At 32.1% G+C, this 72,089-nt stretch overlaps 4 protein-coding genes and 2 pseudogenes across 5 annotated transcripts; 3 read left to right on the top strand and 3 right to left on the bottom strand.

Moving 5' to 3' along the window:
• Positions 1-11,664: 11,664 nt before the first annotated feature.
• LOC130948772 (aldehyde dehydrogenase family 2 member C4-like) lies at positions 11,665-23,622 on the top strand. Its single transcript, XM_057877636.1, has 9 exons — positions 11,665-11,983; positions 13,216-13,358; positions 21,044-21,427; positions 21,517-21,606; positions 21,988-22,161; positions 22,255-22,392; positions 22,657-22,794; positions 22,916-22,977; positions 23,215-23,622. The coding sequence occupies exons 1-9, from the start codon at positions 11,869-11,871 to the stop codon at positions 23,486-23,488; spliced, it is 1,518 nt and encodes a 505-aa protein (XP_057733619.1). The 5' UTR covers positions 11,665-11,868; the 3' UTR covers positions 23,489-23,622.
• Positions 23,623-31,271: 7,649 nt separating this feature from the next.
• Positions 31,272-45,192, top strand: LOC130950478 (aldehyde dehydrogenase family 2 member C4-like). Of its 2 annotated transcripts, none has more exons than XM_057878984.1 (9): positions 31,272-31,480; positions 39,416-39,558; positions 42,934-43,317; positions 43,413-43,502; positions 43,823-43,996; positions 44,091-44,228; positions 44,414-44,551; positions 44,672-44,733; positions 44,812-45,192. In XM_057878984.1, the coding sequence occupies exons 1-9, from the start codon at positions 31,384-31,386 to the stop codon at positions 45,083-45,085; spliced, it is 1,500 nt and encodes a 499-aa protein (XP_057734967.1). In that variant the 5' UTR covers positions 31,272-31,383; the 3' UTR covers positions 45,086-45,192. The 2 variants fall into 2 exon arrangements, with proteins under 2 accessions (XP_057734967.1, XP_057734968.1); XM_057878985.1 differs by having other exon boundaries at positions 31,303-31,480; positions 39,403-39,558.
• Positions 45,193-47,932: 2,740 nt separating this feature from the next.
• Positions 47,933-48,394, bottom strand: LOC130950479 (multiprotein-bridging factor 1c-like; annotated as a pseudogene).
• Positions 48,395-56,769: 8,375 nt separating this feature from the next.
• On the bottom strand, positions 56,770-57,491 carry LOC130949080 (neoxanthin synthase, chloroplastic-like). Its single transcript, XM_057877907.1, has 2 exons — positions 57,022-57,491; positions 56,770-56,947 (listed from the first exon to the last, which is right to left on the bottom strand). Exons 1-2 carry the CDS (start codon positions 57,489-57,491, stop codon positions 56,770-56,772), a joined length of 648 nt encoding a protein of 215 aa, XP_057733890.1.
• Positions 57,492-64,563: 7,072 nt separating this feature from the next.
• On the top strand, positions 64,564-68,131 carry LOC130949079 (aldehyde dehydrogenase family 2 member C4-like; annotated as a pseudogene).
• Positions 68,132-68,319: 188 nt separating this feature from the next.
• On the bottom strand, positions 68,320-69,240 carry LOC130950937 (multiprotein-bridging factor 1c-like). Its single transcript, XM_057879540.1, has one exon. The coding sequence runs from the start codon at positions 69,198-69,200 to the stop codon at positions 68,535-68,537; it is 666 nt and encodes a 221-aa protein (XP_057735523.1). The 5' UTR covers positions 69,201-69,240; the 3' UTR covers positions 68,320-68,534.
• Positions 69,241-72,089: the final 2,849 nt, after the last annotated feature.

Raw genomic sequence — 72,089 nt, 5'->3', positions numbered from 1 at the left:
CAAGTTACTTTCACCTCATCCCCATTACAACCACTACTGTTCCTCAAAACACGGAACGAAGACACGGCCATCACTGGAGGACTGATCACCCTCCAGGCCGAACACACGGATATCCAAAAACCGACCAAACGAACGGTTACGATAAAACAAAAAAATTGCAGAAAGGCCCGAACGGCCAAATAAACACCACAAACGGATCATACAAAAGGCCCAGACGGCCGAAAATACTATTGAACGATCCCCAAAAGTCACGGCCTTGGCCATACCAAAATATTCAGTAACTAACAAGTTCAAAAATAAAATACAAAGAGGAAACTACTCAAATATCTACAATCCGCCCATCCCGGACGGTCTTGAAGGCTCCCGTCACAGACACATCCACACCAGGGGCCAACACCAGAAACTGCGCCTTCATCGTCTCCTCGGTAGCAGCAATGGCATCCCCAGCATCAGCCAACAAAGCCGCTTTCTCCTTCTTCAGGGCTTCGACCTGAGCCTTCAGAGTTTCCGACTCAGCGAGGAGCAAGGCAGCTTGAGAACTTGCATCTGAGGAACGCTTCCGCTCTTCGGCCAGTTGAGAAAGAAGCGAAGTCTCAACACCGGCAAGTCGGAGGATCTCCGCCCCGGCATCCTCTGAAGACTTTGCCGCTTTCTCCTTCGCAGTAATAGCAACCTTGAGCTCCTCCTTCAACTTGGTCACATCAGCCTGAGCTTGCCGAAGCTTCTTCTCCAACAAACCCGCTTGGGCCATCACGGGCTCAGCTTTTCGAACAACCACAGCTGAGCGAAGAAGGGCACGGTAAACCGACTCAGCCTGGAACGAGACATCACAGCCATCAAAAAACGACTCCGTTCCAGGCATCAAATGCTGGTCAATGAAACCCGTGGCGTCGAAACGTCGGTCCATCACACTAGGGATCAAGCCCTCCCCTTCAAAAGTCTCGCTTCCCGGCTCCTCGGCCCTACCCCTCTTCCGAGAAGCCTCAGTACCCGTCAGCACGACCACCTCAGGCGAACCGGGAGGAACCTGTGCTTCAGTAGGCACCTCCGAGGAAACCACCCCCTGAGGAGCAGCCTGAGAATCCACAGCCGGATTCGAAACAGGAGTGGTAGGGGACGACGATCCCTCCTCCCGAACTAACGCGGCCTTCAACCTCGCCAAGGTCGTCAACCCGCTAGCCATCTCAACTGAAAGAAAACCAACAGAAGAATTTAGAAGAGTTACCAAAAAAAAAAAAAAAAGGGGAGAAAGGAACACACCAATATAAGTCCGACAAGCCTCGGGATCCCCCATGACGTCCCGAGGATTCAACGGACGCTCGCCAAACAAATGCCACAAAACACTGGCAATATCCTTATCCTCCCGGGACAAATCGTCGTAGGAAATCTTAGTCAAAACCGACGGCCCGGCGCCAAAATTCCAGTACGTCGGAAACCGGCGCTCGCCTTCCAGAGTAAGCCAAAATGGGCGGTGACCCTCAACGGGACGCACCTTAAAATACTCCCACTTAAACCCGTGAAAGGAATCCTCGAACAACCCAAAAATCCGACGATGAGGCTGAGCTCGGAAAGACATATACCCCTTCTGTGCTTCCCCTCCTTAGTCGGAAGAGTGCACAAGAAGAGGAAAAGGAAAACGGGCACCGAAGTCGGGAGATCGAGATACTGGCACACCAACTCAAAACACCGAACGGCTGCCCAACTGTTCGGTGAAGCTGAGACGGTGCCACGGAACACCGACTAAGTAAACCCTGAACAAACGGGGAGAAAGGGAACCGCACTCCGAGCCGAGTAAACATGGATTCGTAGACCCACATCCAATCCGGCACGGTGGGAGAATGGAGGTTTAGATAGCAGACGCGCTCATCCGCGTCAGGGAGCACGAGCTCGTATCGTCCCTCCTCTTCACCGCCACCACAAATTGCCCCTTGATCGCGGAGCCGTTGGAGATCACCCTCCGTCATCCGCGACGGAACGCCCCACACATCGCTGGTCACCCAACCATAGCGATTGGGAACGCCCCTGGAAGGGGCAACGGGGGCACCCACACCCTCATTTCTCCGACGCTGCATACCTAAAACAGGGAGGAGCGCCACCATCAGCCTACCAACTCGACACAATTACGAAAAATAAAACCTAAACACCACTACAAAGCAAAGCAGAAAATGGCGGTGCTCAGCCCCTTCCCCAAACTCAAAACGCCAAACACAGCAAAACAAAAACAGGAACAGGCACACAAACAAAATGGAAGAAATAGCATAAAGAAAAACCAAACCTGGTAAAAGCAGAAGAAAACTCGAAGAAACACAGGGAAATGAGGAGAAGCAGAAACAGCACCAGTAAGCAAAATCCACTAAGCAGTTTTTTCTCAGGAAAGGGAGAGGTTCTCTTTCAAAAGAAAAACGGACGAGGGAAATAGAAGCCAAAACGAAACGGTTTCAAAAAGATGAAAGGACACAACTGACCCTGGACATAATAAAATAGTAGGGGCAAAAAGGAGAAAACACCTCCTCAATAAATGCCCCCCTCGGAAAAGCAAACTAATCAATTACGCCTCAAAAAACGCAACAGGCGCAGCAGGCACGGAAAGGTCACGTCAAAGACCAAAATACGGTCAGGACAAATCCTTTACCAAACGAAATCAAGAAACCGACCTCGCCACCAAACGAACACTCGAACGGCTCCGAAGATACGATGAGAGAACATCTCCAACTCTCAGCGAGAAACCGACCTCACTCGCTCTCCCGCTGCGGGGGCAACTGTTACGGATCCGGCCCACGGACCCCGGACCCATGACCAAAATCCGAACCCGGCTTATCGGGTCAACACCATCTCGTCTTTCTAGAAGGCCCCGAATCGGCCCTCTAGATCTTCTAACTAACTTTCGAATTCAAACATCTCCCTTATCTTAAACAAATAAGATAAGATAAGATTATCACCATCACCTATAAATAAGAGGACCCAGGTCCCTCCAGGTATTCATTCATCCCACACACCTTATACCTCTTAGATCTATTCTGACTTGAGCGTCGGAGTGTCTTTGCAGGTACCTCCCCTCCGCTCCATCAGGGCCGTCCGACATCCGATCCGACCCACAGGTTCCCGATCCTCCTCTCAACCCGTATCAGAAGCATTCTGTACAATTATCATGCATTATGCTTGTAGTTTCTTCTTTTTAAAAGTGATTTTTACTGTTTTGTTAAATAACGTATCATCATAAATTAAGAAAATTCATTTTATTAGTAGAAAGTCAATCAAGAGCTCAATTGCTTCTAATTAAAATATTACGATAATATCACCTTCTAATTCTTTTTATTATATTTTTTTACTGAATTTGTTATTTTCTTATTGGCTCCGCTATATTAAAATTAAGGACATAGCACCTCTCCTAATTATAGTTATTAGAATCAAACCAACAATAATAATTAATTTAACCATAATACTTGATGATTAACAGATCATTGATTTAATTATCGGATGACTGATCAAACTGATTTATTGGTAATTAAATATTTATATGAATTTTATTTTTTCCTATAATAAGTAACTTTTTATTTTATTTTTTATTAAAATAAATATTATTTTCATATTTTAATAATTTATTAATTAATTTATATATATTATAATTTTTTAAGTATTTATTAAAAAATAATATTAATAGATACAAATAATTATGAATAAACGAAGTACGTCATGATTAATAAAAATATATTTTTTTAATTTTTTAATTTATAAAAATATAAAAAAATATTAAATGAGAGGTTTTGAAGGTTGTAGTAGGCTTAGAGAAGGGGGTTGAATCTATGTCTTTCTTTTAAGTTACTGTAATAACTCTTTAAATTAAACTTTTAATTCTGATTCTATTTGAATTCAACAGCAAAAAATTTATAAGATAATTTATTTTTGTCTCGTGAATATCAGAAAATAGAACAGAGCAGAGAAGAGAACAGCTAACACCATCATGTATCCTGATTCGGTTGCCTTGTGCTATGCAACCTACGTCCAGTCTCCACCACAACAGTGGTAGAATTTTCATTATAATTAAAGTATTACATACACCAATTCCATAGGATTGACACAATCCTCTCACACTCAAGTTCTAACCTAACTTGACATTGGCTATGCTAATACCTAACTCTTCACTCTTAGTGCTCACCCAACTAAGAAAGGGGTATCTCACTGGTACTAGATACAAGACACAGACTTACCTAAAGAATTCTGAAATAACTCTAGACTTTTCTTTCAAGTGTATCACTCAGCCTCTTACCACTCATTGACTTTTACTTGAGCTCTCTTAATATGCCTTTTCACTCAAGAAATTATAGAAAGATAAACATTGAAAAGTAAAATACAATCTGTAAAAACATGAAGAAAATTGACTCTTCAACAGCCTCTTTGCTATGTGATAAACCAGATTTGCATGTCTCTGATTCAGTTCTTCATTTTTGGCGGAATGCTTCTTTAAAAGAAAACACTGTACAAGTAAATGAACTTCTTCAGAGAGCTTTTCTCATAACAAAACCTCAATACACTGGGTTATCTTTCCTTGATTCTAAATGAAGAAAAATCTTCTTTTATCTCCTTGTATGTTGTTGGGTTCTTCTTCTTAGGTCAACTTCTTGAATTTGTGCTTCACCAACTCAGCCGTTCACTTTCTTCCATTTTTACTCAAATTAGGGATTTTGGTTCTGACCTCCTTTGTTGACCGAAAGCCATAAGGAAGCAAACAGAAAAGGTCTTTCAATGGTAAACCCAGATCTTATCCATTGAGAAGTTACTTGTTCTCCAAAACTCACTTGTGACCGTAGATACACAGCAGATTAGAGTAGAAACTAACTTTTCATTGTATCTCATTTTCGGACTTGCAGAAAGTTGGGAAGAAGAGAAGAAGGCAGTATTCACGAAATAAGAAATGGGTTACCTTTAACCTTTGCCCTAGTTTGATTTGATTTGATTTTGCTGATTTGACCTCAGCCTTTCTTTCCTACCCTTCTCTTTCTTTCTTCTTCTTTGAATAGCTTAGGAACTAAGCACTTTCTCTTACTTCTGTGATTTCTGACTGAGACAGAAAAAAGTGAACGTTGCCTTGGAAGAAAGATGGAGAGATTTACTCGCTGAAATCAAATCGGGCTTGGTTTGGTTATCACTCAAGTTCAGCCCGTTAGATATCTTGCTTTGTTTTCTTTTGGGCTTCATTTGTGTTATCAACCCACCAGCCTTGTATCATTTTTCATTCAACTTGGGCTGAAGCTAAATATTGAATTTTTGGCCTGCATCACTTCAACCATAATAACCAAAATTAATTAGTTAATTTGTCCAATAAATTAATATTTGTCATCATTAATTAATTTAATTAATTTCTTAACTCAACATGTTTCAATTTAAAATAATATATATAAAGCAAACTAAGTCTGGTTATATAATATATTTAAGGGTTAATTAAGTACAAGCTCAAAAATTTTATTCTTCCCCAATTTTTTTTTTTTTACATTCGAATTCGTCCTTAAGATTTAAATTAGTTTTAAATCGTTCTTTTTTTAATTTTTGGATAAAAATACCCTTGCATAGAATCACACTTTCTCTCACTTTTTTCACAAATCCACCGTATTTATACCCTCAAATTTCAGAAATTTCAAATCAAAATAATTTCAGACAAAAACTAGACATATATGCAATTAACAAGAAGAAGAACAAGAAGAACTGGTGGCAACAAAAATACCAACTAACTGAAGAAGAAGAATTAGCAACAAGTAACAACAAGAAGAGGACGACTCAGACCATGGCTACGAGTACTGTTGGAGGCGACGCGCGACGAGAAGAGGACGACTCAGACCACCGCCGTGCGCCAATGTATCTTCTTACCCATGTCACCACCGCCAGCATATCTTTCCGCTTGCATTGCTGCCACCAGTTTCTCTACTCGTTGCGTTGCTACCACCCGCTTGTCTATTTGCCTCTCTGTTTTTCTTTCTAGCCACATCTCTGCTTATTTTTTTATCCTGTCTTTGTCCACTTTTTTTCTCATGGTTGGTACCATCTTTCATTCCTGGTTAAGACTTACTGTTAGAAAATTTACTGTGAATAGAAAAGATTATGGATTGGGATGATAGAAAAAATTTAGGAAAGAAGAGTATTTTTGATCAAAAAAATAATTTTAAAATTAAGTTAGATTTACGGATGAATTCGAATACAAAAAATAGTTAAAAATGAATAAAATTCTTTGCTTAAACTTTAAGGATCAAAGTCGTACTTAATTTTATATTTAATGAAAATCATATTATATACTAAAAAACAAACTAACTTAATGAATCTCTAGCTATGTGAAGTTCCTCTTCGAATCCAAAATGATAAATCTTTTATAATTTTTCAAAATCACATGCTAATGTCATACTTATATCATTAACCCGCGAGTTGATTAGTCGATTTGACTAGTGATTGACAATAAATTTTACCAATTCAAATATTTAAAAGGTCAGAATATTAAATTAGACAAATTCAAAGTTTGATTTATTGATTTTTTGGTTAAATCGACTAATCTAATATGAATTTAACAATCATGTTTCTAACTGTTATTTATAATTATTAAACACATATAAAAGCTTTTTTATTTAAATTAAAAAAATTATTATTAATTTATGTAATAATAAAAAAATATATCTTTGTATTAAAATTTTACAAGTTTAAATGGTGAAATTAGGGCAAAATGTTATTTCGCAACCATTGCTTATAATTTGGATGTCGTCTACGTATTTGGATCTTCTCAAGTTTGAATTTCACTTTAAAGAGTAAAGTGTGATCTCTCACCATTTATTTCATAGGTGGGACCAAAAATAAATATGAAAGAGAAACTATTCAAGGATAGAAGATCACACTTTACTCTTTAAAGTAAAATTCAAATTTTAGAGGATTCAAATCCGTCGTCCACTAGCAACAATAATACACACGAGACCACATTTTACATTAAAAAAAGGTTATGTTTAATGATTTTCTTAAACAACATGAACAATTACCAATAAAATAAAAACACACTATACCTCTAAATTATTCATCTAAATTTTAATATTAGAATAACCATCCACGTACCTAATAAAATAAACATCTGATATATTCATTGTTCACATTGTTTAGTATTTTTATTATCTACCTATACTTTTTCTAAAAAAATTTTTGATAGTTTGTTTAAAGAAAGTAGAAAAAACATATAACCCTAAAAGATGCCTTAGGAATTCAAAGTTAGATTTAGATAGTTTGTTTATGTTATTTTATTACGACTAACTCTGAAAAATTGAAGGTTTAGCTAAAATAAATAGATATTATCATTCATAGAAGTGCTAAAATACTAAATATGTCTTTCATGGACCTACACCATCTAAGAGAACAATAAGAGTAAAGTCAAAATTTGTTTGCGGTGTGTGTGACAAAACCTTGTCTCTGCTTTCCTTTCTTCGTTATGTCTTTAGTTCTTTACAAAAGGGAGAAAAAAAAAAGTCAAAAACCCTAAACGATGCTGATAGGAGATCGATGCTGCCATTGGCGCTGAGTTTTCAAAGCTATGTGGTAGCCTTCCCCTCTCTTCTTACACTACACTTTCTTTTCCTACTTCTTGCCTTTAGCTTAGTTTTCTGCTTTGTTGGTTTCTATTTTTCCAATTTTAAATATTTATTTTTATCATATTAATAACTAATCTCCTTTTGTGGTGTTTTTAGTCTTTTTTTTTTTGTGTGGTAGTTTGATTATTTTGTAGATATTTCAGATCTTGAAAATTTCGGAGAATGCATCAAGAGAAAGTGATCATCTTTTGAAGAATTTCTATTCCGCCGATGTGTTAAGAAAAAAAAATAGTTTACTATATTGTAGTTATTTTCCAATTTTTTTTCAACATAGAAAATGTCTAACTTTCATCTTAAGATCTAGATTCAATACATCTCTGCTATTTGTAAATATTGTTTAGTATCTTTTATGAATAAACCCTTAGTTTTTTTGTTAAAAAAATATTCAAAATCAGTTCTTAAAAATATTTACCGGACATTAAATCACTAAATCATTTTTTAAATTTGTATTCTATTGCATTTTGATTTGACAAAATAGTATCCAAATTTTTTGTCAACATGCTTCCATTGCTGTTGGTTATACATAGCCTACGAATTTCTGTAGTTCTCATCACATAAGTTTTTTTTTTTTTTTTGGGTAACTGCTCATCACATAAGTTATTCACCATATACATGTTTTCTCTTTCTTTTTTTATTTTTATTTTGCAATAAAATTTTAAATTCAGAATTTGAGATACATATTTTTTTTTCTATATTTTGATATTTTAAAACACAATTCGTTATTAAACTTGAAATTTATAGGACGTATAAATTCACTTTAATTACTTGATGAAATTTAACCTTTATTTTAAAAAAATTAATAGGTGAATACTGTGCGTGGTATATTTTAGCAAATAAGAAAATAAATATAAACGTTATATATTCATCCTTTGAAAAAAAAAAAGCTTTTTAAGATATGAAAATGAATAATTTGGCTCGTCGTAGAAACTATAATAATTTGAGCAAAATCTTTTAACTTAGTCATACTACATCTACGTTAATTATCAATTACATATTATTTATTGTATGGAAATACATATTTTGTATTCATAAAAAAGGTTTAATTATATCGCTGTAAAAATATTAATTATTCTATTATGACATGTTTGATTATTATACTATCAAACACTATTGAAACATTTGATTATTTTGGTGATCGATTATTTTATAAAAATATATAATTATGAAACACACACAACACACACACACACACACACACACACACATATATATATATATATATATATATATATATATATAAGGCATTTGAAGTAAAAATAATTATTTATACATAAAATATATGTAAGATAATTAATGAGTGGTTCAACCGAGGTTAAGGGTTTGTTGGGATTAACTTTAGAAGAAAAAAAAAACCATTTACCAGATTTTTTTAAATGCATACATAATTTATTAGTTAGATATTTTATGTAAAAGAATTTTTTATTTTATCAACTATAGTTGAATATAATAATATAAAAATAATTTATTGTATATTTATTATTTAAAATATTTTCAAGAGAAGTATTTTTTATAAAAATAAAAATTATAACATTTTAAAACAGTTATTAATTAATTTTTATAATACCCGATTCCAAATTTTAAACAAGAAAAAATAAAGAGAATTAATATTTAGTTAATTAATATTAATTAATTTTAAAATTTAATATTCATAACTTAGAGTGTATAATCGAATATTTATAATTTAAAGTAAATAAAATAATTTTAAAAAATAATTAATATTGACAAAAAAATAAATTACTTAATATTACCTTTTATTTTTTGGTCAGATAGATTAGACGCTCACACACATCATATACACACATATATTTAGAAATTTTATCTATTATATACTTTTATATCATATTTTTATGTTTGGTTCAAAATTTAAAAAGTTATTCTCAAACAAGTTTGATTTTAGAAAATCAAAATATCATCATTTCAATTTTTACATTCTCTCTAGATATATTTGATTTTCATGAGAATAGAATTTAAGTAACAAAGTAATACTTGAAAGGAGTAGATCCTCTCTAATAGAAAAAAAAATCGGATGGTATTCAGTGTTAAATCTAACCTTTTATTATTTTCTCTCATATTTATTTTTGGTTCCACGTAAAAAATCACACTTTATTCTCTCAAATATTAAAAAAAATACCATCCAATGTTAAATCTAACCCTTTATTATTTTCTCTCATATTTATTTTTAGTTCTATTTATAAATTTAAAAATAAAAAATCACACTTTATTCTTTCAAATATTAAAAAAAGAGAAAGGATCCATTTCTATACTTAAACCACACATATTCTTTAAGCAATGACTGATCTCCAGTTTATATTTTTGGTCAGATAAATTTAGATGACTCTCAATCTTTAAATATTACACCACACCCACACATTTACCCACATGTTCCAGCAACAGCTAGGAGTTTCATTTTGTTTCTCCATGTTCATCGCAGCCTTATAAATGTCAAAGGCCCCTCCACATGACCTCAAAAAAAAAAAAAAAAAAAAGTCTAAGGCCTTAGCTAAGTTGTGGAGCCCAAATATTTTGTCAACTTCAGTCAATGATACATCCACTTGATCAATCATCCTATCGGTAAAATTATTAAATTAATTATTTATATAAAATATCTATTAAAAATAAATTAAATAATATATATTTATATATAAATATTTAATAATTAATTTTGTTATTAATTTTTAACGTGCATATAATATTTTTGCCATTTGATTTGTTACCTTTATATTGGTCTCCTTCAAAATTCAAATGTTACATTTATTTATCTTTTAAAAATATCACATTTTATAACATACAAAGATACATACGTCATAGCGCCTGGGTTTGAAAAACTTTAGTGTTTAATAAAATATAAAAGTTTCCTTGATCAAGTAAAACGTGGAACAACTTTATAATTTAATGCTATGAATATTTATTATGCTTTAAGCTTTTTCTTTCTTTCCACTATTAAAGGAGAGAGAATAAAATTTAATTTGAAATATTATTAATATTGGAAATTAAAAAAGTCAAAAATACAATAATATTCATAGAATAGAATTAGGGAGATAGATTTTGATATTTGATCCCTAGTTGATAATGTTACTCTCCCTTATTGTTTATTACAATCAAATTACCAACAATTTTTATGAATTTTTTTCTCATCGTCAAGAAAAATAAAATGACGAAAATGAAGAATAATTTTTTAAAAAAATTACATAATTAAAAGGAATAGTTTCTGACACAAAACAAAATGTATTGCATGCTAGCTAGTCAAGAAAAAATATGTATTGCATGCTAACTAACCTCCACATGAAGATATTGAATATTGGTTAACAATTAGAGAAAAAGTGATTTCTTCTACAGCTTCTGAAAAAGAATATTATTTATAATAAGGGTAAAAAAATTATTTTTTATTTTTAACATTTTTTAAAATATATTTAAAATTTAATTTGTTTCAATTTATGTTTAATGTTTTAAATATAGTTCAACTCTATCTTGAGTATTAATACCGTTAACAAATATACTAACGCACAAGTATCATATCATTGTAAGATGAGAAATTTTTGGAGACAAATAATTTTTAATATTTTTGTAATTATTTAAATAATACAAATATTAAATTATTTTTAATAAATAAATTTTACTAATTTATGTGTGCAAAATTTGAAAAATGTGGATATAAAATATATTGATTTATGTCGACAAAATTTTAGTAAATATAAGTGTAAATTATATATTTTTTGTATACAAAATGTCTATAAATATGAGTATAAATTATTATTGGTCAAGTGCTGACAAAAAATAATAATATTTACTGATTATATAATATTATTATTGTAAAATTATCATATTATATATTATCTCACTTAGAATTAAACTGAAATGTATTAAGATAAAATTAAAATAAAATACAAATAGCAAGAAAAAATAGTATTTACTATTGAGTAATGTTTTTATAATATAATCAAGTAATTAATTTACAAGTAGAATCGTTAATGAATTTGTAGACTTAAAATAAGGTAATTAAGTAGAAAGTAGCATGTGAATGGAGTGATAAATAAATGAGAAGAAGTGACACTTGTGTACGGCAAGAGAGAGTGAGACGGTCCACTACCTCCTCTTTCTGATTTCGTGAAGTTCGTTGTTCTTACATACAAGTCTTCCTTTTCTTCATTATTTAAAGAGAGAGAACTGAGAAGAGTGGTTCCCCCAACATACATAGCAATTAGCAACCTCAAATATTGTTTGTAATTAGTAACAAAAATACTAAACTAATCACACAAAGATGACAGCTCTTTCCAACGGCCATGCCGCTAATAACTCTTCTCCTCTTTTCAAGATCCCACCCATCAAATTCACCAATCTCTTCATCAATGGCCACTTTGTTCATTCTCTCTCAGGTAATACTAACAATACTCATCACTTCTTCTTTCTTTCTTCATCCTTGTTTAATTAGTAATATCCCTTATTATAAGGATTCCTTCTAAGTTCTAAGCTTTCTCTTCTATATATATGTATATATATTTCCTCCTTTTATCACTTTGCTCTTTTTCTTTCCTTTCTTTTCTTTTTTAGGAACTCTCAATTGGTATTAAATTAAATAATTGTTTATTTAAGTCAAATATGGTAAATGATAATGTCCAATTTCTTACGAATGAATGTCGTACTTTGCGTCTTTACCGTAAAAATTAAAATAAAGAATTCCTTGTTTTTCACTTTCATCACGTGAAAGATTTGTCATATTCCCACGGGTACACGGAGATGGAAACTTTGCTATTGGAAATTTGGATATATATGTTTTTGGACTAGTTGAACCTGGGGAAGTTGAATATTAATATTGGTTGTATAATTGTATCAGTGATATCAAAAATAAATTGAGTTTTTTTTCCTCCTTTTGGGTGTTAGTATGTTTGAAGGATTCACAGGCAAAACATATTTTAATCTTTTTTTTTTTCTAAAAGAATGCTAATCTATAATGCCTATGAATATATTATTAAAGCTTGACTTTGAACCACATATTGCCAAATTTATAAATGTAGAGCAGAATATAATGATTTATGCGTATATATTTTATCTTTATACAAATTCCGTTGTAAAGTTGTAATAGACATAGTTGTTCATGCGGCTTATCTTATTATTTTAAGCTGTAGTTTTATTATATGATATTAAAATTGTATGTTTGAAAGATTTAGACTTTAATTTTTATTAAATTCTAAAAGAAAATTATCATAAGATAGATAAAAAAAATTTATACAAAATTCACATAAATGTAAAATAAATTTTTATATAAAAGATATATTAAAAATATAATTATTTATATGTCTTTTTTTATTAATTTAATTTTTTTTAAAATAGTTATAAAAAAAATTAATGATTAAAAATTATTAAAAGTTTCCGTATTTTATTAGAATTTAATTTACGTTCATCCATCCATCCTCCATAGATTGTATTTGTATGCATTAATTGAAACTACGTGTCGAAAAAAGAAACTTACGATGGAGATCGATACGAGAGACGAAGAATGAAGAACCCGTATGGACCATACATGAAATATCCAAATCATACCATTTTTATATTGGTTTAATTTTTGTACTTGATTTTTAATATGGAAAAAATTTGGAAATCCTAATAGGAAACGAGTTTGAGACAATAGATCCGAGAACAGGAGAGGTAATAGCGAAAATCTCGGAGGGAAGAAAAGAAGACATTGATGTGGCTGTTAAAGCGGCACGTGAGGCATTTGACAACGGTCCATGGCCACGCATGTCTGGTGCGGTACGTTTTTCCATCTCTCTTTCTTTTTACATACTTCTCATCTCTTCGATTAACTAATTTAAAATATTTAAATTTTAGTTAAATCTTAAATCTTTGAATTTCTAATTCTACTATTTTCATAGCTGATTCGAATAGCTACCAACTAGTCCTTTTAAGTTTAAGAGGTTAGAGGTGTGTATTTATCAAGTCACATTTCTTTTATTAATTAATTTTAGATTATGATTTTTTTAAAGATAAGTATTTAAGATATAATATTTTTTATGATACATTTCATGATTAATGAGAAAATATGAAAAGTAGGATAAAATAAATGGGAATTGATTTTCGAACTAGCACCAATCATTGGTGGAATGGAGAGGAACAAAATTAATAATAAGTGAGCTGAAATATAATTGTCTAAAGACATGATGAATTTATGAGTAATGGGTATTTGTCTATTTGGCTACTATAATGTCCCAACTTCCAACAAACAAAAACGTGGCCAGATATAATCCATTATAAATGTATATATGTATAAAATTGAAATTTTATTTCAGTATAACTAATTGACGGGGACCACAAAATAACCATTTCTCATTTTTTAAGGGGTGTTTAGAATTTTAAAACTATAAAAAAATATTTTTTATTTAAAATATTGAATTAAAATTTTGTGTATACAAACGAGTGAACAAGTGGGCAACCATATAATTTTATTATCTAACAGTTTAGTGCATAGGCAATTATTTGCTCATTTCTTTTTCTACAATTTAATTGGTTAATATATTAGTGTATAAAAATTAATCTGAGTAAAATATTTTCTTCTAAATGAAAGGCGAAAAATTGAAAAAATGATTCCGTTAAGAAAATTTATTTATTAAAAGAGACCTATTTTTATTATTAAGAAAGATTATTTAATAAAACATTTAAAAAGATAAATCAAATTTATTTTATTAAAGAGACAAATATACTGTTAGTTATTTTTTATTTATTTTTTTAAAGACATATTTTTTTAATTGAAATTTTTTTATCTTTCTTCTTCTTTTTTTCTTGTTTAACTATGTTTTTATGCATTAAATTAATTTCTGTGTCTTACTTTATTTTTTATTTAAATTTTATTGTAAATAACTTTGTCATTTTATTTTATACTTTCACTTTGCACTCTCAAATCCAACACAACATGGACAAAATAAGAACTAAGAGAAAAACAGAGAATCTATATTTTTATTTTAAAAAGAAACGACAAAATCAACTTAAAAATATGTATAAATAATAATAATAATAATAATAATAATAATAATAATAATAATAATAATAATAATAATAATAATATATTTATGTTCATAATAAAATAAGCTATAGTTTACATATGGATTTCAAGTTTCAATAAAATTAATAAAAGTATAAATTTTTTTTCTCTCTTTATTATTCTTATTATGTTACTGTTGTGTTGGGTTTATTGGTAGTAATAGTATAATGAAATAATGAAGTTATTTACTAAAATTGGTGATTTACAGTAATAAATTTATTATAAATAAAAATATATTAATAAAAATTTGAATATAATAGACAATTAAAAAAAGTCTATAAAAAATAAATAAACAATAATTTAAAAATATATTTGTCTTTCTTAAAAAGTTTTTTTTAAAAAATATTTTAAAAATTAATATTTTTTATAATTTTGGTATTAAAATTTTTTTAATAATTAAATATTTTAATAATCGTTTAAAATAATTTTTCAAAAAATATATGCGCATCATACTTGAGGCGCCTTCTGCAGTCCTACTAGTACATTAACATGTGTTAATTGAAAAGTGAGATTTAACGGAACCTATAGAAGATTATTTCAATTAATAATAAATATTTATATATGACCAAATTATTTATACATATACAATTATATCTTTTTTCTATGCGAGAGAGATCGAATCTATTCTTTTGTTATCCCCTAATAAATATGTTTTGCTTTCTTTATTTTTGCCACTCGCTGTTAGACTAAGGTAGGTTTAGTTTGATAACATTTTTATTTTTTTAATTAAAAATAATTTATAAAAGTTAATTTTTTTAAAATTATAATATTTGTATTTGATAAATAAATTAAAAATAATTTTTAATAAATACAAATAATAATAAAAACGTTTGATAAATTAATTTTTAAAATTAAAAAAACTATAATAAACATTAATGTGAATTGAATTTTGATATTAATTAATATACGAAATTATATTAAATTTTTTAATTTTGAAAGTATATATTAATTTAAATGATATAGTCTTTTCATATTCATTTAGAGATTGCAGATTTGAGTCTTCCTATTTTTGGTAAAAAAAGTATATATTAATTTAAAAAAAATTTTTTAGATATTTTTAAAAATACTTCTAATTTTTAAAGCTACAAGCACAAATACATATACATATATAAATTTTTTAATTTATCAAATATAAAATAAAGTATTCGTACTTTTGAAAAATAAAAATAAAAAATACAAACACTTTTTAAAATTTTTTTATCAAATCAAGTCCAAGCAATATCTATTTGTTGTGATGAAAATAAAAAGAAATATCTCTTAATAAGGCAGGCATTAGAAAATACTAATAATTGAATCATCTTTTTCTAGTAAATGAACAAAAATAATAAGAGGCGGCTAATAAATTCATAAAGGTGTTTTATGATGTTTTTTGACTAAATAAAGGTCAACTTTCTTTGAGGTTATTTTATTATATAAAAAAATTTAGTTAATATATATATATATATATATATATATATATATATATATATATATATATATTTAAAAGTACATATTAAAATTATTATTTAAAAAATTATAAAAAATATAAAATTTATTTTTTAATGTATCTATTTGATATTTATTAAAATTAAAATTTTAAAATTTTTTATTAGTAATAAATTTAATATATATTTTTAAAATATATGTTAGTTAAATCCAAAAGAATATTTCGTTCAAGCAAATAATGTTATATTTAACAAGTATATTAGGGGCATTTACGTACTTATGTTATTGGATCAATCGATTCAGCATAACGACAATAAAGAAAAATTGACATAAATCAATTCAACATAATGACAGTATTAATAAAGAAAAAATAAATACCAATACACAATCCCCGGCCTGTAGGTAGGTAAGAGCAACTCCAATGGTTATGTTTTGGAGTTTTTATTACTGTGGCGTGTCAGAGAAAAAGGGAATCAGTCGTTGGAGTAAGATGAGAAGGAGGTCATTCTCTTGGATCGAGAACAGAGAGTCTCTCTAAATAGGGATTCTTGTTGTCCAATAATAACTTGTTATTTGGCAAGTTATTTAAAAAATAAATAATTATATAAAATTTTAATTAATTAAATAATTATATTAAATAATTAAATAATAATTAATTCAGTAATAATTATAATAATTAAATATATTAAATAATTATATTTTTATTTAATTAATAATTTATATTAATTATTTAAATAATAATTTAAATAATTAAATTTTATTTAATTAATAATTTATATTAATTATTTATATCATAATTAATATTAAATATTATTTATATTTATATTATTATATTAAATTAGCCGTTGTAAAATTAGTCGTTGTAAAATTAGTCGTTACTATGTTATTGTTATTATTAATAAATTAATATTTTGTTATTCTATATATACCACTTAGATACACTTCTATTTTCACACTCTTTATTATATTAATTTCAAGTATTTTAATTAATTAATTAAGTGGGACCACAATAGAGACTAAAGTTAGTTCCTCCTAATGGAAAAGAGAGAGATGTTTTGAATTCTTATTTACTGTTTATGACACAAAAGCTTATGTGGAGTTATTTTTTATGACAAGTGGGTCATAAACAGGAACTGGGATGAGTTCCTTACTGGAGATGGTCTAAAAGATTCGGTTGTTTGTCACTTTCACATATTGTCACCAAATTGAATAAAAATGAATATAATAATTAGTTAAGTATAGTTGCCTTAATTAGACCCAGGAATTTGGAACTAAGAAGTTAAAATAATAAAGGATATTGGGACTCAACATCTGCTCCCTGGCTAGGTTTATTTGAGAGGAAAATGGAAAGAAAGAAAAAAAAATTGAAAGAAAAATATTTATTTTTAATTGTTTAGTTAAAAAAATTAAAGAGAAAAAGTTGAATAGTATAAAAAGAGTTTATGGGATCCACTAATTTTTTTTCTTTAATATTAGAAGAAAAAAATAAAAAATTTGTTATATTTTTCTACTTTTAATATTATTTCTTTTTTTTAATATATTTTATAATATAAAAATAAAATTATCTTTTTATAATATTTTTTATTTTTTTTATTTAAATATATCTAAAAAAATAATAATTTACTTAATTTTTTTATTTCATTTATTTTTTTTTCATTCCTACTTCATTCCTCTCTATTTTTTCCTTTCAACTAAATATAAAACAAGTGAATATGTTGCTTTTCTCTTTAAAATATATCTATCACTTTTTTTTCTTGATATGCTTTATTCTGTTTTTAAGCATTAAATTTAAGTTAATTATTATACCGAATCATCCTTGTTTTATCTTTTTTTTTTTTGATAAATTTTGAAAAATAAGCATAACAATAATTGAGTGATAATAATAATAATATTTGAACAATAGCATTCAGTTGAGATTATTATGAAATAACTTTTTTTGGGTATAAAAAAAATGTTTTGGGTACATACAAAATTAACCATATATATATAGTAAAAAAGAAAAATCACAGGCATGTGTGATGGAGACATGGATGACCCATACTAATAGGAAACCGTTTGAAAAGTAGAAAACTAGAAAAAGACCTTTACCCCAAATAATTTAAGTCCCACTAATTAGGGGTGCACATGGGCCGGGTGAAGCCGGGTTTGATGGGACCCAGACCCGACCCGAAATATACACCGGGCCTATTTATTAGACCCGAACCCGACCCTAGACCCGATGAAACCAATACACTTTCGGGCCACAATTATACCGGGTGAAAACCGGGTGAAACCGGGCCGTTAACATTATATTACGTTGATACCTTCTTGTAAGCTAACATATAAAAATATCCAAATTTCCAAGACTCCAACCATTATTTAACATAGTAAAATTCACTTAGAAAAATATAACAAGAAACAACCCTTCTTTAAAATTAAAGCATAACCACAATCAATGCTAAAGCAAAACCACAATCAATACTAATATTGTCTAATAATACCAAATATTTAAATCAATACAAATAACACAATATTATGCATTAGTCTAAAGTCTTATGCATTCTAAACATAAAACATTAACTTATAGTCTTATAATGACTAATAACACAAAATATTAAGGTTTACAATACTTAATTCCACATAAGAATAGTCATGATGCATCACTAATAACACAAAATATTAATTGTGTATGATGACCGGGCCACCGGGCCGACTTCGGGTGACCCGAGCTATGGCCCGGACCCGACCCGAAATAATGACCGGGTCTATTTTTGAGACCCTTACCCGACCCTAAACCCAATGAAATAACACCAAATTAGTCCCTAAAGTGTTCGGGACCGGGCCGGGCCTTCGGGCCGGGCCGGGTCTGTGCACCCCTACCACTAATTAAGAAGAAGTTAACTCTTATGCCAGTTGCTTGTAAATTGTGGAGAGAAATTAGCAAAGCAATGAATGTCATTTATTTGATTGATTACGACCATTATGATTTTAATAAGGGAGGAGTAAAGTCAAATGACTCAAATGCTCACAAGAGATAGAACTCTCTTAGCACGTTACATATGAATTCAAACACTGTTTTGTTATATGTTAAACTTTTATTATTGATTAAGAAAGTAAAATCAAGTTGAAAATGATTCATACTATTAATCTATCATCATAACTAATCATGCTTGTAGCTTTGTTAGTCACAATTAAGATTTTTCATCTATTTCAATGAGTGTGCCTAGTGGAAATTGAATTCTAAATGGACCTTTTTGTCTCAAGCTTAACAAATATATTTTTACAAATAGTATGTTTGAGAATATTATATTTCGGTATTATAAAAGACTTGTTTGTTTAGCGTTACAAATAGTTAGAAATTATTTTTAATATATTATAAAGAATAAATTAGGATGCGTTTGTGTTATTATACATATTCTTAAGTATAAACTTTTAATTCTTAGAATAACTCTAGTGCCAATAAAAAATGATTTTTTGACAAAAAAATATAACAATTGAGTGATATATAATAACTTCATACCTTAATTTTTATTTTCTTAGCATGAGAATATTAAATATCTATTTTTTGGATAAAACAGAATATTATATTTTAAATAATAAATAATTTTTGAAAATTAAATTTAAAGTTTCAAATAAATATGATAATAATATATTTTTATAAATAATATTTAAAAATAAATTAAAATTTCTTAAAAAAAAGTATAGGTTATCAATATATACTATCTGTCAATATATTGTCAATAATAATTAATTATTATATTTTAAACACATATATAAAGAGATATATCCAAAAAATATATATATAAAGATATTTTTATTAGATACAATTATACAAAAAAATATTTTTATTAGACACATCTATAAAAATACTGTTATTAAACACAATTATAAATAAAAATTAACAAAAATTAATAAAAATACTGTTAATAACATAGATGTATTTATTTCTTAAAACAAATAAAGCTAAAAAGTTGTTCCCACATGCAACACGCGAATAACTGTCAACAGAAGAAAATCTGAATAATCTATTATCTTATTATGTGTGTCATAGTTGACTCACATAAGAGCCCCACTTAAATGCTGTGGGCCAAAATATGAATTGATTTTTCAACATGACAATGTGTCTTCTAGTGAAACGTAGCAACAAGCAAGCCAAATAGAAAACATAGCCAACAGAAGTGTATGTTTGCACGAAAAGAAAAAATGAGAAGGAAAAGAAATTATTAATACCAAATGACATGCATGTCTATTATACTAAAATAAACATGCATCATGATTCATGACATAAAAAAAAACGGGGGCATACTTGTCAATCAGCCCTCAGTTATCATTGTTAATGTGTGGAGAAAAATTTAAAGCGAGAGAGTTTCATATGTATTATTGATATGAAGATATTTTTGTTTATAAAGATAATAATTAAAAAATATTAAATAATTTAATATGTTTTGACTAAATTATTTAATATAATATTTATTGAGCAGAGTTTCATATGTACTATTTAGAAATTTTAGCATCCCATGCACCAGAAGAACCATTAATACACAATAATATTTGAGTAATAATTTAGAAAAAATCTAGGAGACTAATAATAATTGAAGTTAATTAAGTTAATTTTTTTTTTAATTTGAAAAATTAAAGTAGTAAACTTTTCTTTTGTAATGAATCTGTTTTTTAACTAAGATAAATACTATGATGTTTAAAAGGTAATATTTTTATTTAAAAAAAAATATTTAATTTAAAAGATATAAAAATAAATAATTTTTAAAAAATTAAAATTTATTACAAAAGGTAATTTAAGTTTAGACAACAACTCATACACATGGTAGAATCAGCCTTTCACTATAATTGACTTTATTCCTAATTAGTTTTTTAACAGAACGGAATAATTTAACATTAGTCGCACATATTCATTAAGAAAACGATATAGCATATTAGCATTGCTAAGTAGTTTTCCATGAATCAGTTGTGAGTATTTTGACACTCTAATGCAACACAGGAAAGAGCAAAAATCATGATGAAATGGGCAGATCTTATTGAAGAAAACGTAGAAGAACTAGCAGCATTAGACGCCATTGATGCTGGAAAGTTGTACCACTTAGTTAAGGTCTTGGACATCCCTGCAGTTGCAAATTGTTTACGCTACTATGCCGGTGCTGCGGATAAGATCCATGGCGAGGTGCTAAAAGGTGCTAGAGAGTTCCATGCATATACTTTGATGGAACCAATTGGTGTTGTTGGACACATCATTCCTTGGAATTTCCCTAGCACCATGTTTGCTGCCAAGGTTAGTCCTTCCTTGGCTGCCGGTTGCACCGTCGTCCTTAAGCCGGCCGAACAAACACCTCTGTCGGCTCTGTTTTTCGCGCATTTAGCTAAACAGGTATTTTCTTTCACACACACACGAGACATCCAACCGTGTATTGTTATATCAGCAAAAATCCTACCTTATTTATTTGACCTCTTTTGAAGGCTGGAATTCCCGATGGAGTTCTTAATGTAGTACCCGGATTTGGCCCAACTGCTGGTGCTGCAATAAGCTCACACATGGACATTGATAAGGTAACTTAAACAAGTGTCGGGGGTTCGAATCCCGCCTTGTGCATGCAGCAACCCATTGGCCAGCGGCAAACCCTTAAATGGAGCTCAGTACCACGACGGATTAGTCCTTGACCTGCCGGGTTGGGGGATACCGTGGGAAACAAAAAAAAAAGATAAGACTCATATCCAGTTGTCTTCATGTAAAGTTGTTAGTTGAGAATGGTTAAGTAATTTGATATGTTTGACTAAATTATTATTTAACATTTCTCAACTAGCAACGTAAAGTGAAGAAAACTGTATGTGAGTTTCTACCTGCATGTAAATGTTACATATTTTGATTTAGAATTAGTAAGATTTTTAAGTGAAGCTTGCTAAGGTTGATTTTCCATGGTGCATGAATAGGTTAGCTTCACCGGTTCAACGGAAGTAGGCCGTGCCATAATGCACGCGGCGGCTAGCAGCAATCTGAAACCGGTGTCACTTGAATTAGGAGGAAAGTCACCTCTTCTAATCTTTGATGATGCTGATGTAGACAAAGCTGCTGATCTTGCTCTCTTGGGAATCTTGTTTAATAAGGTGACGTTTTCTTTTGTAGAAATCCTACTCTTTTTGCATAAAGCAACTAACTCAGCACTTTCATCTGTTAACAATTTTCGCTTTGAATTTCAGGGAGAAATTTGTGTTGCAAGTTCAAGGGTGTTTGTTCAGGAAGGGATATATGATGAGTTTGAGAAGAAGTTGGTTGAGAAAGCAAAAGCTTGGGTTGTTGGAGATCCTTTTGATCCTCAATCTCAGCAAGGCCCTCAGGTATTTGGATATTCACAAAAAGATAGCATGAAAATGATATTTTGGAGATTTAGATGTTTATGTTATGCGGTTTAGTTAAACATCACTTTAAAAAAATATTATTTTCGATCTTTTTATGTTCATATAATTAGTTTTATTTTTCATGTAAAAACAAAAATAAGTAATGAGAAATTATCAGTAATCAACTAACATTTTCTCTTGTTAACTAAGTATGAATTATGATGATACTTATTTTTAGTTGACTAATAGTTTTTTCATTTGTAGGTTGACAAGAACCAATTTGAGAAAATCCTTTCATATATAGAGATTGGAAAGGAAGAAGGAGCAACCCTACTAACAGGTGGTAAAAAAGTGGGCAACAAGGGCTACTACATTGAACCTACAATTTTCTCTAATGTCAAGGTGACTTTTTTAACTCCACAAAAATATGAAACAGGGTGGTTTCAGAACAATTAGATAACTAACCATAATTTTTTTTTTTTTTTTGGTTTTTCCCCCTTTATATTCATTACAACCTGTATAGGAAAACATGCGTATAGCACAGGATGAAATATTTGGCCCTGTCTTGGCACTGATGAAGTTCAGGTAAATTATATCTTTATAATATTTTTTGACACAAATAAATATGTTAGAGATAAAATTAAATTAAAAATAATAAAAATAAAATTAAACATTGGAGATATTAAAAAAAAAACACACAAACATTAAAAAATAAAATATATACTTTAACGATATTTTTATTTTTATTTTCCTTTGAAAAGCATTGGTATTTGTCTGTTGACGATAACTAAATGAAATTATGATGATAAAAATGAAATACAGGACGATTGAGGAAGGAATTAAGAGTGCTAACAACAGCAGATATGGTCTAGCAGCAGGAATAGTGACGAAGAACATAGACACAGCAAACACAGTGTCAAGAGCCATTCGTGCAGGCATTATTTGGATCAATTGCTACTTTGCTTTTGGGAATGACATTCCTTATGGAGGGTATAAGCAGAGTGGGTTTGGAAGAGATTTTGGAATGGAGGGTCTACATAAGTACCTACAAGTTAAATCTGTTGTCACTCCCATATACAATTCTCCTTGGCTTTGAATTAGATATGTAGTTTTGTGTGTGTCTGTGTGTGAAACTATAGTGTGAGCAATACAGCAGTTTATGCATGTATAGTTCATCAAACCAATAAAATTTGAGCCACTTATTATTGTGCATAAAACCCAATTTTATAGGAGACGATAAAAATAAAAACGTTAAAAAGACAAAAAAAATTTATCTTATTTAATATTATTAATTATTATTAAAATTAATAAATATTAAATAAGATAAATTATGATTATTTTTGGTTAATTAATTAATATTTTTATTAAAAATTAGGTTAAATAAGTAAGAGAGTTTAAATAGATAATTTTGTACAATGATTTATTTATCTAAACATAACATATTCAAGTGATCTCTTAAAGTCATATGATAGTTATCGATATAATTGAAATAAAAATGTTATGTACGTATAAAAAATTAATTTTTGAATTAGTTATTTTATATTATTTAATTTATTTTTAATATATATTTATACAAATAATTTAGAGAAAATTTCACTCTCCTCTCCTGCGAGATGCTAAAATGACACTCTCCTCCCCTCTATTTTATAAATGTACATTCTCCTCCTTTCTAACTTTTAAAAAACCTCCCTTTTTAATCCATTTTAAATTTTTTGTTTTAACTAATATTAACTTTATCTATTTTTTAAGAAAAAATAAATTATTTTTTGAAAAAATATCCATTAACAAAAATTTTATTTTTTATTATTAAATTTTGCTTACTAAAATACCCTTTTAATAAATTATTTTTTTATTGCTTAAATTGTATTTTTATTAAACTAATTTAAAAAAATTAATAATTAAATTATTTTTTCTAAAATATCTACTTTTCAATAATTTTTTAATTATTAAATTGTGATTTTACCAAAATTTTTTGTTAACAATTATTTTTATATTTTACTATTAATTTTTTGATATCAATATATATTATTTTAACATTAAATAAAAAATTTTACCACTGTTAATATATATATATATATATATATATATATATATATATAACAATTAATATATATTAATATAGAAAAATAATTTTACTAAAATTTTTTATTTATTGTTAAAAAAATATATATAGATATAAAAAAATTAATAGTAAAATATAAAAAATTGTTAACGAAAATTTTGGTAAAATTTTAATTTAATAATTAAAAAATTATTGAAGAGTATTTTAGAAAAAAAATTATATAATTATAAAATTTTTAAAAAAATACAATTTAATCAATAAAAGAATAATTTATTAAAGAATATTTTGATAAGCAAAATTTAATGATAAAAAATAATATTTTTACTAATGGGTATTTTTTTAAAAAATAATTTATTATTTTTTTAAATGGATAAAGTTAACATTAGTTAGCACAAAAAGTTTAAAATGAATTAAAGAGGAGGTTTTTTAAAAGTTAGAAAGGAAGGGAATGTACATTTATAAAATAGAGGAGAGGAAAATATCATTTTAGCATCTTGCAGGGGAGAGGAGTGTAATTTTCTCAATAATTTATTTAATAGTTTATTTTTAAAGATACTAGTCCCTTGCTGATGCCCAAAACATCCATTGCTAAGGATGATAACGTAGCTTGCTAATTATAAAACGCGTGTTATTGTCAATTTAAATCTCATAATTTTTTTTGGTAGAATAGGAGGTCAAGGACCCAAACAAAGAAAGAAAAATAAAACAAAAAATAATAATAATACTAACTACATCCTCGTCATTTAAGAGAGCTAAAATTATCAAAAGATAAAACTTGTATGATGTCTGAGGGGCACAACTCGAAAGTATGGAGGCCAAAAAATAAATCATAACCTTTCTTTATTAAAATGTTAGCAACAAAGTTAGCTTCTCAGAGAATACGATTTCAATGAAGCAGATGAATACAGTTTACCATATTACGAATGTCTTCAAGAAGAGCAGCACATGAATAGTGGAAAAATGAGCCATTTTTTATAAAATTTATGGCCATCAATGAGTCTGATTCAATGACAATATTTTTGGAGTTCTCTAATATAGCAATTTGCAACGCTTTGACAATGGTCCATAATTCAGCGACATGAGAAGACCTTTATGAACCTACCTAAACGATTACAAATGACACCGTCACGCGAGGCATTATTTGTATGTGAGAAAAAGAACCTATCAACATTGATATCAATAACACTTTTTGACGGAGATACCACCTAATAAGATGATCATTGTTGATGTGTGACTTTTTTGGGATAAGGTTGCATTTCATCACACTATTAATGACCGAACTCCTATTTTTTATACATTCTGTCACAGACATAGGGTTGGAAGTAGATCCTTCAAATACCAGTTTATTGCGAAAGAACCAAAGGGATGAGACCGCCACACCAAAGGTGCACGACCAAACGCTATGAAGAGACAAGTTTCTGATGATCCATTCAAATCTATCAAGGGAGTAGAAGTTATTAGCAGGGCATTGAGGCTGTAGAATACACCAAACTGCTTTAGCAAAGGGACAATTTTCAAAAACATGAATCGATGTCTCATCATTATGGTTGCACCGTGGACAAGCTGAACAATTCGTCAAGTGTCTCCTCTTTCTTTCCACATTTGTGAGAATTGCATCATGAATTAAAAGTCACATGAATGACCTAATACGTTTAGGACCCTTCCAGTGTCAAATGAGATTGAAACTTCTGTTTTGTATTTCTGGATTTACTTGGAAATATTGGTAGGCAGTCTTCAGTAAAAAAAAGTCCATCTCAGGTGGGGGCCAAGCAATCTGATCACTTTGCTTCTATGAGGAAGGAGGGGATAGAGATACAAGTTTTTGAGTAACCTCTTCGGGGAGCCATTTTTGAAGTTTAGTCATGTCCCAATCATCTGAAACAATTAAAAAATCTGTGAGAGACAATCCTGCTTCTGAAATTATACTTACATGATGAGTGTATTGATTTAGACTTTCAAATTTTGGAACCCAAATTATCTTTCCAAAAATTAACTTTTATGCCGTCACCCACACGTCAAATGGTGTTATCCTGAACATCTTTTCAAGAAGAGCAGATACCCTTCCACAAATTATAATCATTATTTCTTCTTTCTATGGTTGGTATGATGTCATTGCCACATCTATATTTGGCTCTCAACACCTTTGACCAAAGCGCATCTTTTTTCTCCATCAAACCCCAACTAATTTTCATCATGTAGGCATGGTTGAGATCCTTAGCTTGCCGAACTCCTAAGCCACCAGTTCTTTTAGGTCTACCGATAGTTCTCCAATTTAACAGGTAAATTTTTTTGTTTGCTCGATTTCTCCCCAAATAAAGCTCCTGCATTTACGATCAATAAAGTCACAGATAGATGAAGGTAAAATAGCAATTTGCATAGTATAAGAAGAAATAGATGATTGACAAATTTCACCAAGGTAGATTTGCCAGCTATGAATAGAGATTGGTGCTTTTCAACTGATAAATCTAGCTATAATCTTAGTTTCAACCTCCTTGTATGTTTCTTTGTTGACTCTTGAGTAGATAATAGGAACACCTAGATACTTTTTCAAATCATCGATTTTAGAGAAATTCAGGTAATTACTAATTTGGCTTCTCACATTATGCCCACATTCTTGGAAAAAATCATTTATTATACTATTTTTTATATGTATATTTTTTATGAATTTTTTTATTTTTATTTAATTTTATTCATATGATTTTATTTATTTTTTATTGTATTTTTTATTCATATGACAAATATTATTGTATAAATTTTTATTTTTATTAATTTTTATGATATTTTTATTTTTTTTGTTTATATAAATTTTTTTCTATTTTTTATTGTACTATATTTATGTTGTATATAAAATATTTAATTTTTTTATTTAGTTTTATTCATATGAATTTTATTTATTTTTTATTGTAATTTTATTTACTTCTATAATATACTATTTCGTAAATCTTCTAAACTCGTTGAAGGATTTATGAATACTCCGACCTGCTTTTTACTACTGAACGTTACACCTCATCACTTGTGTTTTCATCAATTTTTTTCCGGTAATAAAACTAGCAAAAACACACTGTAAATCCCGTAAAATTAGTAAATAATTAGTTAATAAATTAAATTTTAATAAAAAATATTAAAAATATGAATCTAATATTAAAATAAGATAGAGCTCGTTAAAATAAAAATTTCGACACCAATTTCAAAAAATTTGGCTCAAAATTGGGCTGAACGAGCTGAACCGATCGAACCGGATCCGTATTGGGCCTAAGCCCAACTTAACTCCTCTTAATCAAATAAGCACAGCTCATTCTCCTCCCCTATTTGGCATGAAAAGAAGGCTGGGAAGCAGCATGAAGGGTGAGAGCATGTAGCACTTTCAAAACCCTCACTCAAATTTGATTTCTCAATAACTTTTGATCCAAAATTCTGATTGACAAATCGTTTGCGATTACGTGTTCACCGCGACGAGTTCTACGAAATCCATGGAACAATTTGGTAGATAACTCACTATTTTCTTCTCAAACAGCTTTTCTCAATTTCGAAAATTCATAAACAATTATGTTAAAAATTGTTCAATTTTGGTGTTCTAGGTTCGTTTTAGCTTGCAGAGCTTATTGGGTTTGAGTTGATACGCATGTGGATGTTGTAAGAATCACCTAAACCTTAATCCAATTTTGATTTTATTATGTAAAATCTGAATTTGGAATATATATGTGTATTAGGTGTGAATTAAGTAGATATATATGCATTGTGATTGAATTGTGAGCATTTGGAAGTTTAGTGGTAATTGGAGCTAAGATTTTGGTTGGTTTCTCAAAGCTTGAGGGGCTGTGGTTGTGATTCATGTGGCTGCCTTGGACTAAATATAGTGATCGGTCAAGGTATGATTTATGTTTCGCACGTTTAACATATAAGATTTTATGAAAACTTAGGCTAGCGCACTATAGGATAAGTTGAAATGGTTAAATGTGTTAAATAATTAGTGTTTGTGGTGTTGATGGATAAATTGATGTGGTGCTTGTGTTGAGTAATTGATAATGGGAGTCAAGTGTTTGTACGTAATATGTATATATGCTAATATGTTAGTGATGAATGAAGGGCTTATGATTATGGCAAAGTAATGGTATGGATGAGATAGTGGATGGTGTTTATTTGAATGATCTTTATTTGGAATTGTTGGTATTGTTATGATGAATAATGTTGTGATAATGTTTGAAGAGTTTTATGAAGATGATAATATGGAGAATTGGAATAAGATGTAAGTTGTGACTAAAATGTGTAAAGTTGGAGAAATGTGATATGCTTGAGTTAAGATTGCAAGAATGGTTGTATGATGATGAAGAGTAAGTTGTATTGATGGTTATGGTATAGTGGGTTGAATGGGAATGAGCTTTGAAAGGAAAAATGTGGTTTTGGTAAAAAAAAATGAGGTTTGGTGTAATTTGGTAAAAAGTGGTTTTTGACAAACTTTGGAAGTCCATAACTTGCTCCTCAAATTTTGGATGAAAATGCGTTTGTTTCAAATGAAAGATGGTTTTGCAAACTTTTGAACGATATAAATTTTGTGAAAAATAAAATTTTTAGAGAAAGTTATGCACGACGGAAGTTTGGTGGAAAAAAATGTGTATGCAGGTTGTTAAAGCTGGTTTCGCAGCTTTCTGGACAATTTGCTATTTTTTTTGAAAAAATGTAGATCCACGCGTACGCGTGGAGTGGCATTTTAAACTAAACATGCGCGAGTAGTCCATGCGTGCGCGTGATAAGCCAACATGCATGACCACGTGTACGCATGACTCACGCGTACGCGTGACATGCTGTTCTCACCTACGCGTATGCGTGGCCCACGCGCACGCGTGGCCCTTGCTTGCTACAAAATTGGAATTTTGTGTTTTAAACCAGATTTTCGCCTCTAAACCTCTATTTTCTTCCTTTCAGACTTAAGGTATAGTACTAAGTCCAGTAGCTAGTTGAAGTTAGGAAAATAAGGTAACTTGGGAATGAAGAAAGAGGTAAATATGATGAGTTATAAAGAAGAGATGTAAATGTGAAATGAAGTTATGATGCCATGACTTTGATAAATGATTATATTATGATTATGAACATGAAACGGCTTTTGAATGATGTTATCTGAGATACGAGTTTTTCTGGGTAACAGAATCGTGGCTTGCCACCATATGTTCCAGGTTGAATCTCGATACTCTGTTGACCCTACGTCGTAAGGGTGACCGGGCATGTATAAATTTTCGGGTATGGATAGCCCTCATTGAGTGATTAAGTGATGAATGAATGTGAAATCTATGCATAGACTCATGTGGATGCGCGACGGGGGACAATCTAAGGTTTTCGGACTTGTTGGGTTGGCTGGATAACCGACAGATGAGCCTCATCAGCCATAGGACAGGCATACATCATGTGCATTTGTTTGTTTTGGTTGTTATGCATTACTTGGGATTGCCTAACTGAACATGTATATTCTGCTACCTGTTATACTTACTACTTGTACTATCTGTTTCTTACTTGTGCGTGAACTTGTTTGATTGCTTGTCTCTGCTGGATTATAGATGACGGAGGAACGGAGGAAGGGTAAAATGGGTTGGTGTTGATGTTAGGTTTGAAAGTGAGTAAGTTTAGGAATGTCTAGATTACCTACCTCTATTTATGGCTTCTGTTTAGAAATAAAGTTTTACAATTGTACGACGGAGTTCTAGGATTGCCTTTGGCATTCCCAGGACCTTATTTATTATACGTGTGACACCTTTACCATGCTGAGAACCTCCGTTTCTCACCCCATACTATGTTGTTGTTTTTAGATGCAGGTTGAGAGGCACCTCGCTAGGCGTCTGGATGTTGAAGCGGAGTAGTCCCTGGGTTATTTGGGGTTTTCTGTTTGTATATATATGTACCTATGTACTTAGCTTGCTCTCCAAGAATAATTTTATTTTTTGAGCGTTACGCTTTTTATTTTACGATTTTGTTTTACCTATTCTTCAAGACTCCTAGTATATTATGTCCTTCCACTATTAGATGTAAATATTTCTTGATTAGAGGTCCGTAACACCACACTACCTCTACGACTTGAGCGTAAAACTCAATGTAGTAGGGTGTTACACACACTCCCAGTCATTTTCCCAAAATTCTCAACTTAACTATGGCTCGATATACATCGTTTTCGTTTATTTATAGCCTCCTTTAGTACATAAATTATTCTATTATCATGAGTTTTGTGTTTTTTAATGTAAATTGTCCGAGCCTAATATGCCTTATCATAGTAACACATAAATCGTGCTAGAATCTTGAGGGGTGACTAGTTACACGTAAAAAACATAACTTATAGTGACCTAGGACGATTTATATATATTTTGTAACACACAAAGGTTTGGGACGATTTATGTATTTTTGAGCAATGCATTTCATGCATAAATCGTCCCATGATAACATAATTCATATATTATTTAAAACAAAAAAGCCAAGAACGGTTTATATATTATATGATTTAGGGAAATTACGTTTTCGAAATCCATTTAGGGGAATTGAGTAATTTGGTTCTCCTATTAATTTATTTAAATAAAAAAACCTTAATAAAATTATAATTTTTTTATTAAAAATATCAGTTCTATTTTTGTAGTTTTTAACACAACTAAATGTATAAAAGGACATATTTCTACGTCTGTATTGCAATCGATAAATAATGAATTTTTTATTTAAATAAAAAAAAGGCCACCATACCATACATACATATATATATATATATATATATATATATATATATATATATATATATATATATATATATATAAAATTATTCCCATAAAATAATGGGATAAATAGTGGAGTAGTCCCTACTTGTATTCTCCCATTCACTTGTTCAATCTAAAAAGCCTTCATATATTTATCTTTTATTCTTTCTATCACTAGAATCTGCCTTGATAACAAAACCAAATATGTCTAATGATATCTCCGATGGCCACGTCAAGATTCCCACCACCGTGAAGTTCACCAAGCTCTTCATCAATGGACAATTTGTCGATTCCCTTTCAGGTTAGTTTGTTGCTAACTTAATTAACTTCTTAAACAACTTTTCTACATTTACAGGGTTTTTCTGTTATTATTTATACCCCTACCTCTCCCTTCTATTCTATTTTAATTATCTAATTAATTATCTGCATCTTATTTTCATATAATTTTTTCATCTTATACATACACGGTGGCTTGCTTTTTAATTTCACGTGTATGAAAAGTGAAATAAAATTCCAGAGATAGATGGAGACGAGAGAACCCAGTTTTGTCGGTTTCAAACTTTCAATTATTAAACTTTGTACTGTACAGCAAGAGATGAACACTACTCTCAATCATGCAACATAGTAAAGTAATATTTGCGTCTGCAAACAATTTTATGGAATTTTTTAAAAAATCAAATATGGTTTTTAAAATTTTTTTTGTGATGATTTAATATAAAGGTTTATGACAAAAATATTAGGGTAAAAAACTGAAATGAGCCAAGGAGACCTCTAAATTACCTAAATCAGCCAAATGAAAAATCAATACATGAATCAACCAGGACGAATTATTATATAATTCGAATCAATATGATTCGAATTATGTTTGCATGTAATTCGAATTGATATGATTCGAATTACTAGGAAGGCCAAAATTCAATGAAGTTCGAAACAACTTGTTTCGAATTAAACCTATATAATTCGAATTAAGTTAATTCGAATTACTAGGAGAAGTGCATGTTAGAGGAGTTCGAATCAACTTGATTCGAATTAGGTGAAAACGGACTTGCATAGTAATTCGAATCAAATTGATTCGAATTACAAGGGATTCGGCTATAAAAGGAGTTCGAGCCAAGTTCATTCGAATCACTTTCTCATTCTCCAACCCCACCAAATCCCAGAGAAAAAGACCAACGTTCAGTACAAGCTCGACCAGAGCGGCTGTTTCTGTCGATGGGGGACGATCCGGGAAGGCTTTATCGTTTGGATGGAGTAGCTCATATCGCCGGTGTGATCAACGACGAGGTTAGTGGTTTATGAAAGCGGCTTATGATAACGGTATTTGTGAATGGTTTTTTATAATGGTTTATGTTACTGTTAGTGGTTTAGGATAGTAGTTTAGGAAAGTAGTGTAGGCTAGTGGTTTTTGTTGATGGTTTTTGTTAATGGTTTTGTTTTAGCGGTTTATTGTAAATGGTTTTTGGATAGTGGTTTAGGAAATTAGTGTAGGGTAGTGGTTTTTGTTGATGGTTTTTGTTAATGGTTTTTGTTAATGGTTTTGTTGTAGCGGTTTATTGTTAATGTTTTTTGTTAATGGTTTAGGAAAATAGTGTAGGCTAGTGGTTTTTGTTGATGGTTTTTGTTAATGGTTTTGTTTTAGCGGTTTATTGTTAATGGTTTTTGTTAATGGTTTATTGTTGATGGTTTTTGTTAATGGTTTTTGTGAATGGTTTTATTTTAGCGGTTTATTGTTAATGGTTTTTGTTAATGGTTTTTGTTAATGGTTTATTGTTGATGGTTTTTTTTAATGGTTTTTGTGAATGGTTTTGTTTTAGCGGTTTATTGTTAATGGTTTTTGTTAATGGTTTTTGTTAAAGGTTTATTGTTGATGGTTTTTGTTAATGGTTTTTGTGAATGGTTTTGTTTTAGCGGTTTATTGTTAATGGTTTTTCTTAATGGTTTATTGTTGATGGTTTTTGTTAATGGTTTTGTGTTAATGGTTTTGTTTTAGCGGTTTATTGTTAATGGTTTTTGTTAATGGTTTTTGTTATGTTAGTGGTTTGTGCATCTGTTCTAATTATGCGGTTTATGTATTGGCCAGCCTCGTCGTTGCATATCCAGTGTTAGGCGGCAACAGGGGATGCGTCTTGATGAGAGGTATGTCCCGTACTTGCAGATGGCGGGACTTTACCATCTTGCGAGACTGAACGACAGATGGTTCCGACTAGACGAGTCCCTAGTCAGCGCATTCGTCGAGAGGTGGCGGCCTGAGACGCACACCTTCCAATGATTTAAAAGACATTCAACAGAAATTTTTGGTACAAATATTAAGTTTCATTACACATACGAAACAAAGTTGTTCCAGACAAGTTGTAATACATTAAAAGTTATAAACAAATAGAGGACAGGTGCTAATACATTAAAAAACAAACACATACATAGCAAATCGCCTATTCATTTGTAGCAGTCCCGCTGGGGCCTGCGGCTTGTGGACAACTACGCCTGGTGTGACCTGGCTGCCTGCAGAGGCCACATCTCTTTGGCCGGTTCGGATCTGCTTCATCCATGTTGGTTCGAATTCTTGTGGATCTAGGACGACCCTCCCTCGCACGCCTCATACTCGGATCCGGTATAACGGTAGGCCCGGCATACGGTGGCCAGAAACCCTCCGAAATGGGAGGGGCAAATCCCATCTGATAGACACCGAAAACGGAGCTAAGGCGATATACCTCATGGACGTAAGGCTGCCATGTAAGCCGTGAATAAGCACAGCATGCCAGTGCGTGCGGACAGGGAAAATGAAGTGCTTGAAAGTATCCACAATCACAAGTCTTAGACCCTAATGAGACCTTGTACGTACCAAGAGAGAATGAGCCTGTCGGAGTCGTCTCAGCAACGGTGTACTCCGAGCTATCCCTGTCGTAAACAGTCACCGTGAAGTGCCTGGCTGTTCTCAGGTTGGCCTCGATACACTTTACTAGGTATTGACTGAATTGTTGTCCAGTACCCATCTGAGCCTCGGCCTCCCTACCCTTACGGACAAATAGCTCAGCTAGCCTTCCGTATGTGGCCTTCACCAGCGAGCAAACAGGGAGGTTTCTAACCCCCTTCAGGATTGAGTTGACACATTCCGAAATATTGGTCGTCATGTGCCCGAATCTCCGACCCTCATCACAGTGCTGTGTCCACAACGAATACTCGATTCGGTTCGCCCAGTCACACATTGCCGGATTCTCAGAGCGCAGAATGTCAAACCAGTAGTCGAACTCCACCTCGGTCTTGGCATATGCGGCGTTAACAAGAAGCCTCCGGGCATCTTTTTCCTTGAACGTCAAGGCAAAATTCGCTGCAACGTGGCGAATGCAGAACGCCCGGTACGCAGCAGGCGGTAGCCATCCCCCATCCGGAGCCTCGAGGGCTGCCTTTATGCCGTTATGCCTATCTGAAATAACTAACAGACCCGGCTGAGGTGTCACGTGCTCACGGAGGTGGGAAAGAAAGAAAGACCATGACTCAGCATTCTCACCCTCAACTAGTGCAAATACCACGGGGAGGATGTTCGAGTTTCCGTCTTGTGCAATGGCGACTAGCAGTGTTCCCCCATACTTCCCATATAAATGGGTGCCATCAATACTCACCAAAGGCTTGCAGTGACGGAATGCCTGGATACAAGGGGGGAAAGTCTAGAACAGCCTATGAAAATAAACCTGAGAATCGTCAACCTGTCCCCCAACTCGAACAGGGCAAGTCCGGAGGACGGCTACAGTGCCAGGCATCGTCAGCTGAACTCCTAAAACCCACCTAGGGAGCTCATTGTACGACTCGTCCCAGTCCCCATATATCACGGCAACGGCCTTCTGCTTCGCCATCCATACCCTCCTGTACGTAGGCGTGAACCCAAAGTGTGCGGCCGTGGCATTTTGAAGCACCTTGATGTTCACACCTGCATCAGCCCTAACCATCGGCATAACGAAGGTGGATATGACATGGTAGTCCAGACTCCTATGGTCGCTGGATATGGAGCTGGCAAGACATGTATGCGGTCCGTTGTATCGCTTCACTTCCCATATACCCTTCCGCTGTCGGAGACTCAACCGAATTAGCCATGTGCACCCATTCCCAAACTCAGAACACTTTTCCACATACCTGCGGTAGTCAGACTCAACGACCTTGTACTGGACCCCTCGGCGGATACTGTACGTCTTCACACTCAACAGCGCCTCATCTTTATCCTGAAATTGTTGGCCAACCTGGAACTCGTTCATATCGGCAGACCCCTCGGTATCTCTAGCACCAAATCCGGAGGCCTGCAGAGCATTGTCGTCCTGCCGCATGGCATCCAGGTCCAATGAAGAAAAATGGGGTGGATACTGCTGTGTGCCAGAACTAGATCCACCTGTACCCCTTGTCGGAACAGTAGTTCCAACATCATCCCCGCTATCATCAGCGATCATATCCGGCTCCACGTCATCGTCATCTGGATCATCAAACAAACCATCACCAACACCAGCCGGTGTGGGACAATGTACCTCGGTGGGAATATGTTCCCCATACCGAACCTCGTCTCCAACATTGCCGCTCAGATCAACGGCAAACGAAGGGGACGCAACAGGCTGCATCGGTGGCTCATAAACAGGAGCAGAGGATGAAGCAACAGCAGGTCTCGAGCTCGAGCCGGCAACCGCGGCTATAGTAGTGGCATTTCGGTTCGAACCACCCGAGCTAGACACCACATCAACCAACTTTGCCAACAGCTCTGGTGTCCTTACCTCGGGAAACTGCCTACGAGAAAGAAACATAACCTGCAAGTCCTCGTCACTACCGATTGTGAAACAATCAAACTTCACGGTGTCATGGAGTACCGCTGTTGGAATGCGGTAGAAAAACTTCTTGACCCTTTTAACGCCTTCAAGACCCAACTTCTCCAGCACAGAGCTAACAAGTGCATCGTAGGTGGTTGTCGGCGTCACGATAATACATAGGGGATCCTTATCAGTGAACTTCACGCCGGACCGAGTTTTTCTCTTAATCGACCCTCTGTAATGTACCAGAACTAGGAAACTCTCCTCACTAGCCATCTCACCTCTTTGTTGAGAGCAACATGAGTTCACAGCATATATATACAGCCCTGGCTCGCACTATATATATATAATTCGAATCTATATGTTTCGAATTATGTAGCAGCACAACATAACCTAGTAATTCGAATTAACAAGATTCGAATTACCTAAGTGTAATTCGAAACAACTAGTTTCGAATTACTTAACAATGTGCCTTCATAGTAATTCGAATTAACTTAATTCGAATTATATAGGTGTAATTCGAAACAAGTTGTTTCGAACTTCATTGAATTTTGGCCTTCCTAGTAATTCGAATCATATCAATTCGAATTACATGCAAACATAATTCGAATCATATTGATTCGAATTATATAATAATTCGTCCTGGTTGATTCATGTATTGATTTTTCATTTGGCTAATTTACGTAATTCTGAGGTCTCTTTGGCTCATTTCAGTATTTTACCCAAAATATTAATAAATAAGTTCTTAAAAATTTGTAATTTGAAGAATCGCATTGCATTATTGGATTTGGACATGTGTTGGATACGTTTCCTTTTTTCAGTTTTGCCTCCCACTTTAGTCAACGAGTAAAGCCAGCATTTCATAATTCCTATGTTTACGGACTTAATATGTTAGACTCCGTTTGAAATGAAGTTCGAAATTAAGAGATAAAACTAAATTAAGTTTTTGTATTATGTTTAGTGTAAAATGTAAGTGTTATGTTTAGTTTAAGATAAATATAAAGATTAAGAAGTAAATTTAAACTTTAAAAAATTAAATAAAAGTATTTTTTTTAAATGTTATTAAAATTTGGGTTAAGTATTGTTTTTTGTCTCTAACGTCTTGAGTCAAAATTAAAATTGTCTTCGACCTTTTTTCGTTATTAAAATCATCCTCAACTTTCAAAAACGTTTTAAAATCATTCTTTCCCGAATTGTTGGACTAAAATACCCTTATCATCATCATTCTCCTCTTCACCTTTCTCACTCCACTGCCTCCACCATATCCATTGCCACCATAACAAAGGGAGGGGCTGCTGTTGGGTTGTCGCTGCCACTGGGTTGCCATTGCTACTACAATGTCATTGTTGGATCACCGCTGGTTCATTGGAGAAGAGAAAGAGAGAAAAGCGATGCGAAGAAAGGAGAGATGGATTGCTGCTGTAGGGCTGCCGTTGCTGCTGCAGGGTCGTCGTCGTTGCTGCTGATTCATTGGAGAGAGAGAGAGAGAGAGAGAGAGAGAGAGAGAGAGAGAGAAGCGATGTGAAGGAGGCGCTGCCCCGCTGGTTCATCGGAGAAGAGAGAAAGAAGCGATGCGAAGAGAGGGAGGGACGGGTTGCTGCTGCCGCTGGGTCGCTGGTTCTCCGCCGCTGGGTCGCTGATTCATCGGAGAAGAGAGAGCGAGAGAAAAAAGTGATGCGAAGGAAGTGCTGCCGCCATTGGTTCATCGGAGAAAAAAGAGAGAAAAGCGATGCGAAGGAAGGAGGGGTTGCGGGTTGCTACTGTTGTCGCTGCGTCGTTTTTCGCCGGCAAAGCCTTCTTCTTTTTCTTCTTCTTTTCCCCGACAATGTTAGTGGCAGTGGAGGTGGTGGGGTGAGGAAGGTGAAGAGGAGAATGATGATGATGAAGGTATTTTGGTCCAAAAATTCGAGAAAGGATGATTTTAAAGCATTTTTGAACGTTAAAGATGATTTTAATAACGAAAAAAGGTTAGAAACGATTTTAATTTTGACCCAAGACGTTAGAGATGAAAACAATACTTAACCCTTAAAATTTCAATTTTCATCATAAAAACCTTGATAATAAAATGACAAAAATTTTATATTCTAGAATTAAAATTTTAGTTTTAATCCTTAATCACCAAACTAATATTGAATTTTAGTTTTTTAGTCCCAGTTTCTTTGGGTGTCGGAAAACAAACACTGCCATAATTTACAAAGACTTATAAATAAGTTTTTGAAATATTTGCTTGCGGATACTTTTTCTTTTTGAGATCTATAAACCTATAAAATTTTTAGTGGCCTACATATTCTATATCACTATTATTTTTTGTTAAAGAAAAGTTGATTTAGTTAAGGACATATAATTTTTTTAGGGAATCAATTTATTTTTAAGCAAACAATTAACTAAGAAAGTAGTGAATGGATACAAGTTTAACATGGAAAAGAAAAATAAGAAAAAGATAAATATTAACTAATTATTGCTAAAAATTTGATTCTAAATCTTTTTTCTAGTTTTAATATAATTCTTGATTTTAACTCGTTTAATTTATATGACAATTTTAAGATGCTGAGTATCAAAATGTAATTCTTTTTTCTGCTCATAATGGAATGATTAGACTTATAAATTTCTTATGTAGATTCATATTAATCCATATTTTTATTCCTTAATAATAATTAAGTTAATAATTTGTAACCATTTATTCTTTAGAAGCAACAAATATTTACCAAAAAATTTGAAAACAAGTACAAATTCCCGAATTATGCAAGAATCTTTCAATATAAATAAAAGAAAATTAAATAATTTGTTCTTTATAATTATAATATGACGAGTTATAAGTGGTTAAGATTTCGTTTTCTAATTGCACAAAGTTCCATCATGACATCTTGAACCACCCAAAGATTATTTGTTGTTTTAGAATCAGATTCATTTTGAATATGTATTAATACTATGTAATTTCTTGTACATAGATATTTAATTGTTACATAATCATATTAATATATATAAAAGTGTTTAATTCTGTCACTTATCTAATATTTAATTTCATACCTACAAATATTTAATTGAATACATCTTTGTAGTGTATTAAAATTATATAATCTCATGTATAATCATATTAGTAACTATACTACAACTAATTTTTAAAATTTTATCCACTACTTTAATAATTATATAAAAATAAACTAATTTAATGATATTATAAAAATTCATTTAACATTATAATATTTAATTTTAAGACATTAATAGTATATATATTTTATATAATTATCTGATCATATTTATTTTTTTAATGAATATTCATACTGTTAATAATTTTTTTTAATAATATGACCATATATAACTAGTTACATATGTAAAATTGATTTACACTAACAAATACATAAAAAAATTAAAGTGTAACATTATTAGTACATCAAATATATATATATAAACAATTTTTGTTTGTTCCTTTGTGGTTATTGAGGAAAAATAAATAGGGAGTGAGTTTGAGACAATAGACCCAAGAACAGGAGAGGTAATTGCGAGAATCTCGGAAGGAAGAAAAGAAGATATTGATGCTGCCGTCGAAGCGGCGCGTGAAGCATTTGACACCGGTCCATGGCCTCGCATGGCCGGAGCTGTAAGTTTCTCTCTCTAGTCTCTAGCAAAATAAAAATAGTTATTTTGGAATATGTTTTGCTAACAAGTATGTACACGCTTTTTATTTTTAATATTGAAAAAGAATGTGTATTTTATTGTATCATGGAGATCAGGAATGTATCATAAAATTGTGGAAGAGAAATAAAAAAAACTAGAGAGTCAGATTTGAGAAACAAAAAATCTGAAGGTCAAATTTATATTTATAATTTTTGTATTTTTTAAATAATAAATTTAAGGATCAAATTTGTATATTTATAAAATTTTAGTATAAAATTTAACTCTCAAATTTTTTAACTCCATATTAAAAAAACACTCAATTTATTCACAAGTATACGCTAAGTTTAGTTAAGAACTAAGAATATTATTTTTTTGAAAAAATCTTACTATTAAGGATAGGTGTTTTATATTTTCAATAATTGAATATATCAAATTTTAAAACTTTTTATTATTTTTTAATAAATATTTAAAAAATACTTTCTAACTAAATACTCTGAAAAGTTACTATTTTTAGATAATATTAAAGAATAAAGGGGAATACGGTTTATCATTATGAAATTGTCCAAGTAACTCGTATTCTTATAAGTTTTTCCCTCTAGATTTTCAATTAAATTTACAATTTTACACATAAGATTTTTTTTATGGTTTACTGATAAGCTCTTATGAGTTTATGATTTAAACTTCACTATTCTAATATATTTTTAAGTGAATTCTTGAATTTGCACAGGCTTAAAAGAAAAAAAGAATGTTATAAGACCATCACTTCTAGTATAAAATATTGAGAATTTGTTAGTGTTAGTATGAATATAAGATAAAAACATAAAAATAAAGGTGTTAGAAATTGAACATTTCTAAAAAAGAAATATTTATGTTTTTATTATATAGAGATATAGGATTCTAGAATCAGATGCCTCCCCTTGAATAATCCATCACGTTTGTTTTTCTTCTTTGTTTCAAGGCTGATACTGATTGCGACAAAGGTATAGTTTATTAAATTCGTACCTCTTACTATAATGTGCTTATTCTTTGTTTTATATTCACAATCAAATATACCTACCTAGTTTTTGACATTTTTATAACATAAGAAAATCACATTATCCATGTTACAAGAAAACCAAAAATGAATAACCAAACAATTATTGTATAAGAATGTACATTTGATGTTTATAAAAAAAAAAAAATTGTTATGCTACCGTAAAACAATTTGATTATTCTCCAGTAAAATATTTTAATTGCTCTGGTAGATAAGATTCTGATTTTGATTTTAAGCTACTGGAAGTTCAAAGGAATCCCAGGATTGTGGTAGGCCAACATTGGCATATTCCTAAAATTAAAGTAGCTTTATTGTGAAACAAAAATGTTATTCGCACATCAAAATCAGTCACAATGTATTTATGTATAAAATATATGTATAGTATTTAACTCATTTTTAATATATATTTTGTATTTCAATGTGTATTCTATATTGATAGTTGAATTGGGTTAATGTTCAAATTCGTCCCTGAAAGATCACGCGATCTTCATTTTTATCCTCGAATGAATTTTTTAATCAAATTAGTCCCTGAAAGATAAACTGTTAGTCAAATTAATCATTCCGTCAATTGGATGATGACGTGACACGCCACGTGACACTTGACATATAAAAAAAAGTTTTCTATTAGTCAAAACAGTCTTTGAAAGTTCAGACGTAAGTCATTTTCATCCCTTAAATTTTAAAAATTAGTCAACCTAATCCTTTTATAATTTTTTTATAATATTTAATTTATAATATTTTTTTATACTACTAATTTTAATATTATTTTTTAAACCTTAATAAATAAAATTCTCTTTACATAAAATAATAAAAATAATTAAATTTTTATAAAATTATTTTATCATTTGTATTTTAAAATTTTACATTTTCAAATTGTAATTTTTTATGTGAATTTTTTTATTTAAATTAGTTTATCAAATTATTGTTGATTATATATTTAAAAATTTAATATTTTAAATTTTACTAAATAATATAGTAATTATTTTAAATGTTAAATCTTTTAAATTTTTTAAAATTATAATTTTTATTATTATTTAATTTATATAGTAAAAATCAATAATTGAAAAACTGATTTATGGAATCACTTTTTGAATCTTAATATTCTAATATAATTTTTTAAATATTTTATTTAAAACAAAAGGAATTTTATTTTAATACGAAACATATTTATTTATATAATGTACTAGTGCAGAGTAGCCTGTGTTATGCATAGGTATAATATTTCCTATTTCATTTTATCTCATTGATTTGTGAAATTAAAAGAAAAATTATATAATCTTTCTCAAACATATGAAACACACAAAAATTTATTATGATCTTTGCACGTATTACGCTTAAGAAACAATTCATTTATAATAATAATAATAATTAACCAACAAATTTTTAATATTTTGTAAAGTTTGGAATTGAAGCAAAATTTGTGGATCTTCTTGAATTTTTATTTTAAGTATCACAACCATTACATCTTATATGTAAATAATACCGTAATGGAAAAAAAAAAGATGTAGTAGAAAAAAATTAGTGGTATAACTTTGTTTAGGTTAACATACATAAATTTTGATTTTGAGCATATAACTTTGTTTAGGTTAATAAATACATATATTTCAATTTTGAGTATATATATATATATATATATATATATATATATATATATATATATATATATATATATATATATATATTCCAGCAAGATGTAGTAATGTAAGAAAAATGTTTTAAAATAGAAAAGAATAAGAGAGATTTTGAGAAAAATTAAAAGAGAGAGATAATTTTATGAAGAAAAAATAAAAAAGTTATATAAGAACTAGTTTGACTAATTTTTAAAATTTGAGGGATAAAAATGACTTACGTTTGGACTTTCAAGGACTATTTTGACTATTAGAAAACTTTGACCTATTACATGGCGTATCACGTCATCATGCCACGTAGCACTTAACGTGACATGTCATCATCCAATTGATGAAATGACTAATTTGACTAACAATTTATCTTTTAAGGACTAATTTAATTAAAAAAATCATTCAGGGATGAATTTGAACATTAACCCTAGTTGAATTTGTTAGCTCATCTTGATGTATACCTAGTTGATTATGAAGCAGGGCCACAACCATTTCATAGATATAGACATGAAATCTTATCCTATCATTGTTAAACAATTAGTAAATTACATTCAAATATCTCCAAGTTAACTCATGATATTGTAAGAGAGAAATATCAATGTCATAATAAAACCAAACTAATTGAACCAAATTGTATCAGTTAGAATTTGGAATGTTACAAGATACTAATTAAACTCAACATGGCTTAACTGACTAACCAAACCAGAAGAGGGCCAAAATCATGCTGAAATGGGCAGATCTGATTGATCAAAACGCATCAGAGTTAGCAGCATTGGATGCCATTGATGCTGGAAAGTTGTACAATAGGTGCAAGGCCCAAGAAATTCCTGCAGCAGCGAATATGCTACGCTACTATGCCGGTGCTGCCGATAAGATCCATGGTGAGGTGCTAAAAGCTTCTGGAGAGTTCCATGCATATACTTTGATGGAACCGGTTGGTGTTGTTGGACACATCATTCCATGGAATTTTCCTAGTAATATGTTTTTAACTAAGGTTAGTCCAGCATTGGCTGCTGGTTGCACCATGGTACTTAAACCTGCCGAACAAACACCGCTGTCGGCTTTGTTTTATGCTCATTTAGCTAAGCAGGTATGGTTTTGTTGTCCAATTTTTGAATGTCACATTGCATTATTAATTTCTTGCTTTTCTAAGTTGAATATTGTGTTTGCTCTGTTTTTCCTAAGGCTGGAATTCCAGATGGTGTGCTCAATGTAGTACCAGGATTTGGACCTACTGCTGGTGCCGCAATATCCTCACACATGAATGTTGACAAGGTAATCACTTGATAAGAATAATTCTTCTTTTTAGGTCAATAAGAATCGAACTCTAGATCTTTAAATCATAAAAGCTATATTATATCATGAAACTATTCTTCCTAAAAGTTTAAGCTGATAGAAAAATGCACATCAATAGTTATATTTCTAACCACTTCAACATTGTGGCTTGCCCGCTGCATTATATTAAGTCACATTGTGGGATGTCTTGGATAGTTTGATTCATGTAACTGACCGCAATGTAACTTGGCTATAGCGTTGTTTGATTTGTATGTTAAACTCGGCTAATGTTTTGATTTTTGTGTTTTATGTGTGTGCAGGTTAGCTTCACCGGTTCGACGGAGGTAGGCCGTGAAATAATGCATGCTGCAGCTAGCAGCAACTTGAAACAAGTTTCACTTGAATTAGGAGGAAAGTCACCTCTTCTAATCTTTGATGATGCTGATGTAGATAAAGCTGCTAGCCTTGCTCTCTTGGGCATAGTATATAACAAGGTCAAATTTCTCTTAAGTGAATTAATAATGAAGAAACTCAGGTTACACATTATAATGACACTCTTTTAACATTTTGTTCTTGTTTTGATTTCAGGGTGAGATATGTGTTGCAAGTTCACGTGTGTTTGTTCAGGAACGGATATATGATGAATTTGAGAAGAAGTTGGTAGAGAAAGCAAAAGCTTGGGTTGTTGGTGATCCTTTTGACCCTAAATCTCAGCAAGGCCCTCAGGTATATGGAAAATATTACCATATCATGTTATATCATTTTCGTCGTATTTTAAATAAATATACCTTACATTCATCATTTGTTAATGAATAAAGTCTAAATAGTAGATAGATTATATATCGATACGAATAAAATTAAGAACAAATAATTATAATTATCTTTTATTAGTAACTATTATCCCTTTGTAGGTTGATAAAAAGCAATTTGAGAAAATTCTTTCCTACATAGAGCATGGAAAGAAAGAAGGAGCCACCCTTTTATATGGGGGTAAAAGATTAGGAGACAAGGGCTACTACATTGAGCCAACAATTTTCTCTAATGTTAAGGTGAACGTTATCTCCAAAAAGGAGTATTGAATATTTGAATCAACCTTTTTTAGGAAAACAAGACAACTAACCATCATGTTGTCAAATACTTTCCTTCTATTCTTAAACAACCATTTTCAGGAAGACATGCTTATAGTACAAGATGAAATATTTGGTCCTGTGATGTCACTAATGAAATTCAAGTAAGTTACACAAGTTACTGCTTTATGTTTTCTTTGTACACTATTACTATTACAATAATGGATGGAAAACTGAAACAGGACTATTGAAGAGGCAATTATGAGGGCTAATAACACCAAGTATGGGCTAGCAGCAGGAATTGTGACAAAGAATTTGGATATTGCAAACACAGTGTCCAGATCCATTCGTGCAGGCATTGTTTGGATCAACTGCTATTTCATATTTGGGAGTGACATTCCTTATGGAGGGTATAAGCAGAGTGGATTTGGAAGAGAATATGGAATGCAAGCACTCCACCAGTACCTGCAACAGAAATCTGTTGTAACTCCAATTTACAACTCTCCTTGGCTTTGAATTCAATGTTTCCTCTATCAAATAAAATGGATCCGATGACACTTTTTGAAGCTATGTATACCTTTCCTCACACATAAAATTCCCACTTTATGAAACTTTTTGTTCCATCTTTGGTCTCGTGGTGGCTCACTAAATGCATGTCTTCATTAATTCAACCGTTAGTGTAGGACTCGAATTTTGAAAAGGAATAAATAAATTATTTATGATTCATAAGAATATTTATTTAAGATAATATTTTTAAAAAATTTTATATATAAGTTAAATAAATTCTTATTTATTATTTAAAATTCTTATAATTGAAAAATAATAAATATTTTATATGCTTTAATTTTAACATATAGATTTTTAATTTTATTTTATAAATAAAAGAGATTTAATTTACTTATCTTCAATTTTTATTAAATTGGTATTTAAATAAAAATAATTTACTGATTGGTAATTAAAAAATATTTTTTTAAGATAAATACTTAATAATTAATTTAATTTTTAATTATTATTCTATCTTTTTATTTATTTTATAAAATTATGTTATTACCTTATTTTATTAAAATTTCCTAATCTACCCCAAACCCTAAACTAAACGACACTCGCCCCACCCCTCACACACAACACTCACACTCAACACAAAAAAGAAAAGAAGGAAAGAAAGAAAAGGAAAAGGAAAAGGGGAACGGATAAGGGAGCTCGAGGAAGGAGAGGAAGAGAAGGGGGAGCTGTCCGCGCCACCACCCAGCTCGCCGTCGCCGCCGGTCCACCTTGGAGCAGCCGTCGAAGCAGAACCGCGAGGAGTGAGAGAGACCTCGTCGGTTCACCGCGAAGACAGCGCTGCCGTCGTCCTCATCGCGGACCTCCACCGTCGCGTGTTGCCGCCGTCACCACCAAGCTCGCCTTCATCGCCATTGTTGCCGGGAAAGAGAGGGACGCGCAACATTCAAGAGGGAAGAGCTGGAGGAGGGGAAGAACGACGCTGTTTTGCCGTTCTCCGTCGCGGCTGAAGCTCGCCGCCGCTGTGGCTACCCGTGCAGCCGTCTGAGTCGCGGGGAAGGAGGAAGAGTTAGGTTTCGCCGTGCCTTGCCTCTGCCGCTGGATCCTCTGTCTTGGTAAGCGTTATCGTCTCTAAGACCTTTGAAATCAGCTTTTCTGTCATAACTTGTTAGAGTTACTGAGATGATGGTAGCATAGGGTCGAATTGTGGTTCGTGCATGCGACATCAAGCTGCCGCGTCGTCAACGGAGTCGCCGCCGTTCTGTTTTTGCGGATATTCGTAGGTTCAATAAGCTATTCCCTGTTTCGATTTCTTTTAGTAGCTATTCTGTGATATGTTTCTAAGGTCCTTGCAACGTTAATGCTTTAGGTTTAAGTTCAGTTCTTACGTGCCGTGATTAAAGTTGTTGTGGTTGCGGCTGCCGCGGATTGCACGCTAAGAGGGAAGGTTTCCTTGACGCGTTTGGTTTTCGGGTCTCGGCTTGTCGAGGTAGGGGTGTTTTTCTAGAAACTTATTTTATATTTTGGAATTGTTATAAATGGATATGGATGCGATAAATACAATTTCTGGTGATTATGTAAGTCTTATGGATTGTCGGGCTGTTTTGGGATGAATATGACTATTGTTTGATTGGATTATTGTTTGGTTTTGTTAAATTAATTCTTTAAAGTTTTGGGAAATGAGTTTGGTTCGTTAAAAATGATTTGATTTTGAATCGATTTCCTTGAGATACGAAAATGATATGAATTTTTGGAATTAGCTTGATTTTAAACTGATTTGATTTTTGAACCCGTTGGAAAAGGTTGTGGAATGGTTTAGTTGGGACCAGGAAAGGGTGGCAAAGTTCAAGTTTTGGGGTAGATGTTGCCGAAATTCCTATAAAATTCGAGATTTTATTGAAATGTTTTTCGGAAAATTATGATTTTAAGATTTTTGGTATTTTACTTGAATTATTCAAGAAAGTGATGAACCATGTTAGAAATGAATTATTGAAATGAAAATTATAATTTAGTCCTATTTTCTTGAGAAAAATATTATATTTCTTTTGGGAGCAAGTCATTTCGAAGAAACTTATGTCTTAAGGCTGTTTTAAATGTGAAAAGGGTTTATGTTTTTGAATTTGACTTGAGAATTTCAATTGGAGGAGTATTAGTGGATTTAAAAGAAATTGGACTTTGATTAAGTAATTCTGTTTGTGACGTTTTGGAAGAAGTCAGAGAATTGGTTTTAAAAGTGAACTTGAAGGTGGTTTCGGTTTGAATGGGCTGGTTTTGTTCTAAGTGATTCGGCTTTGAAAATTGTTTGGGATTTCTGATTTTTGTGATTTGATTTTGATTCAAATTAAGAAAACAATGATTTTTAAGGATCTTTAATGAATTTAAGAAATTAAAATTTGGTAGATTCTCCCTCAAAATCTTGAGACTTTGTGCTGGTAATTAATTAATAATTCCTAATTTAAAGTGGTTAAGCGGATGGTTTAAGAATGAAATGATTTTGAGGTTGGTTTGGAAAAATTAGATGGTGTGGAAAAGAATGGTATAAAGAGAAAGGACTTTTGGTTTCAAGGTAAAGTGATTTGAGAAGAAAGTGATATATGGCATAAATGAATGTATGTTTGAGATATCAAACATGGGTGAAGAATGATTTAGTTAATGAAATTTTCACATGCGAATCAATGTAATCTCCAAATTTTAAAATCAAATAAGTCATAATGACATTAATCTACAGCAAGATCTCATTACACTATCAAACTTTTGTTAACACTTTCTCCCTAAAATCACACACGGTTAACGTTCCCTTCTATCATATCAGATATTAAACAACAGACCTGATCCAGAACAGAACACAACACCACAACACAAAGCACTGTTATTAAAGGAAAATCTTCTTTCATTTTCCGATTTTGCCCCTGAGCTTGACACCAAGAACTCTCTCCATCTTAGCGAGCACGGCCTGGTTGGGCTGGGCTTTGCCGTTCTCGTACTCCTGCACCACCTGCGGCCTCTAGTTGATCTGCTTCGCCAGCTCTGCCCGGCTCATCTTCTTATCCAGACGGGCCTTCTGTATGGCCTGCCTCACCTCCACCACCACCTGCTCCAGTGCCGCGGGCTCCGTCCCTTCCTCCAGCTTCCTCGCGTTGATCCCAGGCCCGGGCTTCCTGTTAGACCCCGCGTCAAACTTCTTGATGGTCTGCACCTCGGCGCCCGACCTCTGGGCCTGGTTCACGGCCTTGGGGTTACGAAGGTCCTGGGCCTTGGGCCGGACTTGTGCAGAATCACAGGCTCCCAGTCCTGCATTATGGTCCCCGTTGATCGAGTCGGCATCATTGCAAAACACGTGGTAAGATTTGAATAAAAACGAAATGATGAATTGAATAAAGAAAGGAAAAGTATAGGGTACCAACATATTATCCGCCAACTTCTGCCAACTCTTATTTATATTTGTGTTTCATGGAAGACTGTTCGTAGATGTGTCTAATAATTAATATATTTTAAATACATATATAAAGAGACACATCCAGAAAATATATCTATAAAAACACTTCTATTAAACACAGTTATAAAAAAGACATTTTTATTAGACACATCCACGAACACACTTCCATGAAACACAATTTAAATAAGAGTTGGCAGAAATTGGCAAATATGCTGTTGGTAACGTAGCGGAACCGATAAAGAAAACTGGTTGTGAGTGAAAATAAATTAAGAGAACCAGTATAAAATATATGTTATTATGTTAAAATAAATCAGTATAAATTAAACCAGTATAAAAAAAATATCATTATAGAATATATATTAAAATATAAATATATATTAAAAATAAATTAAATTTCATAAATATTTATATATAAATATATTAGTGAGTAATTTTAATATATAAATAATATTTTTATATATTTTTTGTTTTGTTTCCTTATTTGGATGTTCATTATAGATTATGAACTTCAGGGAAAGCAAACAATGAGACAACGGATGAAGGTAAAGTATTTATATTCTTAAAATTTATTATTAAAAAATAATTTTGTATTTGAATAAAAAATATAAGAAGTATTTTTAAGCAAATAATTTATTAAATTTCCTTAAAATTTTGGTTTTTAAAAAGTTTGAAAATACTTAATCAATTAAAAGTAGACTAAAGGATTATTTTAGTTTTTGGATCGAATCTTACTTGGAATGGCTTTGCTCCTAACCTCTTTGAGAGCATCATGCACAAGTTTGTCAGCGACGGCGATAAGCTTAGTCATTCGTTCCCCTTAGGGTTCTGTTTCACCAAAATGCGAGAGAAGAAAATGAAATGTGCTTATTTCGTAAAGTTTCGATGTTTTATTTTCTTATATTGTTTCCTTTTTCCATTAAGTTTATTAGAAAATGGAAAAAATGTAAGTTTACAGAAGTGTCAACGTGTTATCTGAACTAAATGCATGTGAAAGGTGAATGGAAAAAAAATAGCGTGTGAATTTTCACTTTGAGAATGATGATCAATATTTTGGATTATTCGGTGAACTTTTGCAACATAGTAAATTGAAGCAATTTGATTTCTCCAAAGAATTTGATTCTCTAGCAAGTTAAACGATACCAAACATACAGCTGGAACTGAAATTTCTAAATGAAAAATACTGTTTAGTTTCATTTTTATTTTTGTTATTTTGCCACTACAATGATCTTATGTGCGCTAATGTTTTTGCAGGAGCCAGTCATCAGATGACAGTTTGTGTAAGTCTTCTTCACCATTATGTGATAACGGTAAAGGACAGCATCAGGAATATGAAGGAGCTTTTCAACCTATGGTGAAAAATACTGCTGTAAGTCTCAAGGCAAAGGCAAATCAGTTAAACATGGTGCCTATCGAAATTAATGATGATGTTGTTAGGCCTGAAACACCAGGAATGCAGCCTCTTGCTTCTCATGCTAAGTGAACTCGAGATGACGAATCCAAGTTTCGTTCATTGATGGATTCTGGCAAACGAGTCAGATTTCTTGAGGATTCACTATCACTGAACTTGACTAAGAAGGAAGCAGAAGTGGCTAGCAGGTTTGAGTGGCTTGATCCTTCTCGAATCAGGGATGCAAGTGGAAGAAGGCCCAATGATCCTTTGTACGACAGGACAACACTTTATATACCTCCGGATGCTTTGAAAAAGATGTCAGCTTCACAGAAACAGTATTAGAGTGTCAAGTGTAAATACATGGATGTTCTGCTATAAAGTGGTTAGTCCATGAAGTATTTTGACTATTGATGTCGTAATACCATTTAATTTTGAGGATTTACTGTGTATTCATTAACTTCAATTAATAGTAGTCTGCCATAATTAATGGCAATCACAGGGGAAGTTTTATGAGTTCTATGAAATGGATGCTGAAATTGGCCATAAGGAGCTTGATTGGAAAATAACATTGAGTGGTGTGGGAAAATGTCGACAGATCAACTCTTTTGTCGTATATAGTCGTTTGGTTATTACTTTCCTACTTGTTTACCTCTTAAAGATTAAAGAGAGTTGTTATTACTTGCTACTTCAGGTTGGTATATCTGAAAGTGGGATTGATGATGCTGTTCAAAAGTTGGTTGCTCGGGGGTAAGTACTAAGGATAGAGTGAGATTTCGTTTGAAAGTTGATTTGATTAAATGTAATGTACATCTGAAGTGGAGATTTCGTGCAGCACATAGATGAGTATAATTGAAGTGTTTGAATGTATTGTGTTATCAAATGTATAGGGAATCAGCTTCTTTATAGAGGAATTACAGAAATAGATATAACTAGAAAATAGAAAAGAAAGGAAAAATAATAGCCTAAAATAAAGGAAAGATTTCTAATCATAAAATCCCTAAAATTAAGCTAAACCTAAAAAGAAAAAGATTTATAATTAATTCTATTTACATAAAAGATTCAAGAAAGGAATTAGGAATCTGATTTTGATTTGATCTAGTCAACACTCCCCCTCAAGCTGGCTTGAAGATATCATTCATTGACAGCTTGCTTATTATGTTATCAAAAGTCCTCTTGGGTAATCTTTTAGTTAGAACATCTGCTAATTGTTCCGTAGTTGGAACATAGGAGATGCAAATCTGTCCTCTCTCAATCTTTTCCCTGATAAAATGCTTGTCAACTTCAACATGTTTAGTTCTATCATGCAACACTGGATTATGAGAAATGGAAATTGCAGATTTGTTGTCACAATACAACCTCATTGGTGGAGAAATGGAAACTTTTAGTTCTTGTAGGATTTTCTCTACCCATAGTGCTTCACATATTCGATGAGCCATTGCTCTAAACTCAGCTTCTGCACTACTTCGTGCCACAACACTTTGTTTTTTACTCCTCCAACTAACCAGGTTTCCGCCAACAAAAGTACAATACCTAGATGTTAACCTTCTATCCATGACATTCCCAGCCCAATCTGCATCTGTATAAGCTTCTACTTGAAGATGTCCATGCTTTTTATAGAGTAACCCTTTCCCAGGCGACCCTTTCAAGTACCTTAGGATTCTAAAGACAGCATCCATGTGTTCTTGACCAGGTGAATGCATAAACTGGCTTACCATACTCACAGCAAAGGCTATATCCGGGCGTGTATGGGATAAATAGATTAGCCTCCCTACCAACCGCTGATATCTCCCTTTGTCCATTACATTTTCTGGTTCAGCTGGCTTCAATTTTAAGTTGGGCTCTATAGGTATTTCAGCAGCTTTACAACCAAGTAATCCCGTCTCTTAAAAGATCTAGGATGTACTTTCGTTGGTTCATAAAAATGCCTTCCTTAGACCTTGCAAATTCATTCCAAGGAAGTATTAATGAGCCAAGTTCTTTGATTTCAAATGCTTTGGCAAGCTTCTCCTTCAAGTCTTTTAGCTCCCAAAATCATCACCTGTCAGAATAATGTCATCCACATACAATTAAGATGGCAGTTTTATTAGCTGCTGAATGCTTATAGAAAAGTGTTTGGTCAGCTTGGCTTTGAGTATAACCAAGTCCCTTCACCACCATTCCAAGTCGTTCAAACCAAGCTCTTGGGGATTGTTCAATCCATAGAGAGATTTCTTTAGTTTGCACACTTTATTCCTCCCTAGTTCAGCTTCAAATCGTGGAAGTTTCATGAACACCTCTTCCTCTAGTTCCCCATTCAGGAAGCATTCTTTATATCCAATTGATGTAAAGGCCAATTGTAATTCGCAGCAGAGATAAGAGAATCCGCACAGAACTGAGTTTGGCAACTGGAGCAAAAGTCTCTCGATAGTCTACTCCATAGGTTTGTGTATATCCCCTAGCTACTAACCTAGCCTTATACCTCTCTATGCTTCCATCAGCATTGCACTTGATGGTAAAAACCCACCTGCAGCCAACCAATTTTGTATTCTGTGGCAGATCTACAATCTCCCAACTTTCATTTTTCTTGAGTGCATGCCACTCTTCCATCACTGCTAATTTCCAGTTGGGATCATCTAGTGCTTCCTCTATATTCCTAGACTCAAACAGATTTGTAATTTTAGAAGTAAAAGCTCGATGTTTTTGAGAGAGATTTTGGTAAGAGACATAATTGGAAATAGGATGGTTGGTGCTTTTTGAGTACTTTTTTGGTGCATGTTCTGGTTTCTTTCCTAAGGGCTATTGGCAAATTATTATTAGAAGTGACAATTTCAGATTTACCTGGAAGTTCCTGAAGTACTACAGTTGGGCCATCTTCCGGGTTTTCAGATTGGGTTGGTACAGAGATGATGGGCTGTTCTCTAGTCTTCTTGGGATATTTTCGAACATAACACCGAAGCTCCTTTCTTGTGGTATTTCTTTTCCTGTTTGGATTCCAACTAATTCTGGCACAATTTCAGAATTGGTTTTCACATCTTGTTTTGCAATTGTTTCAGAATTTACTTGATTAGTAGAAGTTGTATCCTCAATATGTAAGATAGGAGTGGGTAAAGGTTCATGCAAACAAGTTTTACTTCGATATGAAGTGTATGTAAAAACACAGTGCAACCAAATACTTTTAAAGGTAAGTCAGAATGCAACCTACATGCTGGAAAATTCTTTTTGAAAGTATCCAACGGTGTGCAGTAATTTAACACACGTGTGGGCATTCAATTTATGAGATAGGCTGCTGTTAGAACAGCATCTCCCCATAAATACTTTGGAACATTACCCTCAAACATAATGGCACGTGCTACTTCAAGAAGGTGTTTATTCTTCCTTTCAGCAATGCCATTTTGTTGGGGTGTATTGGGGCATGTAGATTGATGTTGAATACTTTTCTTTTGAAGAAATTCACCAAGATTTTTATTAAAGTATTCAGTGCCATTATCACTTCTTAATATTGAAATTTTTGTGTCAAATTGTGTTTCTACCATTGTTGAAAAATACTGAAAAATTTTAAACCTCAGATTTTCATGCATGAGATAGATCCATAGTCGTGTGTGGTCATCGATAAAGTTACAAACCATTTTTTTCCAAATTGAGTTGTTATTTTTGATGGACCCCATACATCACTATGAATCAAGTGGAAAAGGTTTAGATGCATGATAAGGTTGAGAGTAATAAGGAGTTCTATGGCTTTTTGAACGAATACAACTTTCACATTTAAGTAAGGAAGAATCAATATTTTTAAACAAACTTGGAAACAAATGTTTGAGATATGGAAAACTAGGGTGTCCTAGTCTATTGTGCCAGAGAATTATTTGGTCCTTTATAGGCATAGAACTTATACCACTAAATCCTTGAGCTATTTTATCCTCTGAAATATCCTCAAAGTGATAAAGCCCATCCATCATCTTAGCACTGCCAATCATCTTCCCCGAAGTCCGATCCTGAAAAATACCATGAGTGTCAAAGAATGTCACAGCACAATTGGAATCATTGCAGATTTTACTAATAGAGAGAAGATTACAAGAAAGCTTTGGTACATGTAGGACATTTCTTAGGTCAATATTTTTGGACAGTTTAATTGTACCTTTTCCAGCAATAGATGAAAAACTACCATCAGCAACTCTAATTTTTTAATTTTCAAAGCAAGGAGAATAAGTTTTAAATAAAGGGGAGAGGCTGGTCATATGGTCAGATGCACCTGAATCGACAATCCATGGTGCATTCAAGTTTGAGGTGCAATTAAGGGACATAGGAATACTAAAATTACCTGTTTGAGCCAAAGAACCACTAGGAGTACTAGACACAGAACTGGAATTTAACAGCCTTATGAGCTGCTCAACCTGTTCCTTACTCAATGATGATTTTTCAGCCTCATGAGCAGTTGGGGTAGAGCGTATTCTGGGACCAGGTTTGCTGCCTTTAAGATGTGCTGGTTTTCCATGAATCTTCCAGCAGGTTTCTCGGGTGTGACGAGGTTTATTGCAGTGGTCACACCAAAGATTGGAGGGGTGCTTCTGATTTGATGAACTTTTAAGTGCAGCAGGTGCCACTAAAAGTGCATTAGACTCCAAAGAGGTATGTTCAGTCTTGCATTTTCCCATCATCACAGCTCTACGAGTTTCCTCTCTTCTAACTTCAGCAAATACTTCTCCAATTGAGGGTAGGATTGCTCTTCCAATAATTCTGCCACGAACTTCATCTAGCTCCACGTTGAGGCCTGCAAGAAACTGGAATATCCTCCCTTCTTCCACTGTTTGTTGGTGGTGTTTGGCATCAGCGGCTGAATTCCACTTGTAGTTATTGAAGTGGTCAAGATCCTGCCACACCCGCTTCAATGTGTAGAAATATTTGGTGACATTGTCACTCCCTTGTTGAATTTCTCTAGCTTTAAGAGTAAGTTCATAAATCTGGGATTTATTCCCAAGATCAGAGTACATCTCTTTGACACTATCCCACAATTCTTTGGCTGTGGTATAGTACATGTAGTTACTGCTGATATCCTCCTCCATTGAGTTCACCAGCCAGTCATCACCATGGAATTTCGGTATCCCACACATGATTTTGGTCAGTGATGTTAGGCTGGCTTCGCTCACCAGTGAGATATCCAATCTTCCCTCTTCCACGGATATACATCTGAACTGATTGAGACCACCTAAGGTAATTTGACCCATTGAGTCGAAATGTGGTATCTGAACTGAATGGAGTCACCACTACTAGTACCCGTTGCTCAGATTTTAAATCTGATAGAGTAGGAGTGGTGTTCTCCTTCTGTTCAGGATTAATGACTGAGGAACTGTCAGCCATAGCTATAAATCAGAGGCACAGTGCAGAGATCCTGCTCTGATACCAAATTGAAGTGTTTGAATGTATTGTGTTATCAAATATACAGAGAATCAGCCTCTTTATAGAGGAATTACAGAAATAGAAATAACTAGAAAATAGGAAAGAAGGGAAAAATACTAGCCTAAAATAAAGGAAAGATTTCTAATCATAAAATTCCTAAAATTAAGCTAAACCTAAAAAGGAAAAGATTTATAATTAATTCTATTTACATAAAAGATTCAAGAAAGGAATTAGGAATCTGATTTTGATTTGATCTAGTCAACAAGTATGGCTAACTCCAGATAGATTGGATGATATGAATTAATCTTACTAATCATGTTGCATATCAATTTCCTAGCTAATGAATTGAGGACTTCGTATGCCTGTTTTGAGTTTTTTTTTTTTTTTTTTCATTGTGAAGATACAAGGTTGGAAGGGTGGAGCAGTTGGAGACATCCGTGCTAGAGGAGCCAACTCTATAAGTTTTTCCATGCTTACAGTTGTGTTGGCTTTGTTAAATTCTTGTAGATGACATTATTCTTTGGTTGTACATAGAAAGTTTTTTCATCATAGCTTTTTACTCTAGTTGTGGATAAATTCATCTTCATTCAAACATTTTGAATTTCCTGTGTCTTAGTCTATCGTATGTGTTGGAAACTGCTTCAGAAAGATCCTACCTAATGTTGCAGCAGATAACATGATATTGAACTGAATTAAGATAAATCTATATATCATTTTATTTAGAGAAAAGGACAAATAGGTCTCTAACCTTTTATCCCGCGGACATTTTCGTCCCTGACGTCCTTAAAAGTTGGACGGATCAATCCCTCCGTCAAATGTCTCTGTCAGACTCAACGGAAAAGTCTGACGTGGCTTCCGTTCTGCTTACGCTCCCCATATGGCACGTTAGTCAAATGGAACTTTTGAAAAATGGACAAAGAAGTCCTTGTCTCTCTCTCTCCCAAGAGTATATCCGCCACCACTGCCTCCTCCCTCCCAACCCCACCAACTTTTACTCTCAACACCTTCCCCGACGACAAAGCTTGGAAGAGAGGCGCATGCACCAGCACCAACTCAGAGAATCACTCAGCAGAATCCGCCAGTGCTTAAGGCCCCTCCAACAGTACCTCAGATTTCACCAACCAAACCAAATCACACCTTACCACCAAAGCATGACCATCCTCAGCGTTTTCACTACTCGCTATGAAATTTCAACCACTCTATTATCTAGCCCACCAATTTTTTGTTGTGCTACATTTTCTTTCTGTTTATGTGGTATATGTGTCATTTTCTTATTTCATGCTTCTTTTTGTTCTTTTTCTCTTCAGGCTGTAGTTAGTTGTAGCAATGCACTAGTTTCAAAATTATTCGTGTTATTTATAGATGCATCTATATAATGTAAGGTAATTAATCTAAAATTTCTTTTATTTAGAACTTCATTATAGGAGAAAACAGGATTAAACCTATCATATGCATAAAGAATACTATCACTATTAGAAAAAGGCACACTTGCGGTCAAAAGTATCAAACTTTCTTTGCATAGGTTGTGGTGTGGATGCATGTCTGTTTCTTATCTTCCAATATCTTTTTCACTCTGATTCCCAAGTGCCTTAACCTTGCAACCATCCTCTTCTTCACCTCCATGTAAGACAAAACCGGACGGCTAACAAGGAAAGTTTCTTCAAGAAATATCAGATTGGAACTGAAAAGGCATTGCATACAAAAAAGTAGAAAACTTGGAATTATCAGCTCTCAAGTAAGGCTCATTCCCCATACCTTTCCCTTGTGAAATTTAACCCCATTGGAGACACACCCTCCAAGCAATCTTCAAGATCAATACTCTCAAACTCATCCACCCATACACCGTAGTTGTTAGGCCACATGGAGAGAGGGTCAGGATCAACACAACAAACCTTAATTTCATAGCGGAAAACTTGCTCTGCTAGACGAGTGCCTACAGGGCCAGATCCAATGATGATCACGTCAAAACGAGATCGATCAGAAGGATGGCACCTTGGGAGATCAAAATCCAAGGGTTTAGGTTGATGGGCAGGCTTCAAGTTGAGAAAATTTCCAAACTTGCTGGTGTTGTTGTAGGCCCTGACTCTGAATCTTCTTGAAGTTGAAGAACATGATGAACTTGATGTGTAATGAGTTTTTCGGAGAGGGAATGAGGAAAGTGTGGCTTTGGTAGGTGGTGGTGGGGTAACGACGTCGCATTGAGAGACAGGGACTTTTTTGTCCATTTTTTAAAAGTTCCATTTCACTAACAAGCTACGTGGGCAGCTGTAATGCTAGGTAAGAAGAACAGTAGCCACGTCAGACTTTTCCGTTGAGTCTGACAGAGGTATTTGGACGGAGGGACTGATCCGTCCAATTTTTAAGGACGTCAGGGACTTAAAAAGTATTTTTCAATGGTTAGGGACGAAAATGTCCACGGGGTAAAAGGTTAATGACTTATTTGTCTTCATTATCCTTAATGCTTTTGAGTTCTAACAAATTATCTTATGCAACGTGCAAATTTAGATTGCCTTTTTTGCTTGGTATTACTGTGACTGTCATCATATTTTCAGGTTATTCAAAGAAAATTAGTTCAGGTCATCACTCCATCAACCACTGTGGAGGGTAATATTGGGCCTGATGCCAACTATCTGCTTGCAATAAAAGAGGTTTGCACTGAGTTATTAATTTTTGCAAGCTATTATAAGTATACCTAATGCATAGATAGTTTTGTTGGTACTTTGAATTGTTAAATGGTGATAAATTGAAAATTTTACAGGGTAGCACCATCTTGGATGATGGTTCAGTTGTGTATGGATTTGCTTTTGTTGATTGTGCTCGTCTTCGATTTTGGGTTGGCTCCATTGATGGTGATGCATCATGTTCTGCTCTGGGAGCTTTATTGATGCAAGCATGTTTTGGGACATCTTAATTACCTATTTTTCATTTTTATAATTAGGGTATAGGTTTCATGAATTGTAACTCATTTGTAAAACTTTTAGCTAATTTAATTTTGGGCATTGGTGTTTAGGCGTCGCCTAAGGAAGTATATATGAAAGTAGAGGTGAACAACAATCTATTCTCAAATACATGTCAAATCTAAAGGTCCATTATTTCATGTTAAAATATAATGTTTTTTTCAGGGCTGTCCAAAGGAGCTCAGAAAGCGCTTAGAAAATTCTCATTACATGGTGAGATGTGATCTTCTGTTGCTGGTGTGGGGATATATTAATGGGATTTTATATGGGTGTTTCTTCGGCTTGGGAGCTACACATCTATTACAGCAATACTTGAAATTGATTTCGCACGGTTCTGTATAGTGATAAACATCTTGTGGTTGGAAAATATTATGATATATTTGGTAATTTTGTTTTTCTTATTTCAAAATGAACCTGGTTTTAATATGTACACAATATGATTAACCTTCTGAATCTGTACACATTACCTGGACTATATCCATATGATATGAATATATATATATGGAACAAAATGTTTTCATAGGAATTCAGGCTATATGTTCATTATTCTTAACGCAATTGCTTGTGTACATTCTGATAACTTTGAGTCTTGATTATTATAGAATTTTACAAATAGAAATTATTTCAAACCAATTAAATTAAAACTTTAAGATTATTTATGGTTTAGGATAAAATAAATCTTTAATATTGAAAAGTTTTAATTTGATTAATTGTTTTAAATTACAACTATAATTATATATATTTATTATATCTAAAATTATATAATTGTACATTCTAGCAATAATTAATAATTATTAAATAAAATAATTTTAAACTGTTTAAGATTATTACTTGATATAAATATAAGAAAATTACAAATAAATCCAATTACAAAATTACAACAAGGATGAATTAGTCTTTTTTAAATGAATTCAATTTTACTTAAATTAATATAAGAAAATTTTATACTAAAACTTTTTTTATGGTTATTAATTAGAACTTTAGATCCATTTTTATTCTCTAAATTTCATGGTTAAAAGGGGTCTAGCAATCTTTGGTTCATCCAACTATTTTTTCAAAACAAGAATTTTTGTCCACCAACATTTTGGCCCATGTCACAGCCCTTTATTTTGAGGTCAAAATCCCTCCACTGCTCCAGTAAACTCATAAACTTACAGTGCTTAATCACCTAAAGCTGTGCCACTCTAAATTGTTCAGTCTACCCACTTTTTAATTTAAATATGGAAGAGAAAATAGTGTAGGGTGCAGTTATGGAGTGTATGAGTACTTTACGCAGCTGTGATATTAGAAATTAAAATCGTCCCGTCTAATTTTTTTGTTATAAATCGGACCGGATTCGATTTGTGTTTAAAAAATTAAAAAAATTTAGTTCTGATTTGTGTACTCTAAATTTTTTTAATTTTTTAATCACAAATCAGAGAGTATGATTTGTGTACTCTCAATTTTTTTAATTTTTTAAACACAAATTGGAGGGTCTAATTTATGTACTCTAAATTTTAAAAATTTTTTAAATATAAATCAAAAAATGTGTATATCCACAATTTTAAAAAATATAAAAAATTACTATGTATATCACTATCTTATTTTCGTATCAACATTTTTTACCCTAGTTATATATATATGGCTTCGTCTCTTACTAGATGGTTATTTAGTTTGTTGATGTTACTTGTAATCTCTCTTCTTCTTACTCATTTTCTGTAATCTTGATTACTATTACCATATCACATCGACCTTCTTGCACGGTGCTGTGGTGCAGCACCCCCTTCATGCACGGCGCGGTGGTGCTTCCACCAGGACCGCCCTTCATGTACGGCGTAGTGGTGCAGCACCCGTTCATGTACGGCGCAGTGGTACAGCAGCACAATCTTCAACAGAGAAAGCCCTTCTTGCACAGTGATGTAGTGCAGGTGCGACAGTGCGATCTTCAACGGAGAGCCCTTCTTACAGCACCCGTTCATGCACGGCGCGGCGCACAATCCAGAAGAGCCCTTCTTGCATGGTGCTGTGGTGCAGCATCCGTCCATGCACAGCGCGGTGGTGTCCAGCATGATCTTCAACCGAGAGATCCCTTCTTGAGGTATTAATCTAATTTTTTATTTTTTCAATTGTAAATTTTAATTCAAGCAATTATAGTTTAAGTATTAATCTAATTTTTTATTTTTTTATTTTTTTTCAAAGATATATTTTTTATTGCATAAAAAAACTTTATACCTGGAGTACATTATGTTCTCCTGAAGTACATTATGTCAAGACAAAAGAATTTTCTAATTGAGATGTTAAAAGGACAGAAACTCACCTTCGACTGCAGGTTCGACTACAGGTGAAGTTGCTTCTGGATGGCTGACACGTGTTATTATATGGTTTAAAAAAATCGGTTTATTTTATATAAATGGTTTATTTAAAAAAATTGGTTTGAATTGGACCAAGCAGTTACTTTTATTCCCTTATTCTTCGTTTCACACGTAAAATTCGTTCTCTTTCAATCCCTTTTTCAGAACTAATATGAAACCCTCAATTAGGTATGTTCCTTTTATTTATATTTCTTAATCAAATTTATTATTTCAAATGTATTTCTTAATTTATGTTTTTATTCATTCCTCTGTGAATGATGAAAATTATTTAATAAATACGTACATATTTATGTCATCACACCATTTTAATGTTCAGGATCATAAATGCCAAGATAATTCATGACAATTTCATGTGATGGAAGACAAAAATATAATTAAGGTATAACCTAGACTAGTTGATAGCATGAGCATTGTTGAAATTTTGGCATGATCTCTTCCATATTTGTTATATGTCTCTTTAGTTGGTGATGTTATAGTTTATTGTGATGATATGATGGTAGTTTAATTGTATGAGTTAGGTCCTTTTTATTTGGTTGAATTTTTTCTATGGCTATCCTATTCTTGATGGCAATGTCAAAATAAATATTTTCATTAGTTGTTTTTTTTCTCTATTTTTGAATCAATTTTATTTTGAAAAAATTTATTAAAAATTTTTGTTGTAGACAATATTAATAATATTATGTTCAATTATTTAAGGAGACCAAATTAATATTTTGATTAGATACTTTTGTTTTATTGAAAATAAATTCTAATTTCATTAAAAAAATAAATTCTAGTTGATAAGTAAAAACACAAAAACGTGCATGACAGTAAAATCATAATTTCTAGACAAGTAAATTATAGTCTTATTATCTTAAAAAAATAATTTATTTATAGAATAATATTGAAAAATCAACAATAATTTGCATGAAAATAGTTTATTAGTAAAATAAAAGTTAATTGATTGATTACCATAAAATTTAATTTAACTATAAATTTGGAATTGAACATATTTTTACAGCTTAATTTAAAATCTGTTTACAGCTTAATTTAAAAGCAACTGAAAATGTAAGTTATGTGAAACAAAATAAAACTCATCAAGAAAATAGAAACAGAGACAAAAAAAGGACAGATGATATCATTTATGCCATTCCTATAAAAAAACCGTGAATTTTGTTTCTTTTTCGGAATACTAAATTTTACTTTTTCAAACAATTTGTATATATATATTTGACAAAAATTAAATAAAAAAAAGTTTCAGATAAATTTAAAGAAAAATTGGTCAATATGAATGAAGAAAAAGAACATATCAAATTCATCTGTTAGGAATTTAGGAATAACACGCGAAAAGAATTTAAATTATTTTAAAAGTAGTTATTTGATCTATTCAAACCGGTTTTTTTAAATAAACCATTTGTATAAAATAAATCGATTTTTTTAAAACCATATAATAACACGTGTCAACGATTCAGAAGCAACTTCACCTGCAGGTGGTTTGAGGAAATGATGTCGCCGGTATTCCTCCTCCAACAATCTCTTTATAAATTTATATATTTTATTTTATTCTCAATTCAATGATCATTATTATTTATTTGTTTATCTTTCGTTTTATTTTATTATATGTAATTATATTACATATAAATTTCTAAAGTCAATTGATCAATTTACTAATTTAAAATATATGTTTTTTATTTTTAAAAATAATAATAAAAAAAATATTTTAAAAAATATCTTTCGTCTTATTTTATTAGATATAATATTTGTTTTTTTTGTATTTGCATAATTAATATGCATTTTTATTTTTTTAAATTTAAATTAATATATCTTTTGTTAATAATGTATATTATTTTTGTCCCCTAACATAAATTTTTTTGGGTGCTTCATTGTGCACGGCACGGTGGTGCGGTCAGGAAGAGAGCCCTTCTTGCACGGTGCTATGGGGCAGCACCCGTTCATGCACCATAGCAAGTTTCCTTTTGGATTAAACTGTGACTGCTACTGGCCTGTGCAGAAAATGAGTACCTCTCTCATGTATACAATTCCTTATTTCTTGACCTTTCTAATCTGTTGTCATCCTTAGAATCCACTGAAGGCCATCCCCACATCAAGTAACATACTTTGCGGAGAAGAATCTATATTCACTTATCGTCTCAGTTCCCGTAAGATACATGTGTTCTTTTCCTTTTTTCTTTTTTTTTTTAATTTTTTTATTTATTACAAAGGAATTAAAAGGAGCTATATCTGCCTTGGCCTTTCTTCAGGGCCATCTGTAAATAGCATCTGGGCCAAAAATTATTTTACACAAGTGGACTGGCACTGAGTTGAATGGGATTCCGTTTTTTTATGCACCACCATTACATGTTGTGAGCTTAAATATAGTAAGTGAGATTTCCTTAAATCTTTTATCAAACAATAGCAACCAAGTTTATATATAATAGTCAATGGGAAAATGAGATGCAAAGTTTATTTATTTGTATCTGTATTTAATATTTACGCAAGTTTTACTAAATGGAAAATTAAAAGAATTTTGAAATCATCTGTCCCTGTAATTTTTTTTAGTGAAATAAGCTTTGAATGCTTAGCTTAAATATATTGAACAAAAGAAAATGAGAATCAGATAAAAATGGATGTTATTGAATTAATTTCTTCTACTTCTCTTAGGTAATATCTGTTAACATTTTCTCAGGTAAAAAACTTCATCCTCATTGGTGACATCCATAAAAGTATATACTTTCTTAGTTGGAAAGAGCAGGGTACTCAACTTAGCATATTGGCCAAAGATTTCGGTAATCTTGATTGCTTTGCAACCGAATTTCTGATTGATGGGAGTACTCTGAATCTCATAGTTTCAGATGATCAAAAGAACATCCAGGTTGGTCTCAAGGCTATATGCTACTGTGTTTTGTTTTATTTGTTTTTATGTGCATTTACGGCTTTTTTTTTTTCCATATTGTAACTTGGGAAAAGCATGAAGTTCTGGCAAGTTGCATTCATGTCATAGACTTTTATTTTTTATTTCTCTGATGTTTCATCCATAAAGCCAACTCCATCTATTGGAAAAAGGCTTGATTGTTGTGTATAATTATGTCTAATGAATTTACAGCACATTTTCTGATGCTCCCTCCATACATATTTTTCTTTCTTCTTTCTATAAATACAATCCTTTTTCCAAAAAATAAGAACAATGCTGCTTCTTGCTCTGAAGGTTGTGTGACATCTTTGTTTCATTTTTCTTCATTAATGCATATAACCTTTGTAATGTTTGCGAGAAAAGATGTCCGAGAGTTGGAAAGGACAGAAGCTTCTTTCAAGAGCCGAATTTCATGTCGGTGCCCATGTGATCGAAGTGGTTCTGGCTCCAATAAAACCAATCGATTTGACTTATTGTTTGGTACCTTGGATGGTAGTATAGGTTGCATTGCGCCTCTCGAAGACTACAATAATCATTACAGAGAAAGCTTGTTGATGCCGTACCCCATCTTGCTGGCCTGGCCCCGACAGTATAGTGGACTGTGAGCTACTGAGCTTCTATGCCAGTAAGTTCCGTCTTCATCCAAACATTATTGTATGCGTATGCTATTGAGAAATTGAGTCAATTCACCATTTCATCAATTAAAATATACTTGGTTTTCTTCGTCACAGTTATGAGGTTGGAACAACTAGATTACAAATACTCTCAAATCTAAGTGATCTGGCTCTTGGAACAAGCTTCTTGTGAACACAGCCGTCGTCTTGCATGTCTAGCGAAATTCTTCGGCTTTTGATCCAATCTGTTAGCATTTTTATGATCGGAAAAAGCGCTTTGCCTTGTCAAATGCTTGCAAGTGTATTATCCTTCAACCTTGGATCATAAATGTATCGCGGTTCTATAGTGTGCCCAGATCGGAGCAAGTTAGGTTCTAGAAACATCTAGAAGCCCAGATCAGATCTTGGTCGTTACGTTGTTTTGTCAGCATCATGAATTCATTCTAACATTCTGTAATTACAAAAATGCATTTTGAAGTGCTCAAATGAAAGAATCACAAAACTTGAAGTTCCTCAACAATATGCATGCATGGTTTCACACTGTAACTGTTACTTTAGCAACCATATATAAAATGGGACGCCGGTCATTTCCAATCACTGGAAAAAAAGGTTACTGAAATTGGTTGATCAGTCAAAACGAAAATGTAGAGTATGATAGCTGATAATTAAGGTAGCAAATGCAAATGATAAAATCTCACCTTGAACTTTCATACTTATTTTATTAATTCAATTAGTTAATATGATTATAACATTGTATCTAATTTTGAAAGTAAAATAATGGTTCTGTTGTCCAATTTTTGGATATCACATTGCATTGTTAATTTCTTGCTTTTCTAAGTTGAATATTGTGTTTGTTCTGTTTTTTCTAAGGCTGGAATTCCAGATGGCGTGCTCAATGTAGTACCAGGATTTGGACCCACTGCTGGTGCCACAATATCCTCACACATGAATGTTGATAAGGTAATCACTTGATAAGAATAATTCTTCTTTTTAGGTCAATAAGAATCGAACTCTAAATCTTTAAATCATAAAAGCTATATTATATTATGAAACTACTACTCCTAAAGGTTTAAGCTCAGAAAAATGCACATTAATAGTTATATCTCCAATAACTTCAACATTGTGGCTTGACCACTGCATCATATTAAGTCACATTGTGGGATGTCTTGGATAGTTTGATTCATGTAACTTGGCTATAGCGTTGTATGTGTGTGCAGGTTAGCTTCACCGGTTCGACAGAGGTAGGCCGTGAAATAATGCATGCTGCAGCTAGCAGCAAGTTGAAACAAGTTTCACTTGAATTAAGAGGAAAGTCACCTCTTCTAATCTTTGATGATGCTGATGTAGATAAAGCTGCTAGCCTTGCTCTCTTGGGCATAGTATATAACAAGGTCAAATTTCTCTTAAGTGAATTAATAATGAAGAAACTCAAGTTACACATTATAATGACACTCTTTAACATTTTGTTCTTGTTTTGATTTCAGGGTGAGATATGTGTTGCAAGTTCACGTGTGTTTGTTCAGGAACGGATATATGATGAATTTGAGAAGAAGTTGGTACAGAAAGCAAAAGCTTGGGTTGTTGGTGATCCTTTTGACCCTAAATCTCATCAAGGCCCTCAGGTATATGGAAAATATTACCATATCATATTAAATCATTTTCCTCGTATTTTAAATAAGTATACCTTACATTCATCATCTTTTAATGAATAAAGTCTAAATAGTAGATAGATTATATATCGATACGAATAAAATTAAGAATAAATAATTACAATTATCTTTTATTCGTAACTACTGTCCCTTTGTAGATTGATAAAAAGCAATTTGAAAAAGGAAAATGCTAGTTGTACAATACTAATCAGCCTTTAATCAAATTTAAATAATATTTAATTATTTTTTATTGTAACATGTTTCTATTTTATAGATACATATCTATAATTAGATTTTAATTTAAATTTTAAAACCCACCCACTTCATTGGTGGTTACGTGACTTTGCTTTACTTTCGTAACTTAACGTAACAAATACAGTTTTTTAAATTCCTTATTGTACGAGACATTCACACGCATTAGTGAATTTCAAACCAAAAAGGACGCTGCCAGCTGAATTCTCCATCTCGTCTTCATTGGTGAAGCCTATCATTACCTTCCAGCTGAAGCACTCTCTCATTTTGCATTGGGTGAGAATTTGTTTTATGAATTTCTAGTGATGAATGGTCGAATATAATTATATTCATAAATTAAAATATTTTTAATTGTAGTTTTTTTTAATTGTAAAACATCTAAAATTATTAAGTTATACAAAAAATATTTTTAAAACACATCCAAAATCATAAATTTAAAATTTAAATTTAAACATTAAAAAATAATTGTAACACATCTAAAATTATGAAGTTATATAGAAAATATTTTTGAAACACATCCAAAATCATAAATCTAAAATCTAAATTTAAACATTAAAAAATAATTGTAACACATCTAAAATTATTAAGTTATACATAAAATATTTTTAAAACACATCTAAAATCATAAATCTAAAATTTAAATTTAAACATTAAAAAATAATTGTAACACATCTAAAATTATGAAGTTATACAGAAAATATTTTTTAAATACATCCAAAATCATAAATCTAAAATCTAAATTTAAACATTAAAAAATAATTGTAACACATCTAAAATTATGAAGTTATACAGAAAATATTTTTAAAATACTTTCAAAATACAGAAATTACACATACAAAAATAATTTAACATTGCAATATATATGAAAATCTCTTTAGGTCATTTTATTAGATTTTTTATTTCAAAAAAAATCAAAATTTATATAGAATAATAAAAAAAGTAATGGTGTCAGAGACCCATCCAAACCTTAGGTAAGTTTTCGGCGTGGACGAACGGTGACGAGGAGGAGAAAGGCGGTGACGAAGATGAGTGTTGAATAAGGGGAATGTGGCGTTGTGAATGAGCGCCGAGAAGGAGGAAGGCAGCGTCGTCGAGTATTTTGACATGGGACAAACGTGACTTCTATATTTTTTTTAGTGTTTTGTACGGGTTTAATTAATAATTTGATGGTTTAAGGTTTATTTTATAATTTTAAAATCAAATTTTTGAATTTTGAATAATTTGATTTTTAGATATGTATTTAAATTATAATATATTAATAATTAAATATATTAAATTTGAAACCGAAGTTTAAAATTTAAATTTTAAATTTCAGTTTTTTTTAGATTGTATTTAATTTTAAAAAGACAGTAAATCTATTTATAATTTTTAGATGTGATTGTTTTAATTTTTTTTAAATTATTGTAATAAAAGGCTGAATATTGTACCATTTTTAAAGGATACCTAGTTGAATTGTTTGAAAAAAATTCTTTCCTACATAGAGCATGGAAAGAAAGAAGGAGCCACCCTTTTATATGGGGGTAAAAGATTAGGAGACAAGGGCTACTACATTGAGCCAACAATTTTCTCCGATGTTAAGGTGAACGTTATCTCCAAAAAGGAGTATTGAATATTTGAATCAACCTTTTTTTAGGAAAACAAGACAACTAACCATCATGTTGTCAAATATTTTCCTTCTATTCTTAAACAACCATTTTCTGGAGGACATGCTTATACTACAAGATGAAATATTTGGCCCTGTGATGTTACTAATGAAATTCAAGTAAGTTACACAAGTTACTATGTTTTCTTTGTATATTACTGTTACAATAATAGATGGAAAATTGAAACAGGACTATTGAAGAGGCAATTATGAGGGCTAATAACACCAAATATGGGCTAGCAGCAGGAATTGTGACAAAGAATTTGGATATTGCAAACACAGTGTCCAGATCCATTCGTGCAGGCATTGTTTGGATCAACTGCTATTTCATATTTGGGAGTGACATTCCTTATGGAGGGTATAAACAGAGTGGATTTGGAAAAGAATATGTACCTGCAACAGAAATCTGTTGTAACTCCAATTTACAACTCTCCTTAGCTTTGAATTCAATGTCTCCTCTATCAAATAAAATGGATCGGATGAAACTTTTGAAGCTATGTATACCTTTCCTCGCACATAAAATTCCCACTTTATGAAAACTTTTTGTTCCATCTTTGCCTCTTTGGTCTCGTGGTGTCTCACTAAATGCATGTCTTCTTAGTTCAACTGTTAGTACCTGAATCATATTAGTTCATTACAATGTTATTCTTAGGAAAACAAACAATTTAGTTGATGAAATTTTCATATGCAAATTAATGTAATCTCCAAATTTTAAAATCAAATAAGTCATAATAACATTAATCTACAGCAAGATCTCATTACACTATCAAACTTTTGTTAACACTCTCTCCCTAAAATCACACACGGGTAAAGTTCCCTTCCATCATATCAGATATTAAACAACAGACCCTGATCCAGAACAGAACACAACACAACACCACACAAAGCACTGTTATTAAAGGAAAATCTTCTTTCATTTTCCGATTTTGCCCCTGAGCTTGACACCAAGAACTCTCTCCATCTTAGCGAGCACGGCCTGGTTGGGCTGGGCTTTGCCGTTCTCGTACTCCTGCACCACCTGCGGCCTCTCATTGATCTGCTTCGCCAGCTCTGCCTGGCTCATCTTCTTATCCAGACGGGCCTTCTGTATGGCCTGCCTCACCTCCACCGCCACCCGCTCCAGTGCCGCGGGCTCCGTCCCTTCCTCCAGCTTCCTCGCGTTGATCCCAGGCCCGGGCTTCCTGTTAGACCCCGCGTCAAACTTCTTGATGGTCTGCACCTCGGCGCCCGACCGCAGGGCCTGGTTCACGGCCTTGGGATTACGAAGGTCCTGGGCCTTGGGCCTGGACTTGTGCAGAACCACAGGCTCCCAGTCCTGCGTTATGGTCCCCGTCGATCGAGTCGGCATCGTTGCAAAACACGAGGTAAGTTTTGAAGAAAAACGAAATGATGAATTGAATGAAGAAAACCGGTTGTGAGTGAAGGAGAAAAATTGAAAACTGAAAAGAATGGTAGAGATATGGTGATATATATACGAGGCTTGGTGAAATGAGTGTCTCTGGAACGTTCTTTGTGTGATTTGGGTGGGTGCCGTAATGCCGTTTGTGTGGTTTCTCCAGAAGGTTCGACCTATATCCATTATTATCCAATTCGTTGCTTTGTGGCGTTTTCAAATGCCGTGGATATTTTCTTTCTTTCTTGTTCATCAAGCAAGTCGAATATATACTCTCTTTTTTTTCCCTTATTTGGAGGTTGATTATAGATTATGAACTTCATTATCAGGGAAAGCAAAGTTAGCAAACAATGGGACGACGGACGAAGGTTAAAAAAATATTTATATTCTTAAAATTTATTATTAAAAAATAATTTTGTGTTTGAATAAAAAATAAAAGAAGTATTTTTAAGCAAATAATTTATTAAATTTCCTTACAATTTTGGTTTTTAAAAAGTGTGAAAATACTTAATCAATTAAAAGTAGACTAAAGGATTATTTTAATTTTTAGATCGAATCTTACTTGGAGTAATGTCCATTGAAATATTTTATTTTTATTTCGAATGACTTTAATTTAATATAATGTTCTTCGTTCTATTAAATTTAAAAAATATTTAATATTCTTAGTAACATACATAATAATTACGAAATTAGTTAAATAAATATTATTAATTTATTTTTTCGGTTCTCATATCGTGACTATATATTGGTCTTCTTGTTAATTTATTAATCTTAATATCATTTTAATATAAATATAGTTAATATTTTTTATCTTTAAAATTATAACATTGAAATATATATACATATTAAGAAAGATATTATTTAATTAATAATATTTATACTTTACGCACATTAACAATATTAAATATTTACCATATCAATAGTGGGACAAAAAATTGTAATAAATTGTTATGGATAAAATTGGGCTCTTATTAACATTTTAAGAAAATTATAAAAAGTATTTTACTAAATATTATTAAAAATAAAATTTATATTTTAGTATATTGAAAATTAAGTTTTTTTATTATATTTTAAAAATTATTTTAGATATGGAATAGAAAGTTGTGTTTTAGTTAAATATTGGTGTTTGGGGTATTTTTCAGAGATGTGAAAGTGTCAGAAACACTGCTCAACATGTAGATTTTGTGTTAGCTTTTCATAAAATGAAAACAGCTTTATCAGAGATTTCCAACAGAGATTCGCCACATGTCGTGTTTCCAGGCAACACGCAGGTTTCGTGTTAACGTAGCAGAAATTCTGTGCAAATTTTTAAAGCAACTTTATCAGAGATTTTCAACAGAGATTCGTCACGTAGCAGCTGCAGAGCAACATGCAGCATCCGTGTTACCCATTGTAGAGATTCGTGAAAGCCACGTGTCTCCATCCAAACAACACGCAGGGTGCGTGGTAACCTCCTATTGTCACGTGTCGGCCATGCAGCAGCACACAAGTAACGTGTTGACTGCTGTCTCCATACAAGAGGCAAGCCTTGCTATGGAAACAAGTGTCATTTATGGTTTAGTTTTGGTTCCGGTATATAAAAACGGAGGAGGAGTGGGGCTTGGCTTCATTTCATTTCATTTCGTTCTCCCATTCGCTATTATCATACACTCTCATCTCACGAAGCCATAATCATCAGCTGCAACTATTTTTTTATTTCGTTTTATTTATTGTGTTAGGGGCAGGGGCAGAGCCACATAGTAGTAAAGGGGGGAAATGACTCCCCTAATTTTTAATTTCTTACATGTAAATTATATATAAATTTTAATTTAGCTCCCTTAAAATTTTATTTTAGTCTTATTTTATTATGTAAATATTTTTAGCCTCCCTATGATATTTCATCTAACTCCGCCCCTAGTTAGGGGTGATTAGTTAGTTTTAGAGTTGAGAGTAAGATTAGAACATCTAAAATGGTACGTAATTATACGTCTACATAAGATCATATCATTAACTATTTGGGACATCTTAACTATGTAAGTTTATTATTTTTGGTTAATTTGTTAGTATTTATTTGGTTAGCATTAGTTTAGTAGTTTGTCATTATTTATTTGAATAATTTTTGTCTAAATTATTTTATTAATAAAATTAATAAAAAAAGTATGAATGTGAATGATAAGAAATTTGAATTTTTTTAATTATTATTTATTTTATTTTTTGTTATTAATTTATTCTTGTTGCTATTTATTAAATTAATTCCCTTTGTGGTTAAAATTTACCAGGTTAATAGGATTCTTCTGTCCCGTAAATTTGACTAGCCAGAGACGTGACATCCGGCGGTTGACCAAGCCTTACAAACCACCGGATTCTACCAGCTCTCGAGAGTTGGAGTGATCAGAGGGCATTTCGCGATACTATCTGCTCTTGTGAAAAGGTGATGGCCAGAGACATTGGAGGACGTGTTACACATATTCGGCCCACCCATTGATGGAGAGGTTGTAACTGGTTGGACCGATAGCAGTCACGACTTCTTGGTCACCTAGAGTCTCGCGATATTCGGCAGTGAACCCGTTGTGAGCAGTTCATCCAAAAGCTACATAAAACTTTCATGGGTTCGCCATATTAGAGACACATAGCCTTTAGACACATGGAAGTCTGTTAAGTGCTATGTTAGGAGTTACATCTTCTGTCTACTAGGTACCACCCTCTTCGCGGATAAGTCGACAACATATGCCCACGCGAAGAAGTATTGAACCAGCGATATTTGAAAGCTCTTATGCATGAATTGAAGCTTCAGAATACCCGATGAAGTATCCTAACATCGTCCACCTCTTGACTCCCATTAAACAAGGGTCATGTTTCTATTTGAACTTGTGAACCAGGCATCTTTTGAACTATTGCCAAGAACCACAACAGCAAAGTTTGGTAAGATTCTTCTCACCCACCAAAAACCTTGGTTATCGACTTCTACTTTGCAAACCAAGCTTTTTGGTAACTAATAGTGTAGTTGAATATTACTTGGACTTCCGCAATTATAGATTTGATCTTTATGGAAGGGTCAGATTCAACCAATGGCTTCATAGCCTCAGCAATCATGTC

Source organism: Arachis stenosperma, chromosome 9 (genome assembly GCF_014773155.1).
Source record: "Arachis stenosperma cultivar V10309 chromosome 9, arast.V10309.gnm1.PFL2, whole genome shotgun sequence".
NCBI lineage: Eukaryota > Viridiplantae > Streptophyta > Magnoliopsida > Fabales > Fabaceae > Arachis > Arachis stenosperma.
The sequence above is the reverse complement of the archived record's forward strand: the minus strand, read 5'-3'. Positions and strand labels throughout refer to the sequence as shown.

What these genes read in the sequence shown, in the direction of transcription:
- LOC130950478 (XM_057878984.1), top strand. Translation starts at nt 31,384, where the DNA reads ATGTCTAATGATATCTCCGATGGCCACGTCAAGATTCCCACCACCGTG. An exon ending in ATTTGTCGATTCCCTTTCAG is followed by an intron (nt 31,481 to 39,415) that starts GTTAGTTTGTTG and finishes AAAAATAAATAG; the next exon opens with GGAGTGAGTTTGAGACAATA. An exon ending in CACACATGAATGTTGACAAG is followed by an intron (nt 43,503 to 43,822) that starts GTAATCACTTGA and finishes ATGTGTGTGCAG; the next exon opens with GTTAGCTTCACCGGTTCGAC.
- LOC130948772 (XM_057877636.1), top strand. Translation starts at nt 11,869, where the DNA reads ATGACAGCTCTTTCCAACGGCCATGCCGCTAATAACTCTTCTCCTCTT. An exon ending in GGCCACGCATGTCTGGTGCG is followed by an intron (nt 13,359 to 21,043) that starts GTACGTTTTTCC and finishes AATGCAACACAG; the next exon opens with GAAAGAGCAAAAATCATGAT. An exon ending in AATCTCAGCAAGGCCCTCAG is followed by an intron (nt 22,393 to 22,656) that starts GTATTTGGATAT and finishes TTTCATTTGTAG; the next exon opens with GTTGACAAGAACCAATTTGA.
- LOC130949080 (XM_057877907.1), bottom strand. Translation starts at nt 57,491, where the DNA reads ATGGACAAAAAAGTCCCTGTCTCTCAATGCGACGTCGTTACCCCACCA. An exon ending in TTAAATTTCACAAGGGAAAG is followed by an intron (nt 56,948 to 57,021) that starts GTATGGGGAATG and finishes ATGCCTTTTCAG; the next exon opens with TTCCAATCTGATATTTCTTG.
- LOC130950937 (XM_057879540.1), bottom strand. Translation starts at nt 69,200, where the DNA reads ATGGATATAGGTCGAACCTTCTGGAGAAACCACACAAACGGCATTACG.